The sequence below is a fragment of the Stomoxys calcitrans genome, chromosome 3 (genome assembly GCF_963082655.1).
Source record: "Stomoxys calcitrans chromosome 3, idStoCalc2.1, whole genome shotgun sequence".
Taxonomy (NCBI): domain Eukaryota; kingdom Metazoa; phylum Arthropoda; class Insecta; order Diptera; family Muscidae; genus Stomoxys; species Stomoxys calcitrans.
In genome coordinates, this window is record NC_081554.1 from 41,004,931 (window position 1) to 41,071,810 (window position 66,880).

General features: G+C 34.7%; 1 protein-coding gene across 1 annotated transcript; it reads left to right on the forward strand.

The window, feature by feature from the left end:
* Positions 1–30,029: 30,029 nt before the first annotated feature.
* LOC131995972 (uncharacterized) lies at positions 30,030–43,962 on the forward strand. Its single transcript, XM_059365333.1, has 3 exons — positions 30,030–30,122; positions 40,446–40,565; positions 43,668–43,962. The coding sequence occupies exons 1-3, from the start codon at positions 30,071–30,073 to the stop codon at positions 43,868–43,870; spliced, it is 375 nt and encodes a 124-aa protein (XP_059221316.1). The 5' UTR covers positions 30,030–30,070; the 3' UTR covers positions 43,871–43,962.
* The last annotated feature ends 22,918 nt before the right edge of the window (positions 43,963–66,880 follow it).

Here is a 66,880-nt window from a genome sequence, read left to right on the forward strand (position 1 = left end):
GAAAGAAAGATTCTTCGTAAAATATATGGACTAGCTTGCGTTAATGGATATAGTACAACAATATAGACAACGTATGAACCACGAGCTATATGAGCTGTATGGCGACGATAGCATAGTTTCACGCATCAAAATACAACGGCTGCCTTGACTAGGTCATGTTGTCAGAATGGATGAAGAAGCTCCCGCAAAGAAGTCTTTTGAAGGCAAACACGGTGGTACACGCAAACCGCGAAGACCAAAAGCCCAATGGAAAGATCAAGTGGTGGGAGAGACCTTGAAACTTGGTGTCAGAGATTTAAGAATGAGCGCAGAAGATAGAGGCGCTTGGAACGCTTTTCTACGTTCGGCTAGTGGAACAAATATTCTGTCATAGCCAATTAAAGTAAAGTAAAGTATAAACCGATCTTCCGATTTGACTCTTTAAGCCCCTAAAAGCCACTTTTTTTGGACGATTTTTCTGAAATTTGGCATAAAGTGTTCTCTAATGATTTCCAATAGTTGTGTTAAGTATGGTCTTTAACCTGATATAGCACTCATTTAAACTGATCTCACGATTTGACTTATTGAGTCCTTAAAAGCTAAAATTTGTGTCCGATTTGGCATGCGTTGTTCTATTGGGTTGTCCAAAAAGGATTGCGCATTTTTTAAAAGAATGGAAATGCATTTTTAATAAAACTTAGAATGAACTTTAATCAAATATACCTTTTTTACACTTTTTTCTAAAGGAAGCTAAATTTACCAGCTGATAACTGACAGAAGAAAGAATGCAATTACAGACTCACAAGCTGTGAACAAATTTGTCAACGCCGACTATATGAAAAATCCGCAATTACTTTTTGGGCAACCCAATATTACGACTTCCTTCAACTGTGCCAAATACGTTCTTGATCGGTCTATAACTTGATATAGCTCCCGCACAATGCAATCTCTCGATCATTCTTGTTCGGTTTCATGAAGCTTTAATTTTTGGTGGCTTGACAGAAGTTTGGTAAAATTATGCCCTTTAACTAAATTTATTTTGTATACATTTTTAGCAGAACCATTGCGGTGGGTTTTCAACATTCGGTCCGGCCGAACTGAGCACGATTTCACTTGTTTTTTTTTTTTGTGTAATGAAATTAAATAACGTGTTATGTTTTTTTTTTTCTTTTTGTTATTAACAGTTTCGGAAAATTTAATGCAATGTTTTAAATGCAACGGTGATGGTTGCCTCAGCAATGATAACGTGGAAATCGTTAACTGCTACGATGAGTTGCCGCAAATGACAGTTAAGGCGATGCGTTCGGAGCTTATGATTACAAAACCTTCTACCAGGACGACATCTACATCCAGCAGTGTAACGGAAATAACAAATACACCAATGACAACCGGGACTAGTACAACTACTACACTTACAACTACACCTACAACTACACCTACAACTACACCTAAAACTACACCTACAACTACAGCCGCAACTCCACCTACAACTACTGTAACACCCAGTATCGAAGAAATGTATGACTGCTTCATTGTGATATACGGAGGTAAATTGAATGAAATGGATTTCTTATATTTAGTACCTATAATTCTTTTTCTTCAATAGATGGAAACTATTATGAGTTCAAAACAGGCTGTACCAAAAAGAATAAACCATTATGTAGTGATGTTGCATTACCGACAAATGCATCCGTTATCGCTTGTGAAATATGCTCAGAGCCATTGTGCAATGCTTTGCCTAGTGCTGCCACATCGAAATCACCTATTGTCGCCATTGCTATTGTCTTGACTCTTCGCTTTATCATTTCAATTTGAATTTAACATTTTTGACTTAACTCGAATACCATGTGCATGACGACTAACGTCACTAACAGAAAAGTTGTTCAATGTTTTTGTGCATTATCAATAACACATATATTAAAGTATTCTTTGCTATAATTCAAAAGAAATGAAAAATACCTATTTCATTTAATTCTATAGTATGGGATAACTTGTAAAGCATTGCTCTTATTTTAGAAAACTTCCCTTTTGAGCCTATATTAACCTATGAATATATAGGAGCAAAATCTGAATCTAAACCTAATTCTACTATATTTTCTAGATGTAAAAGTAAGCCATAGACTCCGCAGCGCAAGTTTTCAGAAAATTATATTGGAAGCTTCAGTTTAGTCTCAACTTATTTCGAACAAACTCAGTAGATAAGATAAAAGTCATAGAAGAAACAAGTAAGAGCGTGCTAAGTTCGGCCGGGCCGAATCTTATATACCCTCCACCATGGATGGCATTTGTCAAATTCTTTGCGCTGTATCTCTTTTTAGGCAAACAAAGAATAATCAATAAGAGCTGTTATGCTATTGGAGCTACATCGAGTCATAGTCCGATTCGGACCATAAATGAATTGTATGCTGAACATTGTAGAAGTCATTGTGTAATATTTCAGTTCATTGGGATAAGAATTGCGCCTTGTAGGGGGCTCAAGAAGCAAAATCGGAAGATCGGTTTATATGGGAGCGGCAACAAGCTATAGATCGATTCAGACCGTATTGGACACTTATGTTGAAGGTCATGAGAGAAGCCGTTGTACAAAATTTCTGCCATAACGGATGAGAATTTCGCCCTCTAGAGGCTCAAGAAGTCAAGACCCTGGATCGGTTTATATGGCAGCTATATCAGGTTATGTACCGATTTGCGTCATACTACGCACAGTTAGTGGAAGTCATAACAAAACATCTCATGCAAAATTTCAGCCAAATCGGATGAGAATTGCGCCCTCCAGCGGCTCAAGAAGTCAAGATCCAAGATCGGCTTATATAGTACCTATACCATGTTATAAACCGATTTGAATCATACTTAGCACAGATGTTAGAAGTAATATCAAAATACCACGTGCAAAATTACAGCCAAATCGGATAAGACTTGTGTCCCCTAAAAGCTGAAGAAGTCAAGACCCCAGATCGGCTATATCAGGTTATGCACCGATTTAGACCATATTTGGCACCATTGTTGGGAGTGATACCAAAATACCACGTGCAAAATTTCAGTCAAATCAGGGGAGAATTGCGCCCTCTAGAGGCTCAAGAAAATCAAGACCCTAGATCGGTTTATATGGCAGCTATATCGCGATATAGCGCATTTTCAATCCCAACCGACCTACACTAATAAGAAGTATTTATGCAAAATTTCAAGCGGCTAGTTTTACTCCTTTGAAAGGAGTAAAGCACTCTCACACATCAATGAGTGCTTTCCGATTCAAGTTGAAACTCAATGATAAGGGACCATTCTGAACGGCGTCCCGCAGAGCGACACCTATTTGGGAAACATTTTTTAAATGACCATGCATGGCATTGTACCTCGCAAATGTCGTCAACATTAAGAGGGCGACACCGCTTTGTCCGATGTTCTCGCCAGGATTCGAACGCTTTCAGCGTCATAGGCTATAATGGCACGAATTCGATATCAGCATTCAGGGCGAAGGGCGTAGTTTTGCGAATTTCAAAATTCTGAGGACACCGTTGGATTCGCGATGAAAATTTTTTTCGGTAATGGTGTTACAGGAAGCAATACTCTTTTCTGTTTCCTTGAAAACTTTAGAGTATTGCTTCAAAATGGCATAATTCATATCCAAAAAATTCAAAAAAGAAAACTTTTGGAGTATTACTTCAAAATGGCATAAGGGAAGAGATTTTCTTCGCGAATCTAACGGTGTCGTCAGAATTTTGAAATTCGCGAAATAAAAGATGTTACAGCAATTTCAAACTCAAGCTGATTTTTTAGCATTTTTCGAAAATTAATTATGCGATTTTGAGCTTGTTTTTGAATAATAAAAAAAAAATAGGAGTTGCACTAATCCGAATTTTTTGCCATTATCTTCAATACTGTATGCCCAACTCGAAAAATTTGTTCGCATCAAAAATTGCAAATTTTCATAAGGGGTTAGGCTTTGCTAAAAAAATGCAGAAAAAAAATATGAATTTTTAAATATATCTATTTATTGTATGAATCTTCTTCGAATTTGTAACCGTGGAATGCTGGAAAATTTTCGAAATTCAAAAAAACAAAGGAGTTGTAACGTTTTTCGCCTTGAAAACGACTTGGAATTTTTACTCCCGAAAAAATTGGTTTTAGCGGTGTTTTTTACAGAAAACTTAAAAGTATTGCTTCATCCAGCATCACCACCGAAAGGCGATTTTCCTCACGAATCCAACGGGGTCTAAAAAGTTCTGAAGTTTGCAAAACGGAGAAAGTTACAGAAATTTGCAAACTTATATTGGTTTTTTGAATTTTTATACCCTACACCAACCCTAATACCTACAGGGTATTATAATTTAGTGCATTTGTTTCTCACACCCAGAAGGAAAAGGGATAGACCCATTGATAAGTATACCGATCGACTCAGAATCACTTTCTGATTCATTTAGCTATCTCCGTCTGTCTGTCCGTTTGTTCATGTTAATTTGTGTACAGGTGACAGTTTCACTTCTAGAGCCACTGCAGGCGCATTTATTGACCAATCTTGCCAACATTTTGCCCAACGATTTCTTCGACGACTACCACAATATCGACGAAGTTTACTCCAAATCCCGCGCCGCCCAACTTTAAATTGTTATGGGAAATTTTAATGCCAAGGTGGGCAATAACAACATTAATCTACAATCAATCATGGGAATGCAATGACTTGGCGATACCAGGGATGACAATGGCGACAGATTGGTTGATTTCTACACAAGAAACCGGTTCTTTATTTAAGGAACAAAATTCCCCATAAAAATATACACAAATATACCTGGGAACCACCAGATAGAAACATCTGTTATCAAAGCGACCAGCGTACTTATCAGCAAACTCGTTCTGGGTTCGCTGATAGATGTGAAAACCACAAGCTCTTAGTGGCCACTCTACGTCTACGCCCAGCCGTAGTGAAAAGGTATCAAACAAACCTTTAGGTTTACTAAAGGATCCGGAAAGAGTGCGCGAATACAAGGCAACATTAGCGGAGAAGCTGCACCCAACACCCATACATGGGCTGACATAACAGAAGGATGTACGGAGATTGCTTGACTATCCCAAAAATCATGGATAAGCAACGGAACTATTTGCAAACTTTGCCCATGAACATTCCACTAAGGAACGGGGGCAAACTTCTCACATATTAATGAGTGCAGTCCGATTCAAGTTTTAAGCTCAATGTTAAGGGGCCTCCTTTTCATAGCCGAGTCCGAACGACGTGCGACATCACTTTGGAGAGAAGTTTTACATGGCATAGTACATCACAAATGTTGCCAGCATTAGGAGGGGAAAACCATCTCAATGCTTCCGAGAGAGAGTTCTGATGTTGCATGTTCCAATCAAAAACTGTGTTCTGAATCCATGGTTCGTCATCGAGGGGTTGTCAGTTCCATTATTTCACGTTGATGTATCTGTAATCGTGATTTTTTTTTTTAACGCATGGCGAATTGGGCTATCACATCGGTCCCTAGTGCTGGGGCTGCCAGCTACACTCTAGATCGGACTTTCTTGATGTGGAATCTTCTGAAGATCTGCGAGCGCCACCATTTGCCATTTCCTTTGGCTCATACGCTGCCAACCCTATTGCACGAACCCAACGTGATCGTATTCGTGATCCGTGCAAGCGGGACATCCCCTGCATGTGCTAACTTGTTGGTTCGCACCACATACTTGATTTCTGCGGTTCCCGTCATATGATGAGCTGATGAGGTTTCCCCAATCCACCACTTGGGTAGGCGTTTGATGGGAGAAGAAATCCGCCATGGTGCACAGTGGGAAAAAATCAAAAAAAAAAAACTAATAAAAATACATGCTGTGTGAAAACGGGTAGAGCTATATCTTTGAAATTTGGAATGGTAAGAGTTGAGATGGTAGCGAGTGTGCAAAATTTCAAAGCCCTAAGTGGTCCGGGTGCTCTGGACATGTCCCTAAGGTTCGTAGCCTCGGTACTCCGAAAAATTGTTCGGACTGCCGAATCTTCATTTTTGGTCCGATTTTCAAAAAAATTTTTGCTGAATAGTGCTCAAAAATCCCTACAAAAAGTATGCTTGAGTGTTAGATTAACATCTGAAATCAACGTCCAAACCTTAAAGGTAAGCTTTTGTTGTTTTTGTTTTAAGAATTCAAGGAAAAAAAAGGTTTTTCAATCTAGTATTAGGGAAAAATTAAATGAAATAAAATCATTTTAAAATCTACTCCTTCTTAGCAAATCTTCGCCATATGGTTGCTTCATTATGTCTACAACTCACTGCAGAGAGGTAAGTATTATCGATTTGTAGCCATTTATGACCTTTACAACTTATTACTTATTAACATTGGTTATCGTCACTTCATCAAAATTAATTAATAGGCAGTTATTTGACGTTAAACATTGTCCACATATGTATGCCCATGGCCCCTAAAATCTGTGTGAAGAGGGAAGGGAGGGTTTTCCATCATACCTATGAATCAACGAAATCAAGTGGTGGCAAAATAAATTCAATTAAGCCTAATTAAAGAGTGACTTGCGCAAACATAAAGACTTAGATAGGATATACTCCACATAGTACAATATATTTGCACACCCATACATACATACATATATAGATTAATAAATTCAAAATACATATTATTCATAGCACACGTTTTATATCCTCCATACGTTTATTTGACTTATTAGCATTAGACCATAAAACTTCTGCGACTTGTCATTTGAAGATATCTTTTCTGGCCACATCAGATTAGACCTTTAACATGGAAGGGTCTACTGACATAATAAATAAGTGTTGGAGCCTATCTGTTGGATACAGTATCAAATATTTTGTCAATCCATTAAGTTGTGAAGTTGTATACGGATCGAATAGTTCGATAGTCGATTAATTAAAAAAATTGCAAATAAAATGAAGTTCCTGTTAGTCGTAGTACTTATAACAATTTTAACAAATTCAAAAGGTGAAAAAATCAGAGAGCAAAACAAAATCCTTTACAAAGCTTTATTAAAAACAACCATCGAAAAAATAATTTATTTTAATAAATATGGCAATAATAAAAGTTTAATGTGGACTAACTCAAATATGAAGAACCTGCTGAATCCAATAAAAATCAGCAAAAAATAGTAGTTCTACCCTAAAAACTCAATTTTTAACAACAGCCAGAAAAACAAAAATCGCCAGTTATAATAATATAATGGTCTATGTGGAAATATGTGAAAAACTTCATCAAAAACAATTAATAGGGTAATAAGTTCGGCCGGGCCGAATCTTGGATACCCACCACCATGGATTCCTCTAAAAATGTACCCCAAATTAACTAAGTTTTTATTTGAATTATTTTGGTCTCAAGAAGCCATATCGGTACTTAGGGGCCCATATCACCATATTGAACGATTCGCATAAAACTTGGCACGGATATTATAAGTCATAAGGTACGTTTTTGGGCCAAATTTCAGCCAAATCAGGTGAACTTTTGGGCTTCTAAGGGCTGAAAAATCAAATCCGGGAATCGGTTTATATGGGGACTATATCTGTTTATAGACCGATTTAGATCATAATTGGCATGAATGTTGGAAATCATAACTCAAGTCCTTGTTAAAAATGTGAGCCAAATAGGAAGAAAATTGAGGCTTCTAAGGGCTCAAGCACTCAAATCCGGCGATCAATTTATATGGGGTTATATCTGTTAATATACCGATTGGGATCATATGTGGCATGGATGTTGGAAGTCATAACCAAAGTATACTTCAGCGAAATCGGATGAAAATTAAGGCTTCTAAGGGCTCAAGAAATCAAATCCAGTGATCAATTAATATGGGGGCTACATCTGTTTATGGACCGATTCGGATCATACTTGGCATTGATGTAGTAAGTCAAAACTCAAGTCCTTGTTCAAAATTTCAACAAAATCGGATGAAAATACACGCTTCTAGGAGCTGAAGAAGTTAAAAAAAAAAACAAGTAAAAAGGCGTAAAGTTCGGCCAGGCCGATTTTTGGATACCCACCATCTCGGGTATATGTGTAAACCACCTTTCGTCAAAATCCATTGAAAAATGCATACCTTATGCCCCATAGCAGCTATATCGAAATATGTTCCGATTTGGACCAAATATCAATAAGTACAAGTCATTGTTCAATTGTAACAAAGTAATAGTCTTTTTAGTAGCTATATATAAAAATAAACCAAACTCATCCATATACGACACGGATATCGAAAAGCCTAACATAAGTCACTGTGTCAAATTTCAGTGAAATCGGATTATAAATGCGCCTTTTATGGGGCCAAAACCTTAAATCGAGAGATCGGTCTCTATGGCAGCTATATCCAAATCTGGACCAAGTTGAAGAAGAATGTCGAAGCTTCTAACACAACTCACTGACCCAAATTTCGGCGACATCGGACAATAAATGCGTCTTTTATGAGTCCAAAACCTTAAATCGAGAGATGGGTCTATATGACAGCTATATCCAAATCTGGATCGATCTGTGCCATATTGCAGAAGTATAATCAGGGACAGGGATGTGAGAAGTTTGCCCCTGTTCCTTAGTGGAATGTTCATGGGCAAAATTGGCAATTATGTCCAGGGACTTAACTTAACTCACTGTCCCAAATTTCGCCGACATCGGACAATAAATGCTCCTTTTATGGGCCCAAAACCTTAAATCGAGATATCGGTCTATATGGCAGCTATATCTAAATCTGGACCGATTAGGGCCAAATTGAAGAATGATGTTGAAGGGCTAAACAAAACTCACTGTCCTAAATTTCGCCGACATCGGACAATAAATGCTCCTTTCATGGGCCCAAGACCTTAGATCGAGAGATCGGTCTATATGGCAGCTGTGTCCAAATCTGAACAGATCTAGGCTAAATTACTGAAGGATGTCGAAGGGCCTGACACAACTCACTTTCCCAAATTTCAGCACAATCGGATAACAAATGTGGCTTTTATGGGCCTAAGACCCTAAATCGGCGGATCCAAATCTTGTTCGATTTGAGCCAAACTGCAGAAATATAACGAGGGGCCTAACTTAACTCAATGTCCCAAATTTCGGCGAAATCGAACAATAATTACGCCTTTTATGGGCCCAAAAACTTTAATCGAGAGATCGGTGTATATGGCAGCTATATCTGAATCTAGACTGATCTGAAGGAAATTGGCGAATTACTGTCCCAAATTTCGGTGAAATCGGACAATAAATGCGCCTTTTATGGCTCCAAAACCTTAAATCGAAAGATCGGTCTATATGGCAGCTATATCTAAATCTAGAATGATCTGGAGGAAATTAGCGAATTATGTCGAAGAGCCTAACACAACTCACTGTCCCAAATTTCGGTAAAATCGAACAATAAATGCGCCTTTTATGGGCCCCAAACCTTTAAACGAGAGTTCGGTCTATGTGGCAGCTGTAGCCAAATCTGGACCGATCCGTGCCAAATTGAAGAAGAATGTTGTAGGTCCTAACGAAACTCACCGTTCGAAATTTCGGCAAATGAGCTTTTTATGGGCCTAAGAATCTAAATAGGCGGATTGTTTTATATGGCAGCTATATCCAAATCTGTACCGATTTAGGCCAAATTGAAGAAGGATGTCGAGTGGCTTAACACAACTCACTATCCCAAATTTCAGCAGACTCAGATAATAAATGTGGCTTTTCTGGGCCTAAGACCCTAAATTGGCGGATCGATCTATATGGGGGCTATATCAAGACATAGTCCGATATAGCCCATTTTCGAACTTAACCTGTTTATGGACAAAAAAAGAATCTGTGCAAAGTTTCAGCTCAATATCTCTATTTTTAAAGACTGTAGCATGATTTCAACAGACAGACAGACGGACGGGCATGGCTCGAACGTCTCAGATTTTTAAGCCGATCAAGAATATATATACTTTATAGGGTCGGAAATGGATATTTCGATGTGTTGCAAACGGAATGACAAAATGAATATACCCCCATTCTTCGGTGGTGGGTATAACAACAAGTAAAAGCGTGTTAAATGGGCCGAATCTTGAAAACCCACCACCATGGATTCCGCAAAAATATGGGAGCTATATCTGTTTGTAGACCGAATTGCACCGCACTTGTCGAGAGTCATAACGGAACATTATATGCAAAATTCCAGCAAACAGATTTTGGAAGTCATAACAGAATACCACTTATAAAATTTCAACTAAATCGGGCAAAACTTGCGGAGTTCAGGGGCTCAAGAAGTCAAATCGAGAGATCGGTGTGTATGGGAGCTATATCAGGTTATTGACCGAATTAGATCGTACATGATACAGTTGTTGCAAATCATAACAACATACCTTGTACAAAATTTCAGCCAAATTTAACGAAAATTGCGGCTTCCAGGGGCTCAAGGTTTTATATGGGAGCTATATCCAAATCTGATCCGATATCGCCTATTTGCAATCCCCAATGACCTACATCAATATTAAGTATCTGTGCAAAATTTCTAGCGGCTAGCTCTCCGCGTTCGACCCCTATCATGATTTTGACAGACGAACGGACGGATGGACATGGTTAGTTCAACTCAGAATGTCGACTCAGAATAACTCATTGTGTGGGCACACTATGCACCTAATAAATGAATTTTTGGCCATTATCTTCAATTATATATACTCAAATCAAAAAAAAAATTTTTTTTTTCATCAAAAATTGCAAATTTTCATTTGCTAAAACATGCCAAAAAAAATATAAAATGTGAATTTGTAAGTATTTCTGTTTATTGTATGAATCTTCTTCGAATCGCAAACTGCGGAATGCTGGCAATTTTTCGAAATTCGAAAAAATGAAGGAGTTACAGTGTTTTTGGCCTCGAAAACGACCTTGAATTTTTACGCCAAAAAAAAATATTTTTTTACCTAATTTTTTTCTAATTCGGCATATCGGTCTATATGAAGCTATATCTAAATATCATCCAATATTTACAATATCTGGATGATATTTATCTTTATGCCAGATGACTGGAGGCCTAAAAATACTCGCTGTTTAAAATTTCAACGAAATCGCATAAAAAATTAAGCTTTTATGGGCTGCAGACCCTTTATCGGCAGATTGGTCTATAGGGCAGCTATTTGTATCTAAATATCGTCTGATCTAAACCATATTTAAGCCGGATGTTGGGAGGCTTTTAGCAACTCCCTGTTTCAAAACTCAGCGATATAGGGTAATAAATTAAGCTTTTATGGGTTCAGATCCTCTATCGACTTACAACATCAGTGCTAATTTTTATCCGAATCCATATCCACTTGTTACTATGCAACGTGTCTTTCTCCTTTAGCACGATACTACAAAAATAAGTTTTATGTTTTATAACAAATTATGAAATCGTAACGTGTGTTTATTTTTCTTTTTAATTTCAGTTTTAGCAAAACAACTCGAATGTTACGAATGCACCGGAGATGAATGCAATGATGAGGCAACTATTCGAGTCGTTAATTGTAATGATGATTCAATTACAACGACTAGCGCAACAACACAGACATCCAGATCAACGACAACAACCACACAATCGACTTGGACGATCCCAACATCTAGTGGAACTACGGAAACAACAACGACACCCAATTCACCAGAGCCAACGTCAAGTGAAACAACACCATTGACCACGGACAAACTTCCACAATCTGAGGAAACAACAGATGGCTCTCCTGAATCAAACGCCTTAAAAAACAGAGAATATTTCTCGGCGAAACTTCGAACCATCACACGTAGACGCCGCGACGCTGATGATGGGTTTGTCTGCTATACGATGAAATATAAAGGTAACATGCAAAAAGGTGCACGTTAGCGTCTAAGCCCAACTAAAGAGACAAGAGTCAGAGTCGAATAAAGTCGCTAGCGGCAAAATCAAATAAGAGACGAGGAGTCAGGGGTCAAATTTCAGGTATGAAAGAGAAACAGCGAGACTAGTGGTGAAGATGTTATTTAACTATTTAAAGTTTTTACACTTTTTAATAACTTCAAAGTGTACGAAAATGCATTTAAGCTGAATTGCATTTTATCACTTAGAACATTTGTATATTTTTTGAAAATTGTTATACAAACATCTGCAATTTTGTAAATATGAAAGTTCTTTCTGGTAAGGTTACCATATTTTTACTAAAATTCCCTGAAAATTGTTGGCAACATAACGGAGTTTCATGAATATTTGGCAACATTTTCAGAGAGAAATGTGCTGAGAGCAGAGAACATTGAGAGCGACGCTGTCAAATTAGAATAGAATCTATTTTAGCGTTATGACCTTAGCCGCGGCACACTTTTCTTTCTCTTATAAAATACATGCAAAACATATTCACGATGACTCCTGACTCTTTGGTTGGGTTTAGACTCGTATCTATCTCAACCGAACATTTACGTTGGTTAGACTCAGGAACATCGGTTCTTGCTGTGAAAGATTTGGTTTGGGGTTTAAAGTGTGTAAGAGAACTGGTTATCCTCTAAACCAGTTATGAAAGTTCATTTGAAGCAAATGTTAACATTTTTGTTTTTAATTACTTGACTAATTGCCAAATTTTATTTATAAGCATTTACTAACTGTTTTTCTTCTCTACAGATGGCGAAGCCACCAAAATCCAAAAAGGATGCACAAAAAAATCAGAGAGCGGTAATGCTTGTGCAGATGTTTCGCTTCCAGCAAACACTACTCCTTTAAACTGTGACATATGTCCAGAGCCAAAATGTAATTCAAGTCCTGCCATCGCATTGTCTATTCTGCTGACACCAGTGGTTGTATTCATTAGTTTCATTTTAAATTATTAAAACTATTTAAGGAACAACTGAAAAAAAAAAACTTCAATATAAAAATCTTATTTAACACACACAGACCCTAAGACTTATTTTTCCGAAAACAAAAACATTAAAAAGTTTCTTCTTAAACCCACCTGCGGGTTAACTAATGTCAAAAATTACGTTTATGCTCGGTGTTTTAAGTGCTACATAAAAAATACTTAAAATTGTTGTATTTTATTACAATACTACAACAAAACATGCATTGTAAATCAAAATAGAACAATAAAAAGCCTAGAAAATGTGTGAAAAAATCTTCTCTTGTCTAAGGACGAAATGAGATTTAGAAGACAAATTACTTCTATATGGTTAAGGTTTATTACACCCTACATCACTAATGTGGTACACAGGGTATTATAATTTAGTGCATTTGTTTGTAACACCCAAAAGGAAGAGAGATAGAGCCATTGATAAGTATACCGATCGACTCAGAATAACTTTCTGAATCGACTCAACTATGTCCGTCTGTCTGTCTGTCCATGTTAATTTGTGTAGAAACTACAGGTCGCAGTTTTCATCCGATCGTCTTCAAATTAGGTACAGGCATGTTTTTCGGCCTATAGACTAAGGCTTTTGAAATTGGAAAAAATCGGTTCAGATTTTGATATAGCTCCCATATACATGTTCGTCTGATTTACAGTAATAATGCAATAAAATGGTCATTTGTTAACCGATTCTCTCGAAATTCGACAGGAAAGATTTTCTTATGACTCTTGACATTACTGGTGAATTCTATAGAAATCGGTTCAGATTTCGATATAGCTCCTATATATATATTCGTCCGATTTGCAGTTATACTGCCATAAAATGGTCATTTGTTAACCGATTCTCTCGAAATTCGGCAATAAAGATTATCTTATGACTCTTGATATTACTGGTGCATTCCATAGAAATCGGTTCAGATTTGGATTTAGCTCTCATAAATATATATCGCTCGATATATATATGACCAATCTTCCCAAAACTTTGTATAACGCTTTCTTCGATGACTTTTACAATATCTATAGAGTTCGGTTCAGATTTAGATATAGCTTCCTTATATATGTTCGTCTGATTTACAGTAATAATGCTATAAAATGGTAATATAAATCGGTCGAGATTTAAATATAGCTGACATATCATTTACCTTCTATGGTCACTGCAAGCGCATTTATGGACCAATCTTGCCAAAATTTTGTACAGCGCTTTTTCCGACGACTAGCACAACATCAAAGAAGATTATCTTATGACTCTTGATATTACTGGTGAATTCCATAGAAATCGGTTGAGATCTAAATATAGCTCCCATAAATATGTTCGTCCTATTTACAGTAATAATGCAACAAAGTGCTCATTTGTTAAGCGATTCTCTCGTAATTTGGCAGGAAGAATTTTCTCATGACTCTAAACATTACTGGTGAATTCTATAGACATCGGTTCAGATATAGATATAGCTCTCATATATATATTGGGTTGCCCAAAAAGTAATTGCGGATTTTTTAAAATAAAGTAAATGCATTTTTAATAAAACTTAGAATGAACTTTAATCAAATATATTTTTTTTACACTTTTTTTCTAAAGCAAGCTAAAAGTAACAGCTGATAACTGACAGAAGAAAGAATGCAATTACAGAGTCACAAGCTGTGAAAAAATTTGTCAACGCCGACTATATGAAAAATCCGCAATTACTTTTTGGGCAACCAATATATGACTCCATTTTCACTCCTAGAGCCACTGCAAACGCATTTATTGATCAATCTGCCCAAAACTTTGTACAATGCCTTCTTCGACGTTTATCACAATATCTAAGAAGTTTGCTAGAAATCGGTTGAGATTTAGATATAGCTCCCGCATATATATTCGTCGGATTTGCAGTAATAATGCAAAAAAAGGGTCATTTGTTAACCGATTCTCTCGAAATTCGGAAAACACCTTGATTTTTTTAGCATTTTTCGGAAATTATTTATGCGATTTTTGAGCTTGATTTTTGAAGATAAAAACATAGGAGTTGCACTAATCCGAATTTTTCGCCATTATCTTCAATACTATATACTCAACTCGAAAAAAATTTTTCGCATCAAAAATTGCGAATTTTCAGAAGGGGTTAGCCTTTGATAAAAATATGCAAAAAATATTAAATATGATTTTTTAAGTAATTCTGTTTATTGCACGAATCTTCTTCGAATTTCGAACGGCGGAATGGTGGAAAATTTATGAAATTGAGAAAAATTAAGAAGTTACAGCGTTTTTGGTCTTGAAAACGACCATGAATTTTTTACGCCCAAAAATAATTGGTTTTTGCGATGTTTTTTATCAAAAAACTTTAAAGTATTGCTTCACCCTGCACCTCTACCAAAAGAGATTTTCCTCACGAAGCCAACAATGTATAAAAAATTCTGAGGTTAGCAAAACTAAAGAAGCTGCAGCAATTGCAAACTCATGTTGGTTTTTTTTTTTTAATTTTTTGGAATGAATTATGCGATTTTGAAGCAATACTCTAAAGTTTTCAAAGAAACAGAAAAGAGTATTGCTTCGTTCAGTACCACAACGGAAAGAGGTTTTCTTCACGAATCCAACGGTGTCCTCAGAAGTTTAAAATTCGCAAAACAAAAGATGTCACAGCAATTTCAAACTTACCTCGATTTTTTTTTGCATTTTTCGGATATTAATGATGCGATTTTTAGCTCATTTTTTTGAAGAAAAAACATAGGAGTTGCACTTATCCGAATTGTTTGCCATTATCTTCAATACTATATACTCAACTCGAAAATTTTTTTTGCGTCAAAAATTGCAAATTTTCATAAGGGGTTAGCCTTTGCTAAAAAAATGCAAAAAAAAAAATAAAATGTGAAATTTTAAGTAATTTTGTTAATTGTTCGAATCTTCTTCGAATTTCGAATTGCGAAATGCTGGAAAATTTTCGAAATTCGAAAAAATTAAGGAGTTACAGCGTTTTTGGTCCTGAAAACGACATCGAATTTTTACGCCCAAAAAAAATTGGTTTTAGCAATGTTTTTCACAGAAAACTTTACAGTATGGCTTCATCCAGCACCACTACGGAGAGAGTTTTTCCTCACGAATCCAACGGTGTCTAAAAAACTGTGAAGATTGCAAAACTAATGAAGTTACAGAACTTGCAAACTCACGTTGGTTTTTTTGTATTTTCTAAATATGAATTATGCGTTTTTGACGCAATACTGTATTGTTTTTAAGGAAACTGAAAAGAGTATTGCTTCGTCCTCACGAATCCTCACGAATCCAACGGTGTCTAAAAAACTGTGAAGATTGCAAAACTAATGAAGTTACAGAACTTGCAAACCCACGTTTTTAAGGAAACTGAAAAGAGTATTGCTTCGTCCAGCACCATTACGGAAAAAGATTTTCTTCACGAATCCAACGGTGTCCTCAAAATTTTGAAATTCGCAAAACTGAAGATGTGGCAGCGGTTTCAAACTCACCTTGATTTTTTATAGCATTTTTCGGATATTAATTATGCGATTTTGAGCTTGTTTTTTGAAGAAAAAACATAGGAGTTGCACTAATCCGAATTTTTTGCCATAATCTTCAATACTGTATACTCAACTCGAAAATTTTTTCGCATCAAAAATTGCAAATTTTCATAGCCTTTGCTAAAAAAATGCAAAAAAAATAAAATGTGAAATTTTAAGTAATTTTGTTAATTGTTTGAATCTTCTTGAATTTCGAATTGCGAAATGCTGGAAAATTTTCGAAATTCGAAAAAATTAAGGAGTTACAGCGTTTTTGGTCTTGAAAACGACCTTGAATTTTTACGCCCAAAAAAAATTGGTTTTAGCAATGTTTTTCACAGAAAACTTTACAGTATGGCTTCATCCAGCACCTCTACGGAGAGAGTTTTTCCTCACGAATCCAACGGTGTCTAAAAAACTGTGAAGATTGCAAAACTAATGAAGTTACAGAACTTGCAAACTCACGTTGGTTTTTTTGTATTTTCTAAATATGAATTATGCGTTTTTGACGCAATACTGTATTGTTTTTAAGAAAACTGAAAAGAGTATTGCTTCGTGCAGCACCATTACGGAAAGAGATTTTCTTCACGAATCCAACGGTGTCCTCAAAATTTTGAAATTCGCAAAACTGAAGATGTGGCAGCGGTTTCAAACTCACCTTGATTTTTTTAGCATTTTTCGGATATTAATTATGCGATTTTGAGCTTGTTTTTTGAAGAAAAAACATAGGAGTTGCACTAATCCGAATTTTTTGCCATAATCTTCAATACTGTATACTCAACTCGAAAATTTTTTCGCATCAAAAATTGCAAATTTTCATAGCCTTTGCTAAAAAAATGCAAAAAAAATAAAATGTGAAATTTTAAGTAATTTTGTTAATTGTTTGAATCTTCTTGAATTTCGAATTGCGAAATGCTGGAAAATTTTCGAAATTCGAAAAAATTAAGGAGTTACAGCGTTTTTGGTCTTGAAAACGACCTTGAATTTTTACGCCCAAAAAAAATTGGTTTTAGCAATGTTTTTCACAGAAAACTTTACAGTATGGCTTCATCCAGCACCTCTACGGAGAGAGTTTTTCCTCACGAATCCAACGGTGTCTAAAAAACTGTGAAGATTGCAAAACTAATGAAGTTACAGAACTTGCAAACTCACGTTGGTTTTTTTGTATTTTCTAAATATGAATTATGCGTTTTTGACGCAATACTGTAATGTTTTTAAGGAAACTGAAAAGAGTATTGCTTCGTCCAGCACCATTACGGAAAAAGATTTTCTTCACGAATCCAACGGTGTCCTCAAAATTTTGAAATTCGCAAAACTGAAGATGTGGCAGCGGTTTCAAACTCACCTTGATTTTTTTAGCATTTTTCGGATATTAATTATGCGATTTTGAGCTTGTTTTTTGAAGAAAAAACATAGGAGTTGCACTAATCCGATTTTTTTGCCATAATCTTCAATACTGTATACTCAACTCGAAAAATTTTTTCGCATCAAAAATTGCAAATTTTCATAAGGGGTTAGCCTTTGCTAAAAAAATGCAAAAAAAAAATAAAATGTGAAATTTTAAGTAATTTTGTTAATTGTTTGAATCTTCTTCGAATTTCGAATTGCGAAATGCTGGAAAATTTTCGAAATTCGAAAAAATTAATGAGTTACAGCATTTTTGACTTTAAAAACGACCTTGAATTTTTACTCCCAAAAATAATTGGTTTTAACGATGTTTTTTACAGAAAACTATAAAGTATGGCTTCACCCTGCATCTCTACGAAAAGAGATTTTCCTCACGAACCCAACAATGTATAAAAAATTCTGAGGTTTGCAAAACTAATGAAACTCACGTTTTTTTTTTTTTTAATTTTTTGGAATGAATTATGCGATTTTAAAGCAATACTGTAAAGTTTTGAAAGAAACAGAAAAGAGTATTGCTTCGTTCAGTACCATTACGGAAAGAGATTTTCTTCACGAATCCAATGGTGTCCTCAGAAGTTTGAAATTCGCAAAACAAAAGACTGATCAAGTTATCGTCACAAATATGGCTGATAAGCCTAATATGTCTAGCATTCTCATGGCAAACGGTTACTATTGCATTTTAAAAAAAAAAAAAAAAAAAACGAAAAAAAAAAACAAGTAAAAGCGTACTAAGTTCGGCCGGCCGAATCTGGGTAACCCACCACTATGGATTCTGGTAAAAATGTATACAAAATAAGTTTAGTTAAAGTGCATAATTTTAGCCAAATCGGAAAATTGCGGTTTCCAGGGGCTCAAGAAGTTAAATCGGGAGATCGGTTTATATGGGAGCTATATCTAAATATGAACCGATATGGCCCATTTGCAATCCCCAACGACCTACGTCAATAGTAATTATCTGTACAAAATTTCAAGCGGCTAGTTTTACGCGTTCGACAGCTATCGTGATTTCGACAGACGGGCGGACGGACGGACATGGCTAGATCGTCTCAGAACGTCGAGACGATCAGGAATATATATACTTTATGTGGTCTTAGAAGAATATTTCGAGATATTACTAACGGCATGACTAGATTAGTATACCCCTATTCTATGGTGGTGGGTATAAAAATAGTATAAAGGGTGATTTTTTAAGAGCGATAGGAAAGTTTTTTTCAACAAAAAGCACATAAAATTCAGAAAAATGCATAAAATCTTTATTCGAATCGATAGTATGGTGCATATAATTAAATTTAGAAAATTATTTCATGCTAATGTTGACCGTGACTGCACCTCAAATGGTCCATTTACTTAGTCCAATTTTGGCATAATCATTCCGGGCTTGTCTGTATAGACATGAGCTTTAACAAAGCCCCACAAAAAATTGTCTAAAGGCGTTAAATCGCACGATGTAGACAGCCAATTGACCGGTCCGCAATGTGAAATAAAATGTTCACCGAACTCGCCTCTCAATAAGTCCATTGTTACGCATGCTGTTTGGCATGTGGCAGCGTCTTGTTGAAACCACATGTCATGCAAGTCAAGCTCTTGCATTTTGGACAAAAAAAGTTGAACATCATTTCACGATAGCGCTCACCATTCACAGTTACATTACCATTCTCATAATCTTTGAAGAAGTATGGTCCAATGATGCCACCAGCCTATAAACCGCACCAAACTGTGACTTTTTCTGGATGCGTTGGTAGCTATTGCAACGCTTCTGGCTGATCTTTACTCCAAAATCTACAATTCAGCTTATCTACGTACCCATTGAGCCAAAATGAGCATCGTCGCTGATGAACTTTCCTAACAAAGCACACATTTCAAAAATAAAATTCAAAAATTTGCCAACGTTGTTCGTTTGTAAGACGATTTATGGTTAAATTATAGACCAAACTGAAGATGTTTGACAGTGAAAAAAAACACAAAATGTGAGTGAGCTATTCAAACTAATGTTGCCAAAAAGATAATAGCTAAAAAAGCACCCTTTATATTGACTTAGGCAGGTGGCAATTCATGTTCTTATAGTTAACGGTGTTGTTTAGTCGGCATCACCCGATTATGTTCTTTGCTCAGTTGCTTTTGTTGGGTATTCGATAAGGCAAATAAGAGGAAAGTAATGATAACGAAATAAACACATTTTTGCGATTATGTATCAATATAAGGCAATAATGGGCAAATACACGGACACTATTGCGCATTAATTGTATGCCCATGTGTAAGTGCGCCCATCACTAATAAAGGGTGATTTTTTTGAGGTTAGGATTTTCATGCATTAGTATTTGACAGATCACGTGGGATTTCAGACATGGTGTCAAAGAGAAAGATGCTCAGTATGCTTTGACATTTCATCATGAATAGACTTACTAACGAGCAACGCTTGCAAATCATTGAATTTTATTACCAAAATCAGTGTTCGGTTCGAAATGTGTTCATTCACCGTAACGTTGCGTCCAACAGCATCTTTGAAAAAATACGGTCCAATGATTCCACCAGCGTACAAACCACACCAAACAGTGCATTTTTCGGGATGCATGGGCAGTTCTTGAACGGCTTCTGGTTGCTCTTCACTCCAAATGCGGCAATTTTGCTTATTTACGTAGCCATTCAACCAGAAATGAGCCTCATCGCTGAACAAAATTTGTCAAAATTTGAACACATTTCGAACCGAACACTGATTTTGGTAATAAAATTCAATAATTTGCAAGCGTTGCTCGTTAGTAAGTCTATTCATGATGAAATGTCAAAGCATACTGAGCATCTTTCTCTTTGACACCATGTCTGAAATCCCACGTGATCTGTCAAATACTAATGCATGAAAATCCTAACCTCAAAAAAATCACCCTTTATAAAGTATTTCGGTCAATACTAGTATTCATCCCTTCATGATTCACTCACTGCATTGTTAAGCGATTGGAGATGTTTGCCAACTCACAAAAAGAGATAACTGTTTAGTTAGCGGTTAGACGAGTTGACACCTTCATATACCAAATTGGGATCATATACCAGAATTTGATAATATTTCGCATATGGACATCAGTTGCAAAGTCTAATATCAAGCATGTCTAAAAAGGTAATGTTGCAGAATGCTATCCATGGGTAAATGTTTCGGCACTATGTCACAATTTTTAAATTTCCCACAAAACTTTTAATTGGTGAATAACCACTAAACCACAAAATTTTTTTCTTTTTTCACTCAATTTGTTCGCCAATTCATTAAAAACGGGTGATTTTATAAAGGGGAAACATGTTTTAATTGATTTGGCAAACGAATCGAGTGACAAAAAGGCACACATGTTAGTGGTCTAGGCAGTTATTTATTATCAATAGGTCTGTTCGCGCACTTTTCCAGTAACAATCTGCAGGAAAGTAGGCACAGACTTTACTCTCTTTTGCTATTTGTTTGAATTAAACAGCTGGTTTTCATTGAGCAGCTGCTCGATGAAGCAAATTTCTGCTGGGAAAAAAACATCCAGCAGAAATTAGCAAGCTTTCATTTACCAAACTCTCAAAATTGTGCTTGCTTTCACGCCCTCTCCCACTCTCTTCTGGCGACAAATAAAGTACGCGAACGACTTCCAGTAACAATAGCTGTGTTCGGGAACTCAAAAATGTGTGCAAATTTGCTCACATTTTTATTTGCCAGCAGAAGAGAGCACGAGAGAGAGATCAAATGATGACAGTTCGAAAATAGAGAACCTGCAAATTTCGACTGGGACCTTTTTTCCTGGCAGAAATTCACAACTTTGAACAGCTGTTTCAGAAAAGCAGCTGTTACATGAAAAATAAAATGCTAACACCAAAACGGATCAAAAATTTTATCAAAATTCGATCCATTAAATTTGTTTCATTTTTATTTACTTTTAATGAAGATTCGAGGCAGCCGCCGGTGTTCAGGTATAGAAAACTCGCCAAATGAAGTTGTAATTATACCCACCACCATGGGATGGGGGTATACTAATCTAGTCATTCGGTTTGTAACACCTCGAAATATTGATCTGCGACCCAAATATATGTTCCGGATCCTCTCTACATTCAGATTCGAACTAGCCATGTGCGTCTGTCGAAATCATGATAGAGGTCGAACACATAAAGCTAGCCACTTAAAATTTAGCACAGATACTTAATATCGTTATAGATCGTTGGGTATTGCACATCGGTTCAGATTTAGATATAGCTCCCATATAAATTGATCTCGCGATTTTATTTCTTGAGCCCCTGGAATCCGCAATTTTTGTCCGTTTTGGATGAAATTTTGCACGGAGTTTTCCGTTATGACTTCCAACAACTGTGCCAAGTACGATCTTATTCGGTCAAAAACCTAATATAGGTTTGGCTTTAATTATGCATGTAGTGTTCTTTAAAGACTTTCAACAACTGTGTTAAGTACGGTCCAAACCGGTCTATAACCTTATATAGCTCCCATACAAACCATACAAGCCCTCAAAAGTCGCAATTTTTGTCCGATTTGGCTTAAATTTTGCACACAGTGTTCCGTAATAACTGTGCCAAGTACGATCCAAATCGGCCTAGAACCGGATATAGCTCCCATATAAACCGATCTCCCGATTTGACATCTTGAGCCCTTACAAGCCGCAATTTTGGATCGATTTTGCTGAAATTTGGAATGCGGTGTTCTGTTTGGACTTCCAATAACTGTATCAAATACGGTGCAAATCAGTCTGCACCCTGATATAGCTCCCATGTAAACCGGTCTCTCGATCATTCTTGTTCGGTTCCTAGAAGCTTTAATTTTTGCTGCTTTTAGAATTAGAAGTTTAGTATGTAGAATAAAATTATGCCCTTCACCTAAATTTATTTTGTGGTGGGTTGCCAAGATTCGACCCGGCCAAACTTAGCACGCTTCTACTTGTTTTATTCTAAAAATTTATAGAATTTTTTTTTAGACGTTCAGCCACTTAATTGGACATGCTATCCTATGTTTGGTGTTACCATTTTCTTTTCATTGTTTATGACTTTAACGTGACTCCAATTTACCTCCAAATCTAACAGCACTATAAGTGTTTTTAACATTCTTGTGCAAACAAAACTTTTACTGGTATGACGAGTTGCTTGAAATCACGTCAACGACGAGGTGATCGGGGCAAATCACTAAAAAGCTTTTTACTACGAGAACAACCACTCCCAGCAGTAGGACAGACACAACATAAAATCCATTCTTTTACGCTATGGAATCGTCAATATGTACTTTTATGCTCCATTGACGGAATTATTTAACTTTGGTATTATCTTTCAGTGGGCCCAACTTTGTGCAAAGAGAGATAGAAAGAGAGTTAATACATGAACAGATAAGTAAGAGCGTGCTAAGTTCGGCCGGGCCGAATCTTATATACCCTCCACCATGGATCGCATCTGTCGAGTTCTTTGCACAGTATCTCTTTTTAGGCAAACAAAGAATAATGAATAAGGACGGAGGAGGAGGAGGAGCTATATCAAGTTATAGTAAGATTCGGGGCTAAATAATCAAAATCGGGAGATAGGTTTATATGGGAGCTGTATCAAGCTATAGATCGATTCAGACAGTATTAAACACGTATGTTGAAGGCCATGGGAGAAGCCGTTAAAGAAAACTTGTGCCAAATCGGATGAAGTCTAGACCCAAGATCGGTTTATATGGCAGCTATATCAGGTTATGGACCGATTTGGACCATACATCGTATGTTGTTGAAAGTGATACCAAAACACCACGTGCAAAATTTCAGTCAAATTGGACGAGAATTGCGCCCTCTAGAGGCTTAAGAAGTCAAGACCCAAGATCGGTTTATATGGCAGCTATATTAAAACATGGACCGATTTGGCCTATTTACAATCGCAACCGACCTACACAAATAAGAAGTATTCGTGCAAAATTTCAACGGACGGTCAGACGGGCGGGCATGGCTAGTTCGACTTAAATTGTCACGACGATCAAGAATATATATATTGGGTTGCCCAAAAAGTAATTACGGATTTTTTAAAAGAAAGTAAATGCATTTTTAATAGCACTTAGAATGAACTTTAATCAAATATACTTTTTTTACACTTTTTCTAAAGCAAGCTAAAAGTAACAGCTGATAACTGACAGAAGAAAGAATGCAATTACAGAGTCACAAGCTGTGAAAAAATTTGTCAACGCCGACTATATGAAAAATCCGCAATTACTTTTTGGGCAACCCATCCTTTATGGGGTCTTAGACCCATATTTCGAGGTGTTACAAACAGAATGACGAAATTGGTATACCCCCATCCTATGGTGGAGGGTATAATAAAGTCGAACAAAGACGACATTGTAATACCCTACGGTACAGAGATAATGCTTGCTAAGTATTATTATATATATACTGATAAATCGGCGGATCGATTTATGCGAAGTTTTGTTTCTTCCTTAAGTAACCCAAAAACATAAATCAAAATTTATTTGCTCACATGTGACAACGTGCTAAATTCGGCCGGCCCGAATCTTATATATCCTCTACATGCAAAATTTCAGCCAAATCGGACAAAAATTGCGGTTTCCAGGGGCTTAAAAAGTAAAATCGGGAGATCGGTTTATATGGGAGCTATATCAGATTATAGACCGATTTTGGTCATACTTAGCAAAGTTTTTGGAAGTCATAACAGAACACTTCATGCGAAATTTCAGCCAAATCGGACAAAAATTGCTGCATCCAGGGGCTCAAGAAGTCAAATCGGGAAATCGCTTTATACGGAACCTGTATCCAAATCTGAACCGATATGGCCCATTTGCAATCCCCAACAATTTACATCAATATTTAGTATATATGCCAAATTTCAAGCGGCTTGCTTTACAGGTTCGACCACTATCGTGATTTCGACAGACGAACAGGGCTAGATCGACTGAGAATGTCAAGACGAAAGGAAACGGAATGACTAGATTAGTATATCCCCATCCTATGGTGGTGGATATACAAAATTACTTACATATCTGAATCGGCATAGAAAACTATAATGAAATTATATTGAATGTGAGTAATACGACATTCAAAACCAAATTTCATGCAAATCCATTGAAAATTGTAGTAATTTCGCCCTTAGAAGTTTAAATCGGGAGAATTATATATGGAATCAGGGACGTAGCCAGGAGGGGCGGGAAAAAAGAAGAAAATCCTTCCTGTTAAATTTCGAGAGAATCAGTTAACAAATGACTATTTTATTGCATTATGACTGTAAATCAGACGAACATATATATGAAAGCTATATCTAAATCTGAACCGATTTTTCCAACTTCAATGATCTTCGTCTGTAGGCAGAAAAACATGCCTGTAACAAATTTTAAGACGATCGGATGAAAATTGCAACCTCTACTTTGTACCCAAATTAACATGGACAAACGGACAGACAGACAGATGGGCATAGCTAAATCGAATCGGAAAGTGATTCTGAGTCGATCGGTATACTTATCAATGGGTCTATCTCTCTTCCTTCTGGGTGTTACAAACAAATGCACTAAGTTATAATACTGTACCACAGTATAGGTTTAGGGTACAAAAATTAAAAAAAAAAAAAATAATAAATTCCTAAGTTTTCCAAACTTTTGAATTTTTTGGACACCGTTGGATTTATGAGGAATATCGCTTTCCGTAGTGATGGATGAAGCAATACTGTAAAGTTTTCTGTAAAAATCACCGCAAAATCCATTTTTTGGGCGTCAAAATTCAAGGACACTTTCAAAGGCAAAAACGCTGTAACTCCTTAATTTTTTCGAATTTCGAAAAATTTTCCAGCATCCCACAATTCGAAATTCCAAGAAGATTCATACAACAAACAGAATTACTTAAAAATTCACATTTTATATATTTTTTTTTAATTTTTTTAGCAAAGGCTAACAACCCCTTAGGAAAATTTTCAATTTTTGATGCGAAAAATTTTTTTGAGTTGAGTATACAGTATCGAAGATAATCGCAAAAAATTCGGATTAGTGCAATTCCTAAGTTTTTTTCTCTTAAAAAAACAAGCTCAAAATCGCATAATTAATGTCCGAAAAATGCCAAAAAAAATCAAGGTGATTCTGAAATTGCTGTAAAATCTTGTGTTTTGCGAATTTCAAAATTCCGAGGACACCGTTAGATTCGCAAAGAAAATCTCTTTCCTCAATGGTGATGGACGAAGCAATACTCTTTTCTGTTTCATTGAAAACTTTAGAATATTGCTTCAAAATCGCATAATTCATTCCAAAAAATTAAAAAAAAAACCAACGTGAGTTTCCAATTGCTGTAACTTGCTTAGTTTTGCAAGCTTTAGAATTTTTCAGACACCGTAGGATTCGTGAGGATAATCACTTTCCTTAGTGGTGATAGATGAAGCAGTACTGTAAAGTTTTCTGTAAAAATCATCGCAAAACCCAAATTTTTTGGGCGTAAGAATTCAAGGTCATTATCGAGGCCAACAACCCTGTAACTCCTTAATTTTTCCCAATTTCATAAATTTTCCTGCATTCCGCAGTTTGAAATTCGAAAAAGATTCATACAACAAACAGAATTACTTAAAAATTCACATTTTATATTTTTTGCATTTTTTTTAGCAAAGTCTAACCCCTTATGAAAAATTTGCAATTTTGGATGAGAAGAAATTTTTCGAGTTGAGTATACAGTATCGAAGATAATCGCAAAAAATTCGGATTAGTGCAACTCCTATGTTTTTTCTTTAAAAAACAAGCTCAAAATCGCATAATTAATATTGGAAAGATGCTAAAAAATTCAAGGTGAGTTTGAAACTGCTGTAACATCTTTTGTTTTGCGAACTTCAAAATTCTGAGGACACCGTAGGCTTCGCGAAGAAAATCTCTTTAAGTAGTGATGCTGGACGAAGCTATTCCTTGGAAACGTTAGAGTATTGCCCCAAAATTGCATAATTCATTCCAAAAATTAAAAAAAAACAAAGGTGAGTTTGCAATTGCTGTAACTTCTATAGTTTTGCTAACTTCAGATTTTTTAGATACCGTTAGATTTGTGAGGAAAATCACCTTTAGAAGTGATGCTGGATGATGGAATGCTGTAGAGTTTTCTGTAAAAAACATCGCAAAAATCAATTTTTTTCAAAGTCGTTTTCAGGGCCAAAAACGCTGTAACTCCTTCATTTTTTCGAATTTCGAAAAATTTCCATTCCGCATTCCGCAGTTCGAGATTCAAAAAACATTCGTACAATAAACAGAATAACTTAAAAATTCACATTTTATATTTTTAGAATTTTTTTAGCAAAGGCTAACCCCTTATGAATATTTGCAGTTTTCAATGTGAAAAAAATTTTCGAGTTGAGTATACAGTATTAAAGGTAATAGCAAACATTCGGATTAGTGCAACTCCTATGTTTTTGTTTTTTCCTTAAAAAACAAGCTTAACATCGTAAATTAATTTATGGAAAATCCCAAAAATAAAGGTGAATTTTAAATTGCTGTAACTTCAAATTGCTGTAACATCTTTTGTTTAGTGAATTTCAAAATTCTGGATTCGCGAAGAAAATCTCTTTCCGTAATGGTACTGGACGAAGCAATACTCTTTCTGTTTCCTTGAAAACTTTTGGACTATCGCTTTAAAATCGCATAATTCATTTCAAAAGCATTAAGTTCGACCGGGCCGTACTTTTGATACCCACCAACTCGGGTATATATGAAAACCCCCTTTCCTCACAATCAGGCGAATATTGTATAACTTATGTACCCAAAAATTCGGCTCGGACATTGAGTGGTCTAATAAATATAAGTCACTGTTCAATTTTATAGAACAAAATATTGGTCTTTTTGGCAGCTATATCCAAATAAAAACCGATCTAAACCATAAAGAACACGGATGTCGAAAAGCATTACATAAGTCGCTGCGCCAAATTCAAGGAAATCGGATAATAAATGCGCTTTTTATTGGGCCAAGACTTTAAATCGAGAGTTCTCTCTATATGGCACCCTTAACCAAATCTGGATCGATGTGGACCAAATTAAACAAAGATATGATAATCATCCTATTTTATTATAACCCCACTACTATTGGGTTGCCCAAAAAGTAATTGTGGATTTTTTAAAAGAAAGTTAATGCATTTTTAATAAAACTTAGAATGAATTACATCAAATATACTTTTTTTACATTTTTTTTTCTAAAGCAAGCTAAAAGTAACGGCTGATAACTGACAGAAGAAAGAATGCAATTACAGAGTCACAAGCTGTGAAAAAATTTGTCAACGCCGACTATATGAAAAATCCGCAATTACTTTTTGGGCAACCCAATATATACGTAGTTATGTCTTAATAGGAGCTGGTCTCGATGATATTTTATTCAGGTACCAAAAACTCATATAGAAGTAACATTTTCAAACAATAAATCTGCTTTTTATGGGATTAAGGCCCCAAATTCGAAGATCGCTGAATACGACAGCTTATATAGCTATTGGGTTGCCCAAAAAGTAATTGTGGATTTTTCATATAGTCGGCGTTGACAAATTTTTTCACAGCTTGTGACTCTGTAATTGCATTCTTTCTTCTGTCAATTATCAGCTGTTACTTTCAGCTTGCTTTAGAAAAAAAGCGTAAAAAAGTATATTTGATTAAAGTTCATTCTAAATTTTATTAAAAATGCATTTACTTTATTTTAAAAAATCCGCAATTACTTTTTGGCCATATTTGGGGCGAATGTCGGGAGGCTTAAAACAACTCACTACTACAATTTCAATTCCAGCAAAATCGAATAAAAAATAAAGCTTTTATGGGCTTCAGGCCCTTTAACGACAGATCGGTCTATATGACAGCTATATCTTAATATAGTCCGATCTGAACCATATTAAGGTCGGATATCGGGAGGCTCAAAACAACTCACTGTTTCAAATTTCAGCGAAATGGGGTAATAAATAAAGCTTTTATGGGCTTCAGACCCTTTATCGGGAGATCAGTCTATATGACAGCTATATCCAAATATAGTCCGATCTGAACCATAATTGGGTCCGATATAGGGCGGACTAAAGCTACTCTTTGTTTAAAATTTTTACGAAATCGGATAAAAAATAAAGCATTTATGGCCATTAGACCCTCTATCGGGAGATCGGTCAATATAGCAGCTATATCTAAATATAATCCGATACAAGCCATATTTATGTCAGATGTCAGGAGGCTTAAAATAACCCACTGTTTAAAGTAAATTTCATTAAATTTCAATTTCATTAAATTTCAGCGAAATTGGATAAATCTAAATAATATTTATGTCAGATGTCAGGAAGCTTAAAATAACCCACTGTTTCAAATTTCAGCGAAATCGGGTAATAAATAATACTTTTATGGGCATCAGACCCTTTATCGGGAGATCGGTCTATAGGGTAGCAATATCTAAATATGGTCCGATCTGAGCCATATTTGCGAAATCCGATTAAAATAAAGCATTTATGGGCATTAGACCCTTTATCGGCAGATCGTTCTATACGGCAGCTATATCTAAATATATTCCGATCTGAACCATATTTGGGTCGGATGTCAGGATGTTAAAAACAACTAAATTTTCACATTTCAGCGATATAAAGTAATAAATAAAGCTATTATGGGCTTCAGACCCTTAACTGTCAGATCGGTCTATATGTCAGCTATATCCAAATATGGTACGATTTAGCCTGTTCCAGAAATTAACCTGCGTGCAGCAAAAAGACGCATCTATGCCAAATTTCAGCTCAATATTTCAATTTTCGAAGACACACGGGCATCGTTAATCGTCTTAGAATTTTACGACGATCCGAAATATATATACTTTGTAGGGTCTGGAAATGGATATTTCGATGTGTTGCAATCAATGATGAAATTAGTATACCCCCACCCTATGGTGAAGGGTATAAAACTGGAGGATATGCGTTTCAAAAGAAAATCCTTTTTGTTTTCTGGTACACCCTAATATATATAATTCGGCCCCGCTGAGATATGCCCCCATATACATTTTTAATCATGAAATTAAAATGTTTCCAACTTCAGCTGTTTTTTAATCAATCACCACATATTCGTGATATATAAAAAAGTAAAAATATTTTGTATCAAAAATTATTATCACGTGGTTTGAAGATATTTTCAAAACATCAATACCTACATTAATCGGTCAAATTGTTGTCCATATACTTGCTTGTGTAAGGACAAAAGTATGACGTTCGACTTTGGCCAAAAATGCACATGACCAATAAAGTGTGTGTGAAACAAATACCCATGTATTGTAGTGATGTTTCATACAATCACACCTATGAATGTTATTTGAAGATATCTTATCTGGTCACATCAGATTAGACCTTTTAAAGTTAAAACTCTATTGATAGACTAAGTAAATGTCAAAGCAAAAATGTTTGAAACAGTATTAAACGGTCTGTCAATCCATAAACTGGTGACATTTCAGACGCACATAGAGTTAAAGCGCGATAAATTTAAAAGTTAGACAATTAAAATGAGGTTCCTGTTATTCATAGCACTTGTAGCGGTTTTGGTAAATTCAAAAGGTGAATTGATAAAAATAGGAAGAACTAAAAGAAATCTGAGAACAAATCAATAGTGCTTGGCAGAGGTTCCTATTTGAAGCCATATTTGGTGTTATCATTACATAATTAATTTAACTTTCAAGATAACACCAATGCAGGAACATGATAAAGACTGATTTGAATTCATCATATCGTGATATTAACAAATATTTTTACAACACACGTAAAGTGTTTAGCTGGGCAATTAGTCATAACCCTAACAGTGAAGGAAAACTGATTTTAAAAATATGGAGTGATTAAGTGTTAAAGTTAAAGTGATGAAAGAGAGTATTACTCACACCAAAAACTATGAAAAACCAGTAAGGAAAGGTAAAAGTCGGGCGGTGCCGACTGTATAATACCCTACACCTACCCCATAAATACAAAGTGAAACTATATCTATTTCCGAACCAACATTGATGGACCTCGGTGGATTTTTTCAGATGGGTTATTAAAATACCCGTATCAAAATTCGAGCAAAGCAAATGTCTTCAAAATGTAATAAATTCGGTTGGCAAGTGACTACAAATTACCCAAAATCTTGCGAACATATATATGGGAGCTACATCTAAATCAAAATCGATTTTGACCAAACTTCTTCGATATTGTGGCAGTCATCGAGGAAAGCGTTGTGCACAATTTTGGCAAGATTGGTCAATAAATGCGCTTGCAGTGACCAAAGAAGTGAAAATCGGGCGATATACATATATGGCAGCTATATCTACGAAATTCCTCAGCAATTTTAAGGGTCACAAGAAAATCCTTCCTGCCTAATTTCGGGAAAATCGTTTTCCAAATTAGCACTTTAATGTTATATTTTTCAAAATCAGACGAACATATAGATGGGAGCTATATATAAATCTGAACCGATTTAGACTAAACTTTATGGATATTGTGATAGTCATCAAGGAAAGCTTTGTATAAAGTTTTGGCAAGTTTGGTCAATAAATGCTCTTGCAGGGGCTCTTGAAGTGAAAATCGGGCGATATATATATATATATATATATATATATATATATATATATATATATATATATATATATATATATATATATATATATATATATATATATATATATATATATATATATATATATATATATATATATATATATATATATATATATATATATATATATATATATATATATATAAGAGTTATATCTAAATCTGAAACAAATTCCACCAAACTTTATGGACTTTGTGGGAGTCGTCGAGGAAAGCGTTGTACAACATTTTGGAAAGATTGATCAATAAATGCGCTTGCAGTGGCTCTAGGAGTGAAAATCGGACGAACATATATATGGGAGCTATATCCAAATCTGAACCGATTTCTATGAAATTCACCACTACTGTCGAGAGTCAAAAGAAAGTCCTTTCTGCCATATTTCAAAAGAATCGGTTAACAAATTATCATTTTATTGCATTATTACTGCAAATCGGACGAACATATATATGGGAGCTATATCTAAATCTCAACCGATTTCTATGAAATTCACCAGTAATATCGAGTGTCAAGAGAAAATCTTTCCTACAAAATTTCAAGAGAAATGGTTAAGAAATGACCATTTTATGGCAGCATTACTTCAAATCGGACGAACATATACAATATATGGGAGCTATATCCAAATCTGAACCGATTTTTTCCAATTTCAATAGGCTGCGTCCCTAGGCCGAAAAAATTCACGTACCAAATTTTAAGACGATCGTAAGAAAATTGCGACTTGTAGTTTATACTCAAATTAACATGGACAGGCGGACAGACAGACAAACGGACATAGCTAAATCGAATCAGAAAGCGATTCTGTATCGATCGGTATACTTATCAATGGGTGTTACAAACTAATTCACTAAGTTATAATACCCTGTACCACAGTAGGAAAACGTGTTGGTTGGCTTTTTTGTTCCATGTCAGTAGATATGACATATCAATTAAATTTTAACATTTCAATTTTTGTGGAAAATTTCCGCATGAAATTTTATAAGAAACAAGTTAAAAGATGTATGGTTCTATTGGGAAAATCCTACATATCCATCACCATCGATCACGTTCGAAAAGTTAAGGCTTGTGCTATGTTTGTGATTCACAGTGGAAAGCCCACATCAACCAAAATTGTTCCATCTGTGGCTGGGAAAACCCAAGAGTTATCGTTGAGAAGCCCCTCAATCCTAAATGTGTGACTGATTGTACGGTTTATTGTCCGGCAGGGTCATTGGACCTCACTTTTTCGAAAATTAGGTTGGATCAACAGTTACCGTAAATCGAGGGATGATTAATGTTTTTGTACCCTACACCACCACTATAATACAGTTTATTATAATTTTGTGCATCTGTTTGCAATGCAATGAAGGAGAAGAGCTAGACTCATTGATGAGTATAGCAGGGAACTGCAAGCGGGCCATTTTTATACCCTGCACCACTACTATTAGTGCATCTGTTTGTAACACCCAAAAGGAAAAGAGAGAGACCCATTGATAAGTATACTGATCGACTCAGAATCACTTTCTAATTTAAACTATGATCGTCTATCTGTCCGTCTGTCTGTCCGACTGTCAGTATGTTTGTCCATGTTAATTTGTGTAAAAACTACAGGTCGCAGTTTTCATCCCATTGTCTTCAAATTTAGAGACGAAGCCTATAGAAATTGGAAAAATCGGTTCAGATTTGGATATAGCTCCCATATAATATATATTCGTCCGATTTCCAATAATGATGCAATAAAAAGTTCATTTGTTAACCTATTGCCTCGAAATTTGGCAGTAAGGATTTTCTCTCCCGACATTACTCGGGAATTTCATAGAAATCGGTTCAGATTTAGATATAGCTCTCATATATATATACATATATATATATATATATATATATATATATATATATATATATATATATATATATATATATATATATATATATATATATATATATATATATATATATATATATATATATATTCCGATTATAACTCCTAGAGCAAGCGCAAGAGCATTATTGACCAATATTGCCAAAATTGTGCACAACTCTTTCCTCGACGACTGCCACAATATCTGAGAAGATTGGTAAAAATGGGTTTAGATTTTGATATAGCTCCCACATATATGTTCGTCCGATTTTGAGAAATATTGCAATAAAGTGCTCAATTGTGAACCGATTCTCTCTAAATTTGGCATGAAGAAGTTTTTATGACTCTCGACATTACTGGTGAATTTCATAGAAATCGGTCCAGTCTTAGATATAGCTGACATATATGTATATCACCCGATTTTCACTCCAAGAGCGACTCCAAGCGCCCTTATTGACCAATCGTGCCAAAATTTTGCAAAACGCTTTCCTTGGCGACTAACTAAGACGATTACCACAATATTTATAGACCTTGGTCGAAATCGGTTCAGATTTAGATATAGCTCCCATATATATGTTCGTCATATTTTGTCTAATTTGCAATAATGTTATCATTTGTCAACCGTTGTTCACAAACTCAGCTTATGGCTAAGTCTTATTTTTGGAGCTAAGGTTCACAGATGACCGAGTAGAACTCAGGTTCCTTTCCTTCACCACAGGGGACACACGCCACCATGTAAAACCCAGCAAGACAATACTTACTTATGCCAATGCCGAATGAATAGAGACAACAAATGAGTTCAAATTCGCTGGGGTCGGGGATCGCTGCCATAGCATACAAGACACCTCGGTCCAAAGCATAAAGAAAAGGGAAATGGAGTTGCCAGCTGGCTGATGAAAATACTGGTTTTATAATACATTTCAGTTTAGGAATTGAAGATTGTATCTTAAAAATAGGCTAATTCGTTGATAATAAGGCACCAAAGCATTCAACAATCGTATTAATCACAGTTTGAACATATTTGCTCGTTTAAATATGAATTATGCAATTTTGAAGCCATAGTCCAAAAGATTTCAAGGAAACTGAAAAGAGTATTGCTTCGTCCAGCACCATTATGGAAAGAAATTTTCTTCGCAAATCCAACGATGTCCTCGGAATTTTGAAATTCTCAAAACAGAAAATGTTACAGCAATTTCAAACTCAACTTGATTTTTTAGGATTTTTCGGAAAATAATTATGCGAATTTGAGCTTGTTTTTTAAAGAAAAAAAATATAGGGGTTGCACCAATCGGAAATTTTTGTCATTATCTTCAATCCTGTATACACAACACGAAAATTTTTTTTCGCATCAAAAATTGCAAATTTTCATAAGGGGTTAGCCTTTGCTAAAAAAATGCAAAAAATAAAAAATTTTAATTTTTATGTATTTCTGTTCATTATATGAATCTTCTTGGAATTTCGAATTGTGAAATGGTGGAAAATTTTTGAAATTCGAAAAAATTAAGGAGTTACGGCGTTGTTGTGCGCGGTAATGACCTTGAATTTTTATGCCCAAAAAACATAGGTTTTTGCAAAGTTTTTTATAGAAAACTTTACAGCATTGCTTCATCGAGCACATCCACGAAAAAAAACTTTCCTTACGAATCCAACGATGTCTAACAAAATCTGAAGTTCGCAAAACAAAGGAAGTTACAGCAATTGCAAACTCACGTTGTTTTTTTTTAATTTTTTGGAATGAATTATGCGATTTCAAAGCAATAGTGCAAAAGTTTTCAAAAACACAGAAAAGAGTGTTGCTGGACAAACCATTACGAAAGATATTTTCTTCGCAAATCCAACAGTGTCCTCAGAATTTTGAAATTCGCAAAACTGAAGATGTTGCAGCGGTTTCAAACTCACCTTGATTTTTTTAGCATTTTTTTGATATTAATTATAATTTTGAGCTTGTTTTTTGGAGAAAAAACATAGGAGTTGCACTAATTCGAATTTTTTGCCATTAACTTCAATACTGCATACTCAACTCAAAAATGCAAAAAAAAATAAAATGTGAATTTTTAAGTAATTCTGTTTATTGTACGAATCTTCTACGAATTTGGAACTGCAGAATGCTGGAAAATTTTTGAAATTCGAAAAATTAAGGAGTTACAGCATTTTTGACTTTGAAAACGACCTTGAATTTTTAAGCCCAAAAAAAAATTGATTTTCGCTATGTTTTTCACGGAAAACTTTACAGTATTGCTTCTTCCAGCACCTCTACGGAAAGGAATTTTACTCACGAATTCAACGGTGTCTGAAAAAATTCCAAAGCTTTCAAAACTAAGGAAGTTAGAGCAATTGCAAACTCAAATTGTTTTTTTTTTTTTAATTTTTTAGAATAAAATATGCAATTTTGAAGTAATATTTTTAAGTTTTCAAGGAACAGAAAAGAGTATTGCTTAGTCCAGCACCATTACGGAAAGAGATTTTCCTCATGAATCCAACGTTGTCCCCGGAATTTTCAATTTCGCAAAACAAATGATGTTACAGCAATTTTAAACTCAACTTGATCTTTTTAGCAATTTTCGGATATTAATTATGCGATTTTGAGCTTGTTTTTTGAAGAAAAAACATAGGGGTTGCATTAAACCGAATTTTTTTGCCATTGTCATCAATACTGTATACTCAACTCAAAAAATTTTTTTCATCAAAAATTGCAAATTTTTATCAGGGGTTAGCCTTTGCTAAAAAAAATGCAAAAAAAAATTTTTGAAATTCGAAAAAATTAAGGAGTAACAGCATTTTTGACTTTAAAAACAACCTTGAATTTTTACGCCCAAAATAAATTGATTTTTGCGAAGTTTTTCACAGAAAACTTAACAGTATTGCTTCATCCAGCACCTCTACAGAAAGAAATTTTACTCACGAATTCAACGGTGTCTGAAAAATTTCAAGAGCTTTCAAAACTAAGGAAGTTAGAGCAATTGGAAACTCAAATTGGGTTTTTTCAAAGTTTTCAAGGAAACAGAAAAGAGTATTGCTTAGTCCAGCACCATTACGGAAAGAGATTTTCCCCATGAATCTAACGGTGTCCCCGGAGTTTTCAAATTCGCAAAACAAATGATGTAACAGCAGTTTCGAACTTACCTTGATTGTCTTTAGCATTTTTCGGATATTACTTATGCGATTTGGACCTTTTTTTTTTGAAGAAAAAACATAGGAGTTGCATTAAACTGAATTTTTTGCCATTATATTCAATACTGTATACTCAACTCGAAAAATTATTTCGCATCAAAAATTGCAAATTTTCATAAGGGGTTAGCCTTTGCTAAAAATATGGAAAAAAATAAAATGTAAAATTTCAAGTAATTCTGTTTATTGTACGAATCTTCTTCGAAATTCGAACTGTGGAAATTTTTCGAAATTCAAAAAAAAATTAAGGAGTTACAGCGTTTTGGCCTTATATACGTCCTTGAATTTTTACGCCCAAAAAAATTTGGTTTTAGCGATGTTTTTCACAGAAAACACTACATTTTATCTTCATGCAGCACCACTACGGATAGCGACTTTCCTCACAAATTCAACAGTGTCAGAAAAATACAAAAGCTTTCAAAACTAAGGAAGTTACAGCGAAGCGAAGGATTTTCTCTTAACTCTCGACATTACTGGCGAATTTCATTAACATGGGTTTAGATTTAGATATATCTCTCATATATATATATATATATGTATATATATATATGTATATATATATATATATATATATATATATATATATATATATATATATATATATATATATATATATATATATATATATATATATATATATATATATATATATATAAATAATGTGGTAGTTGTCAAGGAAAGCGTTGTACACGGTATTGGCAAGATTTATCAATATATATATATATATATATATATATATATATATATATATATGTATATATATATATATATATATATATATATATATATATATATATAAATCTTGCCAATACCGTGTACAACGCTTTCCTTGACAACTACCACATTATTTAAGAATTATTAAGATTTAGATATATCTCCCATATATGTGCTCGTCAGATTTTTGGTTAATTTGCAATTATGTTGTCATTTGTCAACCGTAGTTATTACAGTTTGAACATATTTGCTTGACATTTGATTCGGATGATTAAATAACCCATCTGAAAACATCCGTCGAGGTCAATCAAAATTGGTTCAGAATTGGATATAGCTTCCACTTTGTATTCATAGGATAGGTGTAGGGTATTATACAGTTGCCACCTCCGGACTTTTGGTTTTGATTTGTGTTATACCCAAAAAATGTGATGTTAAAACAAACTCAGTCAAACCAACTCCGCAATAGCACTCGGCAAAGTCTCATAAGTCATGTGAATAAAAGTCATGCTGCTCATTTCGATGTTAGTTCGCTTCAATGATTCTTCGTGTAACATCGTTTGCCTACATCAGCGATGCCCAAAATGAAAATGTGACTGTATGTGGGAAATACCCTCTTTGAGTATTTTTATACCCTTCACCATAGGATGGAGGTATACTTATTTCGTCATTCCGTTTGCAACACCTCGAGATATGCGTCACAGACCCTGTTCAGAATAATATACCTGATCGTCATGATATTTTAAATCTATCTATACATGTCCGTCCGTCTGTCGAAAGCACGCAAACATTCGAAGGAATAAAGCTAGAAATAAAAAAATAAAACGACCCCTTTTTTGAGTTTTGTTCAAACGCTTTATTTAATTGTGTATATTTAAAGTACACAATTATGGCTTAAAATGATAACTGATTATAATGTTTTTCATCTGTCTTATTTATACTAATAAGTAAAGAATGAATGAGCGAAATTGGGCTATTTCGGCTTAACAAAATTATCGGGAATTGATTGACTTGATCCAGTGAAAAAGATGACCATTCAATATTTACATTGACACTATCAAAGTGATTTCAAATCAATTATCAATGGGTCAATATGGATTGTGCAAATTAAGATTGTTCATTGTAATGGGTAATGGATGGGTTTTCAAATTCCATCCAAATCGGATGAAAAATGCTCTTTTTATGGGCTCAGTACTCTATATAGGGAGATCAGTCTATATGGCATCTGTATCCAAATATGTGTCGATCTGGACGATATTCTCCAAAAAGGTTTAGAGGAGTATTGGAACTCGCTGTGCCCCATTTCATCGAAATATGTTGAAAATTGTTCCTTTTATAGGCGCATTACACTATATCGGGAGATCGATATATATGGCAGCTATATCCAAATATAGTCCGATCTGTTTCACATTTGACAGGAATGGGTAGGGGTCTAGCAGAACACACAGTGCCAAATTTCATTTCATCGAATTCGGGTAATAATGGATATTTTATGGCCTTAATACCCTATATCGGGAGAACGGTTGGTCTGTCTATAGGGCAACTATATCCAAATATAGTCCGATCTGAACCGAACGTGGGTAGGGGTCTACCAGAACTCACTGTGCCAAATTTCGAAATCGGATGAAAAATTAACAATTTATTGCTTCAAGACCTTAAGTCTGGAGATATGTCTATATAGCGGCTATATATAACAAAAATCCGATTTTATGAGATCAGAAGGCAAGGTTTATATACAAAGAATGCGAAATCATAAAAAATTTTTTGAAAAATTTTTTAAAACCCAAGATATCTGCAAAATTATAAATACTAAGCTTTTGGGTATAAATGGGTAAATACCCGGATATTTACCCAATGTACCCAATTTACCGGGTAAATACCTTTTGGGTATATACCTATCGCCTGTCTCCTGTAATAGAAGTGATATAATTCCCAAGACTTAATTTGGTCAATTTGGGTCGTTGCAAAACTGTTGCAATTGCACATTACAATTGTGTCGTTCGGACAATGACACTTAAAATTGAATAATTTGTAAATTGACTTTGAATGTTGCGGAAGTGTTGCATATGCCGATATGCAAGAGACCATACACCCATACATTTATTAATGTGTGTGTGTGTTCTTTATATTGTGAACATTGGGATGGTCGTAAGTTCGAGGCTCCGAGGCAGACAATATGTAAATTATCTTGTTCATTCTTATGTAGATTATTTTCGTTCCTTTTTAGCATAAAATTTTCTAAAATAATTATCACTCCGATATTGATCTTAAAGTTTTCATAAGATGATTGCTCGGTTTTACATGACAGTTTTTGATTTTTTTCAAGAAAGTTTTCATTTTTCCAAAGTTAACAGTAGTTTTACAATTATTTTCAATTTTGCTATAAAAATTCTTTAATGCTAATAATCCAGGGTAAATTACTTCTTCTTCTCCAATTGAAGGATTCGTTTTACAAATTGGTTCTTAATTTTTTACAATATTTTGGTACAACTATCTTGTATTTTACGCAATTTTTTATATTCGTAAAAATCTGTATTATAAGTTTTATTATTATGTATTAGAAAAGATTTATCATTTATGGCTAGTGATCTGTTGAATTTGTTCGAAATCGGTTCTATTAAAATTTCAGCAAATGTTTCATTCAAGAATCTATCAATGTGGAGGGTCAAAATACCTAATTTATGTCTGAATTTTGCGGATATATTAGTATATAGATATGATTCCACTTAATCCATAAGTTCGTATTCCTCTATTGTAAGTATGTCGGATGGTATTACCCCTAGTTTAGAATTGAATATGATGCCCTATTTCATCTACATGGTTTGTTAATAACGATCTAAACTCGTTATTAATTTTAAATATGTTTTCCAAAAAAGTATTTTTTTTCTTCCTATATATTTCCGATCCTCCCAATTGATTTTGTGAGCTGACGCAATTATTGCCCCATAAAAAATTTCGCACATGATGTTTTGTTACAACTTCCAACATCCATTCTAGGTTTGGTTCAAAACCTTCCATTGCTCCCATATAAACTGATCTCCCAGTTTGAATTCTTGAGCGTGTAGAAGGCACAATTTTACCAGACTTGGAATGAATGTGTTTACTGGTAAATGCAGTTCTTATCTAATCCAATCAGTAGGATTTATTTTCTTGAGCCTCTTTCGAACTCAATGATTATCCGATTTTGCTGAAGTAGTTTGGAAGTGGTTTTTGGTCTAACAGCCATGGCAAGGATGATTCATATCGGGCCATACCGTAATAGAGTTTCGTTCAAAAACGTATTCTGTATTTCAAAAACTCATAAAAAAAACTTGTCATGCTATCCATGGTAGAGGGTATTTAAGATTCTTCCCGGCCGAACTTAATGAGCTTTAACTTGATATCTGTATTCTCCAAAACGATTAGATAGGAAAATTGATTTGGCGCTGAACGGTTTACCTTTCCTTTAACTAACTCGTTATAGTGTTTTATTTGAATTAGCACTACAACTTTTTTAAACATTAAATTTGTTTACTTAAATCAAAAACAAATTAATGAAATCCCTTAAAAATATTTTAAATTTTTTTTATTTATTTTTTTATTACAGTTTTTGCACTGGATTGTTACCAATGTGGGGGAGACGACTGCAATGATGAGTCCACTACACAAGTCATTACTTGCCCAAATACCGGCGATGTTTTTGCCTGCTACACAATGAAATACCAAGGTAATTTACAGCAAGGGGCCGATAAATATCCGCATCCTCTTTCCAACCTAATCTAATTTACAACTTTAACACTTTTATTCATTAAGCCCAGTACTATATTCACTTTTCGCATCCATTTTGCACACTTTCTATTGCAACAACTCTTGTTGAAAGTTACAATTTAAAATATTTCTATTTGTAGATACATATATTCCCTTACAGGAAAAACAACAATTCTTTCGAAAAAATTGTCATTTTCATTTATGATTTCCTTTTTGAAAATCGGATTTCGTTAGCGAAAAGCGAACATTGAACATTGAACCAATGCTTAGACGTAACAAAATTTTCTGATTTGTAGAATGCTCATATTGCTGCATATAATGAACGAAAGATGATTAAAAATTGAGGCAGGCGCGAACGCTTTGAACGTTGATGAAACACTGATTTCTTTTATTTAAAGTTTTCTTACATTCTATTCTAACAAATCGTACTAGACTACTTATCCCATAAAGGGATGCTTATCTATCATTATATAACCCACATTATTTACGACAGCCATAACATACACATTGTCTATGGCAACCATAATATATCATTAATATTCACTTCACCTAATCAAAAAACCATTAACCCATTAGACTCTAAATCCTCCCAATCACTAAGGGATATTTTCAATATTACTCTAGTCATAATATCGTTATCTAGGTAACTATAGATTCCGTTCGAATGAATTTCGAACAATAGAGTTAGTTCGAAATAGAAAACCAATTTGCTGATTATTTTTATACCCTCCACAATAGGATGGGGGTGTACTAATTTCGTCATTCCGTTTATAACACCTTGAAATATACCTGTGAGACCCCATAAAGTATGCATATTCTTGATCATCATGACATTTTAAGTCGATCTAGCCATGTCCGTCCGTCTGTCGAAAGCACAAAGGAGTTAAGCTAGGCGCTTGAAATTTTTCCCAAACACTTTTTATCATTGTAGGTTGGTTGGGATTGCAAATAGGCCATATCGGTCCATGTTTTGATAAAGCTGCCTTGATCTTGACTTCTTGCATCACTACAGGGCGCAATTCTCATCCGATTTGGCTGAAATTTTGCATGAAGTGTTTTTGTTTTGACTTCCAACAACTGTGCTCAGTATGGTTTGAATCGTGTCATAACCTGATATAGCTGCCATATAAACCGATCTTAGATCTTAATTTCTTAGGTCTCTAGAGCAATTCTCATCCGATTTTACATAAAGTGTTTGTTGCTAAGTATGGTAAAAATCGGCGCATAACCTGATATAGCTGCCATATAAACTGATCTGGGATCTTGACTTCTTAGGCCTCTAGAGGGCTCAATTCTTATCGAATTTGGCTGAAATTTTGTACAACGGCTTCTCCCATAACCTTCAGCATACATGTCCAATATGGTCTGAATCGATCTATAGCCTGATACATCTCCCATATAAACCGATCTCCATAATGCTCCATAATGCTACTTGAGCCCCTACAAAGCGCAATTATTCTACCCATCGGGCCGCCCCAACGCGAAAAGTCCCCCAAACAGACATATTGGATGTTCATTTCAATATAGGGCTCAAATGAAAGGTATTCGGGAGTAGATATCGAATCTGGCATGCAAAATTAGAGCGAATTACAGGGGGTCACGCCACCCTCAAAAACGCCATAGACCCATTATGACTACATGATACTTGGCTGAACCGATTTTCTTACAATTTTCATAGATTGTTTACGTTTGCCTAAAAGGAAACATAGGCTATATAATTTTTAGATATTGGGTGAGGCGCACCCTCACCCTTACCCAAAAACGCCACCCATATCCGAAAGTGGTCTGATGGGCACAACAAGGATATCAAATGAAAGGTATTGGAGACCAGAAAACTAATATGGTATTAATATTTGGGCCCAAGTACCCAGTGGGCCCCCAACCCCAAAACTCCTCTAAACAGATATTCGAAGTTCATGTTAATCTGGGACTCAAATGAGAAAAGAATTAGGCAGTAGATTAAACATTGGGTTCAAGTAATGGGAGGTCGCCGACCCCCGAATACCCCCAAATGGGCATATTAGCAGAGCATGGCTAAATGGGACTCAAATGAAAGGTATTTTGGAGTAGATTACGAATATGACACTAAAATTTGCGTTCATGTTAAGATGGCGCTTTTCATCATATATATATACAGGGTGGCTGATGAATATTGCTACAATGATGAATATTGCTACATTTTTTTTTCGGTGTATGGAATACATTTTTCTTTTATTCATGTTAAATTAAATTATTAAATTAATTATTAAATTATTATTAATTAAATTAATTAATTAATTAATTAAATTAATTATTAAATTATTATTATTAAATAGAAAAAAAGTTATTACATTTTTTTTTGGTAGCGGCTTTCATCAGCCACCCTGTATGTCAAATGGGTTATTTGACCTGTTATGACAATAAGGGACTCAAATGAAAGGTATTTGAGAGTAGAAAACAAAAAAATTTTAAAAACACCAGGAATCAAGCTGGGGCAAACTTCTCACACATCAATGAGTGCTTTCCGATTCAAGTTTAAACTCAATGATAAGAGACCTTTTTTCATAGTCGAGTCCGTCGCGCAGTGCGACACCTCTTAGGGAGAATTTTTTTAAATGATCATGCATGGCATTGTACCTCGCAAATGTTGCCAACCACCGCTATGTCCGATGTTCTCGCTAGGATCGAAACGCGTTCAACGTCATAGGCTACAATGGCACGAATTCGATATCCGCATTCAGGGCTAAGTGTCCCCACCCTAAAAAGAAATTACAGAGTTAAAGAAGGCGCAGCGGAGCGGGCCAGGTTCGGCTAGTATTAAAATAATATATAGACTTAATTGCGTTCAATAGTCCAGAATGAAAATCCATTGGCCGCTTTCTTTCTAAAAACAAATAACGTTTACGTGAAAGTGTTAACTGAACGAACTAGTTCAGTGAGCTGAAGTGAACTGCCGGTTACTGTAATGAACTACAAGACCAAATAAAATGATATTTTATTTATATTTTTATTACAATATAATGATATATTTTTCATTCTTAAATTATCATTAATTAACCGCCTTTTTTCTTTTCTTTTGCAGATGGTGATGTCACCAAAAAACAAAAAGGCTGCTCAGTAAAATCAGACACCATCGCCGCTTGTAGTGATGTCATCATTCCAGAGGGCACACGAAATGTTGTTTGTGAAATATGTACGGAACCAAAATGCAATTCAAGTCCAGCCCTTGCATTGTCTATGCTGCTGATACCAGTAGTTTTATTCATTCGTTATATAATGAATTAATTAAAACTGTTTTAATGAATAACTTTTAAGAAGAATTAAGTATTAAACTAAATTTAACGCACGCGCTAAAAACTCATTGTTTGAAGAAAAACAAAAAACAATAAAGCGTTTAGTACAACACAATATACATGTGTATTTCATGGGGGGATTTTAAGTTTAACAGTTAAAGTTATCAAGCTATATAAGATTTTTAAACCGAATCGGACCGAATTGATGTTGGAACTCAATTAAGGCTCCATTTTGGGAGTAAGGCCGAAGGTATACAAAAAGTCACCAAATAAAGCTAATGTATGTAGGATGTAAAAAAAGGACAGAGATACACTCACAGATTCCAGTTTTCTTTGAATGTGCTTCTGGTAGTCTATAGCTCTGAAGAGAAATATCCCAGGACGTTGGAAGTTACAGCAATTGCAAATTCACGTTGTTTTTCTTTTGGAATTTTTTGGAATGAATTATGCGATTTTGAAGCAATACTCTAAAGTTATCAAGGAATCAGATAAGAGTATTGCTTCAAAATCGCATAATTCGTTCCAAAAAATTCAACAAAAAAAAAAACAACATTGCTTTTTTCCATAGTTTTGCAAACTTTAGACACCGTTGGATTTGTGAGGAAAGTCGCTTTCAGTAGATGTGCTGGATGAAGCAGTACTGTAAAGATTTCTGTGAAAACCATCGACAAAAGCAATTTTTTTGGCCGGAAAAATTCAAGATCGTTTTCAAAGCCAAAAGCGCTGTAATTCCTTCATTTTTTTGAATTTCAAAAATTTTCCAGCATTCCGCAGTTTGAAATTCGAAGAAGATTCGTACAATAAACAGAATTTCTTAAAAATTCACATTTTATTTTTTTTGAATTTTTTAGCAAAGGCTAACCCCTTATGAAAATTTGCAATTTTTGATGCGAAAAAATTTTTCGAGTTGAGTATACAGAATTGAAGATTATGGCAAAAAATTGGGATTAGTGCAACTCCTATGTTTTTCTTCCCGTAATGGTGCTGGACGAAGCAATACTCTTTTCAGTTTCCTTAAAAACTATACAGTATTGCGTCAAAAACGCATAATTCATATCCAGAAAATACAAAAAAACCAACGTGAGTTTGCAAGTTCTGTAACTTCATTAGTTTTGCAATCTTCACAGTTTTTTAAACAACGTTGGATTCGTGAGGAAAAACTCTCTCCGTAGAGGTGCTGGATGAAGCCATACTGTAAAGTTTTCTGTGAAAAACATTGCTAAAACCAATTTTTTTTGGGCGTAAAAATTCAAGGTCGTTTTCAAGACCAAAAACGCTGTAACTCCTTAATTTTTTCCAGCATTTCGCAATTCGAAATTCGAAGAAGATTCGAACAATTAACAAAATTACTTAAAATTTCACATTTTATTTTTTTTTGCATTTTTTTAGCAAAGGCTAACCCCTTATGAAAATTTGCAATTTTTGATGCGAAAAAATTTTTTGAGTTGAGTATACAGTATTGAAGATTATGGCAAAAAATTCGGATTAGTGCAACTCCTATGTTTTTTCTTCAAAAAACAAGCTCAAAATCGCATAATTAATATCCGAAAAATGCTAAAAAAAATCAAGGTGAGTTTGAAACCGCTGCCACATCTTCAGTTTTGCAAATTTCAAAATTTTGAGGACACCGTTGGATTCGTGAAGAAAATCTCTTTCCGTAATGGTGCTGGACGAAGCAATACTCTTTTCAGTTTCCTTAAAAACTATACAGTATTGCGTCAAAAACGCATAATTCATATCCAGAAAATACAAAAAAACCAACGTGAGTTTGCAAGTTCTGTAACTTCATTAGTTTTGCAATCTTCACAGTTTTTTAGACACCGTTGGATTCGTGAGGAAAAACTCTCTCCGTAGAGGTGCTGGATGAAGCCATACTGTAAAGTTTTCTGTGAAAAACATTGCTAAAACCAATTGTTTTTGGGCGTAAAAATTCAAGGTCGTTTTCAAGACCAAAAACGCTGTAACTCCTTAATTTTTTCGAATTTCGAAAATTTTCCAGCATTTCGCAATTCGAAATTCGAAGAAGATTCGAACAATTAACAAAATTACTTAAAATTTCACATTTTATTTTTTTTTGCATTTTTTTTAGCAAATTTTGCAATTTTTGATGCGAAAAAATTTTTCGAGTTGAGTATACAGTATTGAAGATTATGGCAAAAAATTCGGATTAGTGCAACTCCTATGTTTTTTCTTCAAAAAACAAGCTCAAAATCGCATAATTAATATTCGAAAAATGCTAAAAAAAATCAAGGTGAGTTTGAAACCGCTGCCACATCTTCAGTTTTGCGAATTTCAAAATTTTGAGGACACCGTTGGATTCGTGAAGAAAATCTCTTTCCGTAATGGTGCTGGACGAAGCAATACTCTTTTCAGTTTCCTTAAAACAATACAGTATTGCGTCAAAAACGCATAATTCATATTTAGAAAATACAAAAAAACCAACGTGAGTTTGCAAGTTCTGTAACTTCATTAGTTTTGCAATCTTCACAGTTTTTTAGACACCGTTTTTTAGCAATTTTTGATGCGAAAAAATTTTTCGAGTTGAGTATACAGTATTGAAGATTATGGCAAAAAATTCGGATTAGTGCAACTCCTATGTTTTTTCTTCAAAAAACAAGCTCAAAATCGCATAATTAATATTCGAAAAATGCTAAAAAAAATCAAGGTGAGTTTGAAACCGCTGCCACATCTTCAGTTTTGCGAATTTCAAAATTTTGAGGACACCGTTGGATTCGTGAAGAAAATCTCTTTCCGTAATGGTGCTGGACGAAGCAATACTCTTTTCAGTTTCCTTAAAAACAATACAGTATTGCGTCAAAAACGCATAATTCATATTTAGAAAATACAAAAAAACCAACGTGAGTTTGCAAGTTCTGTAACTTCATTAGTTTTGCAATCTTCACAGTTTTTTAGACACCGTTGGATTCGTGAGGAAAAACTCTCTCCGTAGAGGTGCTGGATGAAGCCATACTGTAAAGTTTTCTGTGAAAAACATTGCTAAAACCAATTTTTTTTTGGGCGTAAAAATTCAAGGTCGTTTTCAAGACCAAAAACGCTGTAACTCCTTAATTTTTTCGAATTTCGAAAATTTTCCAGCATTTCGCAATTCGAAATTCGAAGAAGATTCGAACAATTAACAAAATTACTTAAAATTTCACATTTTATTTTTTTTTGCATTTTTTTAGCAATTTTTGATGCGAAAAATTTTTTCGAGTTGAGTATACAGTATTGAAGATTATGGCAAAAAATTCGGATTAGTGCAACTCCTATGTTTTTTCTTCAAAAAACAAGCTCAAAATCGCATAATTAATATCCGAAAAATGCTAAAAAAAATCAAGGTGAGTTTGAAACCGCTGCCACATCTTCAGTTTTGCAAATTTCAAAATTTTGAGGACACCGTTGGATTCGTGAAGAAAATCTCTTTCCGTAATGGTGCTGGACGAAGCAATACTCTTTTCAGTTTCCTTAAAAACTATACAGTATTGCGTCAAAAACGCATAATTCATATCCAGAAAATACAAAAAAACCAACGTGAGTTTGCAAGTTCTGTAACTTCATTAGTTTTGCAATCTTCACAGTTTTTATACCCTCCACAATAAGATGGGGGGTATACTAATTTCGTCATTCTGTTTGTAACTACTCGAAATATTCGTCTGAGACCCCATAAAGTATATATATTCTTGATCGTCGTGACATTTTATGTCGATCTAGCCATGTCCGTCCGTCTGTCCGTCCGTCCGTCCGTCCGTCCGTCCGTCTGTCTGTCGAAAGCACGCTAACTTCCGAAGGAGTAAAGCTAGCCGCTTGAAATTTTGCACAAATACTTCTTATTAGTGTAGGTCGGTTGGTATTGTAAATGGGCCATATCGGTCCATGTTTTGATATAGCTGCCATATAAACCGATCTTGGGTCTTGACTTCTTGAGCCTCTAGCGTGCGCAATTCTTATCCGATTGGAATGAAATTTTGTACGGCGTGTTTTTTTTATGATATCCAACAACTGTGCCAAGTATGGTTTAAATCGGTCCATAACCTGATATAGCTGCCATATAAACCGATCTTGGGTCTTGACTTCTTGAGCCTCTAGAGGGCGCAATTCTTATCCGATTGAAATGGAATTTCGCACGAAGTGTTTTGTTATGATATTCAACAACTGTGCCAAGTATGGTTCAAATCGGTTCATAACCTGATATAGCTGCCATATAAACCGATCTTGGGTCTTGACTTCTTGAGCCTCTAGAGTGCGCAATTCTTATCCGATTGAAATGAAATTTTGCACGACGTGTTTTGTTATTATATCCAACAACTGTGCCAAGTACGGTTGAAATCGGTTCATAACCTGATATAGCTGCTATATAAACCGATCTTGGGTCTTGACTTCTTAAGCCTCTAGAGGGCGCAATTCTTATCCGATTGAAATGGAATTTCGCACGACGTGTTTTGTTATGATACCCAACAACTGTGCCAAGTATGGTTTAAATCGGTTCATAACCTGATATAGCTGCCATATAAACCGATCTTGGGTCTTGACTTCTTGAGCCTCTAGAGGGCACAATTCTTATCCGATTGGAATGAATTTTTGGCACCAAGTATTTCGTTATGATATCCAACAACTGTGCCAAGTATGGTTGAAATCGGTCCATAACCTGATATAGCTGTCATATAAACAGATCTGGGGATTTGACTTCTTGAGCTTCTAGAGGGCGCAATTCCTATCCGATTTGGCTGAAATTTTGCATGACGTATTTTATTTTTACTTTCAGCAACTGTGTCAAATAAGGTTCAAATCGGTTCATAACCTGATATAGCTGCCATATAAACCGATCTGGGATCTTGACTTCTTGACCCCTAGAAGTCGCAATTATTATCCGATATGCCTGAAATTTTGTACGACGGATCCTCTCATGACCATCAACAAACGTGTTTATTATGGTCTGAATCGGTCTATAGCCCGATACAGATCCCATATAAATCGTTCTCTCTATTTTACTTCGTGAGCCCCAATGGGCGCAATTCTTATACGAATTGGCTGAAATTTTACACAGGTCTCCAACATATAATTTAATTGTGGTCCGACCTGGACCATATCTTGATATCGTTTTAATAGCAGAGCAACTCTTTTCTTATATCCTTTTTTACCTAAGAAGAGATGCCGGAAAAAGAACTCGACAAATGCGATCCATGGTGGAGGGTATATAAGATTCGGCTCGGCCGAACTTAGCACGCTTTTACTTGTTTAGACACCGTTGGATTCGTGAGGAAAAACTCTCTCCGTAGAGGTGCTGGATGAAGCCATACTGTAAAGTTTTCTGTGAAAAACATTGCTAAAACCAATTGTTTTTTGGGCGTAAAAATTCAAGGTCGTTTTCAAGACCAAAAACGCTGTAACTCCTTAATTTTTTCGAATTTCGAAAATTTTCCAGCATTTCGCAATTCGAAATTCGAAGAAGATTCGAACAATTAACAAAATTACTTAAAATTTCACATTTTATTTTTTTTTGCATTTTTTGTTTTTGCTAAAGCAAATTTTGCAATTTTTGATGCGAAAAAATTTTTCGAGTTGAGTATACAGTATTGAAGATTATGGCAAAAAATTCGGATTAGTGCAACTCCTATGTTTTTTCTTCAAAAAACAAGCTCAAAATCGCATAATTAATATCCGAAAAATGCTAAAAAAAATCAAGGTGAGTTTGAAACCGCTGCCACATCTTCAGTTTTGCAAATTTCAAAATTTTGAGGACACCGTTGGATTCGTGAAGAAAATCTCTTTCCGTAATGGTGCTGGACGAAGCAATACTCTTTTCAGTTTCCTTAAAAACTATACAGTATCGCGTCAAAAACGCATAATTCATATCCAGAAAATACAAAAAAACCAACGTGAGTTTGCAAGTTCTGTAACTTCATTAGTTTTGCAATCTTCACAGTTTTTTAGACACCGTTGGATTCGTGAGGAAAAACTCTCTCCGTAGAGGTGCTCGATGAAGCCATACTGTAAAGTTTTCTGTGAAAAACATTGCTAAAACCAATTTTTTTTTGGGCGTAAAAATTCAAGGTCGTTTTCAAGACCAAAAACGCTGTAACTCCTTAATTTTTTCGAATTTCGAAAATTTTCCAGCATTTCGCAATTCGAAATTCGAAGAAGATTCGAACAATTAACAAAATTACTTAAAATTTCACATTTTATTTTTTTTTTGCATTTTTTTTTAGCAAATTTTGCAATTTTTGATGCGAAAAAATTTTTCGAGTTGAGTATACAGTATTGAAGATTATGGCAAAAAATTCGGATTAGTGCAACTCCTATGTTTTTTCTTCAAAAAACAAGCTCAAAATCGCATAATTAATATCCGAAAAATGCTAAAAAAAATCAAGGTGAGTTTGAAACCGCTTCCACATCTTCAGTTTTGCGAATTTCAAAATTTTGAGGACACCGTTGGATTCGTGAAGAAAATCTCTTTCCGTAATGGTGCTGGACGAAGCAATACTCTTTTCAGTTTTCTTAAAAATTATACAGTATTGCGTCTAAAACGCATAATTCATATCCAGAAAATACAAAAAAACCAACGTGAGTTTGCAAGTTCTGTAACTTCATTAGTTTTGCAATCTTCACAGTTTTTTAGACACCGTTGGATTCGTGAGGAAAAAATCTCTCCGTAGAGGTGCTGGATGAAGCCATACTGTAAAGTTTTCTGTGAAAAACATTGCTAAAACCAATTTTTTTTTGGGCGTAAAAATTCAAGGTCGTTTTCAAGACCAAAAACGCTGTAACTCCTTAATTTTTTCGAATTTCGAAAATTTTCCAGCATTTCGCAATTCGAAATTCGAAGAAGATTCGAACAATTAACAAAATTACTTAAAATTTCACATTTTATTTTTTTTTTGCATTTTTTTTAGCAAATTTTGCAATTTTTGATGCGAAAAAATTTTTCGAGTTGAGTATACAGTATTGAAGATTATGGCAAAAAATTCGGATTAGTGCAACTCCTATGTTTTTTCTTCAAAAAACAAGCTCAAAATCGCATAATTAATATTCGAAAAATGCTAAAAAAAATCAAGGTGAGTTTGAAACCGCTGCCACATCTTCAGTTTTGCGAATTTCAAAATTTTGAGGACACCGTTGGATTCGTGAAGAAAATCTCTTTCCGTAATGGTGCTGGACGAAGCAATACTCTTTTCAGTTTCCTTAAAAACAATACAGTATTGCGTCAAAAACGCATAATTCATATTTAGAAAATACAAAAAAACCAACGTGAGTTTGCAAGTTCTGTAACTTCATTAGTTTTGCAATCTTCACAGTTTTTTAGACACCGTTGGATTCGTGAGGAAAAAATCTCTCCGTAGAGGTGCTGGATGAAGCCATACTGTAAAGTTTTCTGTGAAAAACATTGCTAAAACCAATTTTTTTTTGGGCGTAAAAATTCAAGGTCGTTTTCAAGACCAAAAACGCTGTAACTCCTTAATTTTTTCGAATTTCGAAAATTTTCCAGCATTTCGCAATTCGAAATTCGAAGAAGATTCGAACAATTAACAAAATTACTTAAAATTTCACATTTTATATTTTTTGCATTTTTTTAGCAAATTTTTGATGCGAAAAAATTTTTCGAGTTGAGTATACAGTATTGAAGATTATGGCAAAAAATTCGGATTAGTGCAACTCCTATGTTTTTTCTTCAAAAAACAAGCTCAAAATCGCATAATTAATATCCGAAAAATGCTAAAAAAAATCAAGGTGAGTTTGAAACCGCTGCCACATCTTCAGTTTTGCAAATTTCAAAATTTTGAGGACACCGTTGGATTCGTGAAGAAAATCTCTTTCCGTAATGGTGCTGGACGAAGCAATACTCTTTTCAGTTTTCTTAAAAATTATACAGTATTGCGTCTAAAACGCATAATTCATATCCAGAAAATACAAAAAAACCAACGTGAGTTTGCAAGTTCTGTAACTTCATTAGTTTTGCAATCTTCACAGTTTTTTAGACACCGTTGGATTCGTGAGGAAAAAATCTCTCCGTAGAGGTGCTGGATGAAGCCATACTGTAAAGTTTTCTGTGAAAAACATTGCTAAAACCAATTTTTTTTTGGGCGTAAAAATTCAAGGTCGTTTTCAAGACCAAAAACGCTGTAACTCCTTAATTTTTTCGAATTTCGAAAATTTTCCAGCATTTCGCAATTCGAAATTCGAAGAAGATTCGAACAATTAACAAAATTACTTAAAATTTCACATTTTATTTGTTTTGCATTTTTTTAGCAAAGGCTAACCCCTTATGAAAATTTGCAATTTTTGATGCGAAAAAATTTTTCGAGTTGAGTATACAGTATTGAAGATTATGGCAAAAAATTCGGATTAGTGCAACTCCTATGTTTTTTCTTCAAAAAACAAGCTCAAAATCGCATAATTAATATCCGAAAAATGCTAAAAAAAATCAAGGTGAGTTTGAAACCGCTTCCACATCTTCAGTTTTGCGAATTTCAAAATTTTGAGGACACCGTTGGATTCGTGAAGAAAATCTCTTTCCGTAATGGTGCTGGACGAAGCAATACTCTTTTCAGTTTTCTTAAAAATTATACAGTATTGCGTCTAAAACGCATAATTCATATCCAGAAAATACAAAAAAACCAACGTGAGTTTGCAAGTTCTGTAACTTCATTAGTTTTGCAATCTTCACAGTTTTTTAGACACCGTTGGATTCGTGAGGAAAAAATCTCTCCGTAGAGGTGCTGGATGAAGCCATACTGTAAAGTTTTCTGTGAAAAACATTGCTAAAACCAATTGTTTTTTGGGCGTAAAAATTCAAGGTCGTTTTCAAGACCAAAAACGCTGTAACTCCTTAATTTTTTCGAATTTCGACAATTTTCCAGCATTTCGCAATTCGAAATTCGAAGAAGATTCGAACAATTAACAAAATTACTTAAAATTTCACATTTTATTTTTTTTGCATTTTTTTAGCAAAGGCTAACCCCTTATGAAAATTTGCAATTTTTGATGCGAAAAAATTTTTCGAGTTGAGTATACAGTATTGAAGATTATGGCAAAAAATTCGGATTAGTGCAACTCCTATGTTTTTTCTTCAAAAAACAAGCTCAAAATCGCATAATTAATATCCGAAAAATGCTAAAAAAAATCAAGGTGAATTTGAAACCGCTTCCACATCTTCAGTTTTGCGAATTTCAAAATTTTGAGGACACCGTTGGATTCGTGAAGAAAATCTCTTTCCGTAATGGTGCTGGACGAAGCAATACTCTTTTCAGTTTCCTTAAAAATTATACAGTATTGCGTCTAAAACGCATAATTCATATCCAGAAAATACAAAAAAACCAACGTGAGTTTGCAAGTTCTGTAACTTCATTAGTTTTGCAATCTTCACAGTTTTTTAGACACCGTTGGATTCGTGAGGAAAAACTCTCTCCGTAGAGGTGCTGGATGAAGCCATACTGTAAAGTTTTCTGTGAAAAACATTGCTAAAACCAATTTTTTTTTGGGCGTAAAAATTCAAGGTCGTTTTCAAGACCAAAAACGCTGTAACTCCTTAATTTTTTCGAATTTCGAAAATTTTCCAGCATTTCGCAATTCGAAATTCGAAGAATATTCGAACAATTAACAAAATTACTTAAAATTTCACATTTTATTTGTTTTGCATTTTTTTAGCAAAGGCTAACCCCTTATGAAAATTTGCAATTTTTGATGCGAAAAAATTTTTCGAGTTGAGTATACAGTATTGAAGATTATGGCAAAAAATTCGGATTAGTGCAACTCCTATGTTTTTTCTTCAAAAAACAAGCTCAAAATCGCATAATTAATATCCGAAAAATGCTAAAAAAAATCAAGGTGAGTTTGAAACCGCTGCCACATCTTCAGTTTTGCGAATTTCAAAATTTTGAGGACACCGTTGGATTCGTGAAGAAAATCTCTTTCCGTAATGGTGCTGGACGAAGCAATACTCTTTTCAGTTTCCTTAAAAACAATACAGTATTGCGTCAAAAACGCATAATTCATATTTAGAAAATACAAAAAAAAAAAAACCAACGTGAGTTTGCAAGTTCTGTAACTTCATTAGTTTTGCAATCTTCACAGTTTTTTAGACACCGTTGGATTCGTGAGGAAAAACTCTCTCCGTAGAGGTGCTGGATGAAGCCATACTGTAAAGTTTTCTGTGAAAAACATTGCTAAAACCAATTGTTTTTGGGCGTAAAAATTCAAGGTCGTTTTCAAGACCAAAAACGCTGTAACTCCTTAATTTTTTCGAATTTCGAAAATTTTCCAGCATTTCGCAATTCGAAATTCGAAGAAGATTCGAACAATTAACAAAATTACTTAAAATTTCACATTTTATTTTTTTTTTTGCATTTTTTTTAGCAAATTTTGCAATTTTTGATGCGAAAAAATTTTTCGAGTTGAGTATACAGTATTGAAGATTATGGCAAAAAATTCGGATTAGTGCAACTCCTATGTTTTTTCTTCAAAAAACAAGCTCAAAATCGCATAATTAATATTCGAAAAATGCTAAAAAAAATCAAGGTGAGTTTGAAACCGCTGCCACATCTTCAGTTTTGCGAATTTCAAAATTTTGAGGACACCGTTGGATTCGTGAAGAAAATCTCTTTCCGTAATGGTGCTGGACGAAGCAATACTCTTTTCAGTTTCCTTAAAAACAATACAGTATTGCGTCAAAAACGCATAATTCATATTTAGAAAATACAAAAAAACCAACGTGAGTTTGCAAGTTCTGTAACTTCATTAGTTTTGCAATCTTCACAGTTTTTTAGACACCGTTGGATTCGTGAGGAAAAACTCTCTCCGTAGAGGTGCTGGATGAAGCCATACTGTAAAGTTTTCTGTGAAAAACATTGCTAAAACCAATTTTTTTTTGGGCGTAAAAATTCAAGGTCGTTTTCAAGACCAAAAACGCTGTAACTCCTTAATTTTTTCGAATTTCGAAAATTTTCCAGCATTTCGCAATTCGAAATTCGAAGAAGATTCGAACAATTAACAAAATTACTTAAAATTTCACATTTTATATTTTTTGCATTTTTTTAGCAAAGGCTAACCCCTTATGAAAATTTGCAATTTTTGATGCGAAAAAATTTTTCGAGTTGAGTATACAGTATTGAAGATTATGGCAAAAAATTCGGATTAGTGCAACTCCTATGTTTTTTCTTCAAAAAACAAGCTCAAAATCGCATAATTAATATCCGAAAAATGCTAAAAAAAATCAAGGTGAGTTTGAAACCGCTTCCACATCTTCAGTTTTGCGAATTTCAAAATTTTGAGGACACCGTTGGATTCGTGAAGAAAATCTCTTTCCGTAATGGTGCTGGACGAAGCAATACTCTTTTCAGTTTCCTTAAAAATTATACAGTATTGCGTCTAAAACGCATAATTCATATCCAGAAAATACAAAAAAACCAACGTGAGTTTGCAAGTTCTGTAACTTCATTAGTTTTGCAATCTTCACAGTTTTTTAGACACCGTTGGATTCGTGAGGAAAAAATCTCTCCGTAGAGGTGCTGGATGAAGCCATACTGTAAAGTTTTCTGTGAAAAACATTGCTAAAACCAATTTTTTTTTGGGCGTAAAAATTCAAGATCGTTTTCAAGACCAAAAACGCTGTAACTCCTTAATTTTTTCGAATTTCGAAAATTTTCCAGCATTTCGCAATTCGAAATTCGAAGAAGATTCGAACAATTAACAAAATTACTTAAAATTTCACATTTTATTTTTTTTGCATTTTTTTAGCAAAGGCAATTTTTGATGCGAAAAAATTTTTCGAGTTGAGTATACAGTATTGAAGATTATGGCAAAAAATTCGGATTAGTGCAACTCCTATGTTTTTTCTTCAAAAAACAAGCTCAAAATCGTATAATTAATATCCGAAAAATGCTAAAAAAAATCAAGGTGAGTTTGAAACCGCTTCCACATCTTCAGTTTTGCGAATTTCAAAATTTTGAGGACACCGTTGGATTCGTGAAGAAAATCTCTTTCCGTAATGGTGCTGGACGAAGCAATACTCTTTTCAGTTTCCTTAAAAATTATACAGTATTGCGTCTAAAACGCATAATTCATATTTAGAAAATACAAAAAAACCAACGTGAGTTTGCAAGTTCTGTAACTTCATTAGTTTTGCAATCTTCACAGTTTTTTAGACACCGTTGGATTCGTGAGGAAAAACTCTCTCCGTAGAGGTGCTGGATGAAGCCATACTGTAAAGTTTTCTGTGAAAAACATTGCTAAAACCAATTTTTTTTTGGGCGTAAAAATTCAAGGTCGTTTTCAAGACCAAAAACGCTGTAACTCCTTAATTTTTTCGAATTTCGAAAATTTTCCAGCATTTCGCAATTCGAAATTCGAAGAAGATTCGAACAATTAACAAAATTACTTAAAATTTCACATTTTATTTTTTTTTTTGCATTTTTTTAGCAAATTTTGCAATTTTTGATGCGAAAAAATTTTTCGAGTTGAGTATACAGTATTGAAGATTATGGCAAAAAATTCGGATTAGTGCAACTCCTATGTTTTTTCTTCAAAAAACAAGCTCAAAATCGCATAATTAATATTCGAAAAATGCTAAAAAAAATCAAGGTGAGTTTGAAACCGCTGCCACATCTTCAGTTTTGCGAATTTCAAAATTTTGAGGACACCGTTGGATTCGTGAAGAAAATCTCTTTCCGTAATGGTGCTGGACGAAGCAATACTCTTTTCAGTTTCCTTAAAAACAATACAGTATTGCGTCAAAAACGCATAATTCATATTTAGAAAATACAAAAAAACCAACGTGAGTTTGCAAGTTCTGTAACTTCATTAGTTTTGCAATCTTCACAGTTTTTTAGACACCGTTGGATTCGTGAGGAAAAAATCTCTCCGTAGAGGTGCTGGATGAAGCCATACTGTAAAGTTTTCTGTGAAAAACATTGCTAAAACCAGTTTTTTTTGGGCTTAAAAATTCAAGGTCGTTTTCAAGACCAAAAACGCTGTAACTCCTTAATTTTTTCGAATTTCGAAAATTTTCCAGCATTTCGCAATTCGAAATTCGAAGAAGATTCGAACAATTAACAAAATTACTTAAAATTTCACATTTTATATTTTTTGCATTTTTTTTAGCAAAGGCTAACCCCTTATGAAAATTTGCAATTTTTGATGCGAAAAAATTTTTCGAGTTGAGTATACAGTATTGAAGATTATGGCAAAAAATTCGGATTAGTGCAACTCCTATGTTTTTTCTTCAAAAAACAAGCTCAAAATCGCATAATTAATATTCGAAAAATGCTAAAAAAAATCAAGGTGAGTTTGAAACCGCTGCCACATCTTCAGTTTTGCGAATTTCAAAATTTTGAGGACACCGTTGGATTCGTGAAGAAAATCTCTTTCCGTAATGGTGCTGGACGAAGCAATACTCTTTTCAGTTTCCTTAAAAACAATACAGTATTGCGTCAAAAACGCATAATTCATATTTAGAAAATACAAAAAAACCAACGTGAGTTTGCAAGTTCTGTAACTTCATTAGTTTTGCAATCTTCACAGTTTTTTAGACACCGTTGGATTCGTGAGGAAAAAATCTCTCCGTAGAGGTGCTGGATGAAGCCATACTGTAAAGTTTTCTGTGAAAAACATTGCTAAAACCAGTTTTTTTTGGGCTTAAAAATTCAAGGTCGTTTTCAAGACCAAAAACGCTGTAACTCCTTAATTTTTTCGAATTTCGAAAATTTTCCAGCATTTCGCAATTCGAAATTCGAAGAAGATTCGAACAATTAACAAAATTACTTAAAATTTCACATTTTATATTTTTTGCATTTTTTTTAGCAAAGGCTAACCCCTTATGAAAATTTGCAATTTTTGATGCGAAAAAATTTTTCGAGTTGAGTATACAGTATTGAAGATTATGGCAAAAAATTCGGATTAGTGCAACTCCTATGTTTTTTCTTCAAAAAACAAGCTCAAAATCGCATAATTAATATCCGAAAAATGCTAAAAAAAATCAAGGTGAGTTTGAAACCGCTGCCACATCTTCAGTTTTGCGAATTTCAAAATTTTGAGGACACCGTTGGATTCGTGAAGAAAATCTCTTTCCGTAATGGTGCTGGACGAAGCAATACTCTTTTCAGTTTCCTTAAAAACTATACAGTATTGCGTCACAAACGCATAATTCATATCCAGAAAATACAAAAAAACCAACGTGAGTTTGCAAGTTCTGTAACTTCATTAGTTTTGCAATCTTCACAGTTTTTTAGACACCGTTGGATTCGTGAGGAAAAAATCTCTCCGTAGAGGTGCTGGATGAAGCCATACTGTAAAGTTTTCTGTGAAAAACATTGCTAAAACCAGTTTTTTTTGGGCGTAAAAATTCAAGGTCGTTTTCAAGACCAAAAACGCTGTAACTCCTTAATTTTTTCGAATTTCGAAAATTTTCCAGCATTTCGCAATTCGAAATTCGAAGAAGATTCGAACAATTAACAAAATTACTTAAAATTTCACATTTTATATTTTTTGCATTTTTTTAGCAAAGGCTAACCCCTTATGAAAATTTGCAATTTTTGATGCGAAAAAATTTTTCGAGTTGAGTATACAGTATTGAAGATTATGGCAAAAAATTCGGATTAGTGCAACTCCTATGTTTTTTCTTCAAAAAACAAGCTCAAAATCGCATAATTAATATCCGAAAAATGCTAAAAAAAATCAAGGTGAGTTTGAAACCGCTGCCACATCTTCAGTTTTGCAAATTTCAAAATTTTGAGGACACCGTTGGATTCGTGAAGAAAATCTCTTTCCGTAATGGTGCTGGACGAAGCAATACTCTTTTCAGTTTCCTTAAAAACTATACAGTATTGCGTCAAAAACGCATAATTCATATCCAGAAAATACAAAAAAACCAACGTGAGTTTGCAAGTTCTGTAACTTCATTAGTTTTGCAATCTTCACAGTTTTTTAGACACCGTTGGATTCGTGAGGAAAAACTCTCTCCGTAGAGGTGCTGGATGAAGCCATACTGTAAAGTTTTCTGTGAAAAACATTGCTAAAACCAATTTTTTTTTGGGCGTAAAAATTCAAGGTCGTTTTCAAGACCAAAAACGCTGTAACTCCTTAATTTTTTCGAATTTCGAAAATTTTCCAGCATTTCGCAATTCGAAATTCGAAGAAGATTCGAACAATTAACAAAATTACTTAAAATTTCACATTTTATATTTTTTGCATTTTTTTAGCAAAGGCTAACCCCTTATGAAAATTTGCAATTTTTGATGCGAAAAAATTTTTCGAGTTGAGTATACAGTATTGAAGATTATGGCAAAAAATTCGGATTAGTGCAACTCCTATGTTTTTTCTTCAAAAAACAAGCTCAAAATCGCATAATTAATATCCGAAAAATGCTAAAAAAAATCAAGGTGAGTTTGAAACCGCTGCCACATCTTCAGTTTTGCGAATTTCAAAATTCTGAGGACTCCGTTGGATTCCTGAAAAAAATCTCTTTCCGTAATGGTGCTGGACGAAGCTATACTCTTTTCTGTTTCCTTGAAAACTTTTGGAATATTGCTTCAAAATCGGACTATTCATACCAAAAAATTAAAAAAACCAATTTGAGTTTGCAATTGCTGTAACTTCCTTAGTGTTGCAAACTTTGGAATTTTTTTCACATCGTTGGATTCGTGAGGAAAATCGCTTTCCGCAGGGGTGCTGGTTGAAGTACTACTGTAAAGTTTTCTGTAAAAAACATCGTAAAACCATTTTTTTGCCATAAAAATTCAAGGTCGTTTTCAAGGCCAAAACGCTGTAACTCCTTAATTTATTCGAATTTCGAAAATTTTCCAGCATTCCGCAATTCGAAATTCGAAGAAGATTCGAACAATTAATAAAATTACTTAAAATTTCACATTTTATTTTTTTTTGCATTTTTTTAGCAAAGGCTAACCCCTGAAAATTTGCAATTTTTGATGCGAAAAAATTTTTCGAGTTGAGTATACAGTATTGAAGATTATGGCAAAAAATTCGGATTAGTGCAACTCCTATGTTTTTTCTTCAAAAAACAAGCTCAAAATCGCATAATTAATATCCGAAAAATGCTAAAATGATCAAGTTGAGTTTAAAATTGCTGTAACTTTTTTTCAAGGAATCAGATAAGAGAATTGCTTCAAAATAGCATAATTCGTTCCAAAAAATTAAAAAAAAAAACAACGCGAATTTACAATTGTTACAGCAATTGCAAATTCACGTTGTTTTTTTCCATAGTTTTGCAAACTTTAGACACCGTTGGATTTGTGAGGAAAATTGGTTTCCGTAGTGGCGCTGGATGAAGCAATACTGTAAAGGTTTCTGTAAAAAACATCGCAAAAAAAAACAATTTTTGTTGGGCGTAAAATTGAAGGTCGTTTTCAAGGCCAAAAACGCTGTAACTCCTTAATTTTTTGGAGTTTTGAAAATTTTCCAGCATTCCGCAGTACGAAATTTGAAGAAGATTCATACAATAACCAGAAACACTTAAAAATTCACATTTTATATTTTTTGAATTTTTTTAGCAAAGGGATGAATTATTTTTTAGTTTTTGGGATGAATTATGTGATTTTATTTTTTCGGATATTAATTATGCGATTTTGAGCTTGTTTTTTGAAGAAAAAACATAGGAGTTGCATTAAACCGAATTTCTTGCCGTTGTCATCAATACTGTATACTCAACTCAAAAAATTTTTTTGCAAAAAAAATTAAAAAAAAAAAATAAATGTGAAATTTTAAGTAATTTTGTTAATTTTTCGAATCTTCTTCGAATTTCGAATTGCGGAATGCTGGAAAATTTTCGAAATTCGAAAAAATTAAGGAGTTACAGCGTTTTTGGTCTTGAAAACGACCTTGAATTTTTACGCCCAAAAAAAATTGGTTTTAGCAATGTTTTTCACAGAAAACTTTACAGTATGGCTTCATCCAGCACCTCTACGGAGAGAGTTTTTCCTCACGAATCCAACGTTGTTTAAAAAACTGTGAAGATTGCAAAACTAATGAAGTTACAGAACTTGCAAACTCACGTTGGTTTTTTTGTATTTTCTGGATATGAATTATGCGTTTTTGACGCAATACTGTATAGTTTTTAAGGAAACTGAAAAGAGTATTGCTTCGTCCAGCACCATTACGGGAAGAAAAACATAGGAGTTGCACTAATCCGAATTTTTTGCCATAATCTTCAATACTGTATACTCAACTCGAAAAATTTTTTCGCATCAAAAATTGCAAATTTTCATAAGGGGTTAGCCTTTGCTAAAAAATTCAAAAAAAATAAAATGTGAATTTTTAAGTAATTCTGTTTATTGTACGAATCTTCTTCGAATTTCAAACTGCGGAATGCTGGAAAATTTTTGAAATTCAAAAAAATGAAGGAATTACAGCGCTTTTGGCTTTGAAAACGATCTTGAATTTTTCCGGCCAAAAAAATTGCTTTTGTCGATGGTTTTCACAGAAATCTTTACAGTACTGCTTCATCCAGCACAACTACTGAAAGCGACTTTCCTCACAAATCCAACGGTGTCTAAAGTTTGCAAAACTATGGAAAAAAGCAATGTTGTTTTTTTTTTTGTTGAATTTTTTGGAACGAATTATGCGATTTTGAAGCAATACTCTTATCTGATTCCTTGATAACTTTAGAGTATTGCTTCAAAATCGCATAATTCATTCCAAAAAATTCCAAAAGAAAAACAACGTGAATTTGCAATTGCTGTAACTTCCAACGTCCTGGGATATTTCTCGTCAGAGCTATAGACTACCAGAAGCACATTCAAAGAAAACTGGAATCTGTGAGTGTATCTCTGTCCTTTTTTTACATCCTACATACATTAGCTTTATTTGGTGACTTTTTGTATACCTTCGGCCTTACTCCCAAAATGGAGCCTTAATTGAGCTCCAACATCAATTCGGTCCGATTCGGTTTAAAAATCTTATATAGCTTGATAACTTTAACTGTTAAACTTAAAATCCCCCATGAAATACACATGTATATTGTGTTGTACTAAACGCTTTATTGTTTTTTGTTTTTCTTAAAAAAAAATAAGTTTTTAGCGCGTGCGTTAAATTTAGTTTAATACTTAATTCTTCTTAAAAGTTATTCATTAAAACAGTTTTAATTAATTCATTATATAACGAATGAATAAAACTACTGGTATCAGCAGCATAGACAATGCAAGGGCTGGACTTGAATTGCATTTTGGTTCCGTACATATTTCACAAACAACATTTCGTGTGCCCTCTGGAATGATGACATCACTACAAGCGGCGATGGTGTCTGATTTTACTGAGCAGCCTTTTTGTTTTTTGGTGACATCACCATCTGCAAAAGAAAAAAAGGCGGTTAATTAATGATAATTTAAGAATGAAAAATATATCATTATATTGTAATAAAAATATAAATAAAATATCATTTTATTTGGTCTTGTAGTTCATTACAGTAACCGGCAGTTCACTTCAGCTCACTGAACTAGTTCGTTCAGTTAACACTTTCACGTAAACGTTATTTGTTTTTAGAAAGAAAGCGGCCAATGGATTTTCATTCTGGACTATTGAACGCAATTAAGTCTATATATTATTTTAATACTAGCCGAACCTGGCCCGCTCCGCTGCGCCTTCTTCAAGTCTGTAATATCTTTTTAGGGTGGGGACACTTAGCCCTGAATGCGGATATCGGATTCGTACCATTATAACCTATGACGCTGAACGCGTTCCAATCCTAGCGAGAACACCGGAAAAAGCTGTGGTTGGCGACATTTGCGAGGTACAATGCCATGCATGATCATTTAAAAAATTCCCCCTAAGCGGTGTCGCACTGCGAGACGGACTCGGCTATAAAAAAAGGTCTCTTATCATTGAGTTTAAACTTGAATCGGAAAGCACTCATTGATGTGTGAGAAGTTTGCCCCTGCTCGATTCCTGGTGTGTTTAGAAATGATTGTTTTTTACTCTCAAATACCTTTCATTTGAGTCCCATATTGTCATAACGGGTCAAATAACTCATTTGACATATATTTATGAGGAAAAGCGGCACTTTGACTTGAACGCAAATTTTAGTGTCATATTCGTAATCTACTCCCACATACCTTTCATTTGAGTCCCATTTAGCCATGCTCTGCTAATATGCCCATTTGGGGGTATTCGGGGGTGGGCGACCTCCCATTACTCGGACCTAATGTCTTATGCCATATTTGTAATCTACTGCCTAATACTTTTCATTTGAGTCCCATATTGACATGAACTTCGAATATATCCGTTTAGAGGAGTTTTGGGGTTGGGAGGACCCGCTGAGTACTTGGACCCAAATTTTAATACCATAATCGTTTTCTGGTCTCCAATACCTTTGATACCCTTATTGTGCCCATCGGACAACTTTCGGGTATGGGTGGCGTTTTTGAGTAAGGGGGAGGGTTTCGCCTCCACCCGATATCTAAAAATTATATAGCCTATGTTTCCTTCCAGACCAAACTACATAATATGCGAACATTTCGAGAAAATCGGTTCTGCCGTTTTTCAGTCTTCAGCGCCACCTAGACTTGAATGCAAACTTTAATGTCATATTCGTAATCTACTCCCTAATACCTTTCATTTGAGTCCCATATAGTCATGGTCAGCAAATATGCCCATTTGGGGGTATTTGGGGGTGGGCGACCTGCCATTACTTGGACCTAATGTTTTATGCCATATTTATAATCTACTACCTAATACTTTTCATTTCAATCCCATGAATGTCGAATATATTTGTTTAGTGGAGTTTTGTGGTTGGGGGAGGCGCTGCGTACTTGGACCTAAATTTTAATACCATATTCGTTTTCTGCTTCCCAATACCTTTCATTTGATAGCCTTATTGTGCTCATCGGACCATTCTCGGATATGGGTGGCGTTATTGGTTTAAGGGGGAGGGTCCGCCTCCACCCGATATCTAAAAATTATATAGCCTACGTTTCCTTCCAGACAAATGTACATAATCTATGAAAATTTTAAGAAAATCGGTTCAGCCAACTATTATATAGTCATAATGGGTCTTATGGAGTTTTTGAGGGGTGGTGTGAGCCCTTATACTTCGATCTGATTTTGTATGTTAGATTCGAAATCTACTCCCGAATACCTTTCATTTGAGCCCATATTGAAATGAACGTCCCATATGTCTGTTTGGGGGAGTTTTGTGGTTCGGGCGGCACGATGGGAACTTAGACTCAAATTTTGATGCTATATTCGTATTCTACTCTCCAATACCTTTCGCCTCGATCAATCCACTTTTGATTTTGGGTTGTGTTTTTTGCATAAGTGGGAGGGTCCGTCCCCCTTCCGATACCGAAAACTTATATAACCAATGTTTCCGACCAACCTACACAGCATGCGAAAATTTCGAGAAAATCGGTTCTTCCCTTCTTCAGTCTATACGGAACAAACAAATCGGGTCCCACATTTCCGTGATTGGCTAATGTACCCATTTTTGGCGTTTTTGTGGGGTGGGGTGACCCCCTATACTTCGACATGAATTTGTATGCCAGATTCGTTATCTACTCCCGCATACTTTTCATTTGATATCCATATTGTCATGATCTTCAAACAAATCTATTTTAAGGGATTTTAGTTGTGGGGCGGCCCCCCTATACTTCGACATGAATTTGTATGGCAGATTCGTTATCTACTCCCTCATACTTTTCATTTGATACACATATTATCATGATCTTCAAACAAACCTATTTTAAGGGGTTTTGGTGCTGGGGCGGCCCCCCGGTACTTGGACCCAACTTTTATTATGAAATTCGTACTCTACTCTTGACCTTTCATTTGAATCTCATATTGTCCCGATCGGTCCACTTTTATTTTTGGGTAGTACTTTTGGGATAAGGGGGAAGGTCCGCCCCCCTCCCGATGTCAAAAAATTAAATAGCCTGTTTCCTTCCAGACCAACCTACAAAATTGGTAGGTTGCTCAAGGTAATCTGTTCAGCCGTTTTTCAGTTTATACGGAACAAACAAACAAACCGACAAACTCAAATTTAATTTTATATATAAGATTACTGCAAATCGGACGATTTGAGAGCTATATCCAAGTCTGAACCAATTTTTTCCAATTTAAGCAGGCTTTGTCTCTAGGTAGAAAAACATGCCTCTACCAAATTTTAAGACAATTGGACGGAAACTGCGACCTGTAGTTTGTACACAAATTAACATAGACTGACGGACAGACAAACGAACATAGCTAAATCGAATCAGAAAGTGATTCTGAGTCGATCGGTATACTTATCAATGGGTCCAGCTCTCTTCCTTCTGGGTGTTACAAACAAATGCACTAAGTTATAATACCCTGTACCACAGTAGAGTTGTAGGGTACACAAATTCAAAACCACCAACATGAGTTTGCAATTGCTGTAACTTCCTTAGTTTTGCAAACTTCAGAATTTGTTAGACATCGTTTAACTCGTGAGGAAATTTTCTTTCCGTAGTAATGCTGGATGATGCAATTCTGTAAAAAACATCGCAAAAACCAAATTTTTTGGACGTAAAAATTCAAGGTCGTTTTCAAGGCCAAAAACGCTGTAACTCCTTCATTTTTTTGAATTTCGAAAATTTTCCAGCATTCCGCAGTTCCAAATTCGTAGAAGATTCGTACAATAAACAGAATTACTTAAAAATTCACATTTTATTTTTTTGCATTTTTTAGCAGAGGCTAACTTTGCAATTTTTGATGCGAAAAAAATTTTCGAGGTGAATACACAGTATTGAAGATAATGGCAACGAATTCGGATTAGTGCAACTCCTATGTTTCTTCTTTAAAAAACAAGCTCAGAATCGCATAATTAATAACCAAAAAATGCTAAAAAAATATAGGTGGGTTGGAAACTGCTGCAACATCTTCGGTTTGGCGAATTTAAAAATTCTTAGGACACCGTTGGATTCGCGAAGAAAATCTCTCTCCGTAATGGTGCTGGATGAATTAATACACTTTTCTGTTTTTAGTGTATTGCTTCAAAATCGTATAATTCAGTTCAACTAAGTATAAGTTCAACTAAGCATAATCAGATAAAAACTGCGCCCTCTAGGGGCCCAAGAAGTGCAATCGGCAGATCGGTTTATATGAGAGCTATATCAGATTTTTGGCTGATTTGGACCGTACTTGATTATTGGAAGTCATAACAAAACACTTTGTGAAAAATTCGGACAACATCAGCGGCTTCCAGGGGCTCAAGAAGTCAAATCTGGAGATCGGTTTATATGACAGCTATTTCCAAATCTTAACCGATATGGTTCACTTACAATTCACAACGACCCAGAACAATAATAAGTCCCTATGCAACATTTCGAGCGGCTTGCTTTATGGCTTTGACTGCTATCGTGATGTCCACAGAAGGACGGACATGGGTAAATCGACTTTCTTATCATGTCGATCAAGTATATATATACATATATTTTAAGGGGTCACAGATCAATTTTTCAAGGTGTTACAAATGGAATTACTAGATTGTATGGAGCAGTCTGCGTATGACTACGTTGGGATAGTTAAAAATATCAAAATACAAGGATTGCATAGACTAGATCATCTTCTCAGAATTAATGAAGAAAATCTCCATCTAAGAAGTATTTTCATACCAACGTTTTCGTATACGCAGAAGGGGCAAACCAAAATTTAAAAATTTCCGATAAAAGACCAAGTCAGGAAAGACATCTCGACTTGGTGTCAGATATTCAAGAAGGAGCAAACGCTGTAAAATGTGTGCCAAAACTTAATCCAATCCGCCTACCGTTTGTTTAACCGAAGCACCACTGCTTGAGTATTTTCGCCAAGCATATTCTTCCGACAGAAACATATCATCAAGTACCTCCTTTCTGTCGAATCGGTTTAACAATGGTGGAGATTTATCTGCAGAAATCGGACCGTTGTCAGGGTAAAAATTTTACTATTACAGTTCTTAGTCTATGGCAGACAGAAGCTCATCCGTATAAGACTAGTTCGATTTGGTCAAGATGAGTTGCCTCGCGCGTCCAGGCGCCTTTGAGAAAGCATTTACACCGCAAGTAGCCAGACG

Excerpts from the sequence above, each read along its gene's own strand:
- LOC131995972 (XM_059365333.1), top strand. The coding sequence starts at position 30,071 with ATGAGGTTCCTGTTATTCATAGCACTTGTAGCGGTTTTGGTAAATTCA. Across the intron at positions 30,123-40,445 it reads GGTTTTGGTAAATTCAAAAG|TTTTTGCACTGGATTGTTAC; the intron begins GTGAATTGATAA and ends TTTTTATTACAG. Across the intron at positions 40,566-43,667 it reads CTACACAATGAAATACCAAG|ATGGTGATGTCACCAAAAAA; the intron begins GTAATTTACAGC and ends TTTCTTTTGCAG.